Here is a 72,089-nt window from a genome sequence, read left to right on the forward strand (position 1 = left end):
ATATAGTGGACATGACCATAGTATCAACTTCAATGGGTTTTGGGGAGACTTTGTTTTTAATTTTTATTTTTTCTTTATTTTGTTATTTTTTTCCTCAGCATTCTTGCAGGTTTTGGGGAGACTTTAATGAGACTTAGCATAATGCCTGGCCCACAGTGGATGTTCTCTGGGGAGTTAGTTCATCTCTCTCTCTCTCTCTCTCTCTCTTTCTCTCTCTGAGTGTGTGTGTGTGTGTGTGTGTGTGTGTGTGTGTTTTGAGGGGATGGATGCTTTATTTCTGTGTGCTGCTTCCTCATGCTCATCGAAACATCCTCAGAGGGCCATCAGTATCAGCCATCACCCTGCTCCTGTCTTCAGGGAAAGTATTTTATGTACCTTCTCAGTTTTAGAGTGCTTAGTCTCATTTTGAATACAGCTACACCTTCTGGTTTTTGACTTCCATTCAGAATTTAATTTACCTTTACAACTTTGTGTTCCCTTTCATCAACTTTTATATGGAGGATACTCTTATTTTTTCTCTGTGTAGTTTCCTTGATATTTTTTCTAAATTAGGTTTGGTAAACCTCTTTCTTGGTTTTGTTCACCTGAGAGGCATTTGTTGAACACCGGTTACATGCTAGATGTGATATCTTTTGTATGCTTCATAGTACCAAGTCTTCATACACTGTAGTGATTTTTGAAGATTAAAAAAGAAGTAACAGGCCAGGTGCGGTGGCTCACACCTATAATCCCAGCACTTTGGGAGGCTGAGGCAGGTGGATCACGAGGTCAGGAGATCAAGACCATCCTGGCCAACATGGTGAAACTCCATCTCTACTAGAAGTATGAAAATTAGCCAGACATGGTGGCACATGCCTGTAATCCCAGCTACTTGGGAGGCTGAAGTAGGAGAATCACTTGAACCAGGGAGTCAGCGGTTGCAATGAGCCGAGATACCACCACTGCACTCCAGCCTGGCAATAGAGCGAGATTCCCTCTCAAAAAATAAAAAATAAAAAAGGTAACAAAGATAACATAATTGCCCAGGGTGCAGTTACATTGTATATAAACTTCATTTGCAACCATAATTTGCAACATGCTAACTAACAGTAGGAGTACATGGAAGGTTTATTAATTGAATTTTCTATGGCATGAAGTTCAGAAAAACAGCCAGTACACTGAATAATAATCAGGATTCAACAACTTTTTGACTAATAAGAACACTGGATCAAATCTAAAAAGATAAAATTGAATAGGACAAATATCAAGTATTCACTTGGATTTAAAACTTCAACTCTATAAATAAGAGATGAGGAAAATATGGTTTGGAGAGAAGATAGGTTTAAAGTCTGAGGTTGTATTTCTATTTAAGTATGGCAGTGGCATGAGTCAACAATGAGCTCTGACTGGAACAAAAAGTGCTAATGCTATTACAGGCTGAACTAAGAGTTGTTTCATGCTTGATGGGGGAAAAATGATAACCTTACTCTAGTTAACCATGGTCCAACCACATCTGCAATTTGTGGTTCAATCACAGTATAAACTTGATGGTGACAAACCACCATGAGGCTAGAAGAAAAGGAAGAGCAAATCAGAAACAAAGAATGGTTGGGGAACCTTCTTAATCTTAGCCTGGAGAAAGAAAATGTTGGGAAAAGTATCTTGGTAGTGATCTGCAAACATCCAAACACTTGTAGAGAAGAACAGTGAATGTTAGAATAGTACAGTAGGTGGAAATTGCAGGAAGATATAGATTAGCTCAGGATCACTTCCTAAAAATTAAAGCTGCCTCCTCAAGAAATTAGCTGACATGTAGGTTCCCTCACTTCTTTGAGCACTCACACGTGGGATAACCATCAGAACCATCAGGTGGCACTGTTATAGAGGGAGTTGGAACTGCATTGTAACAAGTCGAAGATCATAACTTACACATTTTATATGCACAATAAATGTTTGTTGAATAAAGAATTAGTCAGATAGAATTGCTTCCTTGAATAACAAACGTGATTAACCAAAAAACAAATTTTCACTACATGGAGAAGTAAATTTTGAGAAGCTTGATTAAAATTCTAAAATTGGAAAAGGTATAAAGACTTAAAAAAGGAAGGTGCTCACCAAAGTTGAAGGTATGAAATAGACCATAAAGTTTAAAAGAAATAATACTAATTACTGACTTACATAGAGGATCTCAGAGTTTACAGCACACTTGGCCCCATGATTTCGGATCTAAATCTCACCAAAAGAAGTGTTATGAAAAGGTGTAATAGCACTCTTATTGTGCTCATTTAACATATGAGGTAACTAAGGTGCAGACAGAAAAATGGATTGGCCAGGATATAGAGCTGGATTTCAAAAGTAAGGATTTTTATTCCAAATTCTTTGTTTTGATTTTGTCTTTGTTTTTTTTTAATTATTTTTTATTATTATACTTTAAGTTCTAGGGTACATGTGCATAACGTGCAGGTTTGTTACATATGTATACTTGTGCCATGTTGCTGTGCTGCACCCATCAACTCGTCAGCACCCATCAACTCGTCATTACTACATCACACTAATAGGGGACAAAGGAAGGGAATAATCTGGAGAAGTAGAGAAGTTATTACTTTAAACGTGGTGCAGGCTAAAAATATAAGAAGTTGCAAGTCTTGTTTTTAATAAAAATGAGAGTATCATTTTAAGAAAGAAAAGCTCAAAGGCCATGAGGAGGAGAAATGAAAGAAGTTTATAGACATTCAAATGGTTGCTGTTCAGATGAGGTAGTAAACCCACAAGGCGGGCTGAATTCTGGTGTGTTTGTTCCTTCCTGGCCTTCATGTGACACAGCACACAATGAAGTTGGAAGGAAGGGGATGTAAGAGAGAATGATGCTTCCTTTGGGAGCTGGGCATTGTTGCTTTGCTGTGGTGAACAGGTAGTTTTGAAAATTACACACTATGGTGTCAGGTAATTTTCTTTTTTTATAAATTGTGAGACCTGAGTTGAAATTGAGAAGGAAAAAAAAAGACATCTAAAATGATTAGAAAGGAGTTCTATGAGCTTGCCTGAGTATGGCCAGTGTGATTAGTTCTGGGGGTTACCTAAAGGAGGCAATGTCCATCCTGCTCTGAGCCTAATGTGAACTTGTCCAAGGACTTTTCTAGAGATAAGTTATGCCTGCATCTCCAGATATGGTTGTTCCCCACCCCCTCTCCCTTAGCATCTTCTAATGCCATTATTGTAGCACATATCACAATTTATTATAATTACTCCCATCTTTTCCCACCTGTTCTATGTGACTAGAAGATCCAGCACTAAGGCTCAGAAGACTCTGTGGATATAGTGGTGATGAAGACCAACACTGTACCAGAGTGTTGATGCTTAGAAAAACAAATTGTGAAAAATGAATACCTACCATTATAGATGAAGTCACTGAAGCCCAAGAAAGAGAACTGATGGTCTGAAGGAAATTAGGGAAGAATACTTTTTATGTGCACTGTTTCAGTATATAATCACAAATAATGTAGACCCTGCCCTCCTGGAGCTTGCCATCTAGTGGAGAAGACAAGTATTGAATCAGTGATGCAGATCCCCAACAGAAAAAGTGCAAATATATATACATATTTTTATATATGTGTGTGTATATATATTGATATGTATATACATATATATGTAATAATTAAACAAAAATTAACTTTGCCCTAAACTAGGGGTTATTTAGAATTTTGTGATCCACTGATACCTTTGAAAATCTGATGAAAGTTATGAATTATTTGAAACAATGTACATATGTACCCAATATGTAAAATTTAGATATCGTTTGAGGAACCATTCATGTACCCCTAGATTTTGAATTCTTGTTCTGAGTCTTTCTTAGGTGACTTCACCTACTTCTAGTTCTCCTTTCTTTTGGATCATTCCCAGTGTGTACTCTCCAGATCAGATATCTCCCCTGCAATCTAGAAGCCTGGACAGCTGTCTACGGAGCAGTTCCCTAATAGTTCCACCAGACTACACTGCTATCAGGAGGTAGCAAGAGCTGCACTTGGTAAACAATTACATGTGCTGTACTAGTCCGTTCTCACACTGCTAATAAAGACATACCAAAGATTGGGTAATTTATAAAGGAAAGAAGTGTAATTGACTCATAGGTCAGCATGGCTGGGGAGGCCTCAGGAAACTCACAATCAATGGCAGAAGGAGAAGCAAACACATCCTTCTTTACATGGCAGCAGGAAGGGGAAGTGCAGACCAAAGGGAGGAAAAGCCCCTTTCAAAACCATCAGATCTCATGAGAACTCACTTACTATCACAAGAACAGCATGGGGGGACTACCTCTATGATCTAATCACCTCCCATGAGGTGCCCCCCTGCAATGTGTGGGATTACATTTCAGATTGCAATTCAAAATGAGATTTGGGTGGGGACACAGAGTCAAACCATATCATGTATTAAAGATGAGGTTAGCAGTGGCATTGTGGGCCTAAGGAGATTGATAAAAAATCTCCTGGTGCACAGCAGAGATTGTTAATAGATGATCATAAAATTGTTCTTATTGCTATGAAAAAGGTTAAGAAGAAGATGGCAAGTTTAGAATTGTTAGACTATGAGTGTAGGTTAAGCCTTGAGTTTGAGTGGCATTGCCACAAGAGAGAGTGTAGAATGAGAAGAGAAAAGAGTAGGGGGAAAGAAAAGAGGAGGAAAAAGAAGGACAGAGAAAGGAAAGAAAGACAGGAGGGAAAAGGAAAGTATATTGAAGGAAAAGATATAGTCAAAGAGAATCGTGGGAAACCTTAGTATTTACAAAGTCAGTAAAGGAAAAAGATTCTTTGTAGGAGCCTGAGAATCCTGGAAAGAAGTCCATTTTGAGGAAGAAGTAACCAATAGCAAATAGTACAGACACCCTATCTAGAAAATAAGAAAGTAAGAAAGAAATAAGAATATCCATTGGGTCTTGAAATTAGGATATCACTGGTGACCTTGGCAAGAGAAGATTGAGTGAAATTTTGGAAGAAGAGTTCCAATTCCATTGGCTTGGGAAATGAATGGAAAGTAAGAATGTAGAAATAGTCAAGGCAAAGAAACTCTTCAAGATGCTCATCATTGAAGGACTAAGAAAAGATGAGGTGTGGAGAGAACATGGCATACTTGAGGAGCTGCTATGGGAGATAGATGTGATTATTGATAGGAAGGCAGAGGTAGAAAAGGAGAGTTAAACATCTTAGAAATGAAAGACCCACTTAAAAAAATGTAGTCTTACAGGAGGTGTAGAGAGATGAGTTTAAAGACATGGAGCAGAAGGAAAAAATCTTAGGTACCACAAAGTTCGGAAATAGGAGAGAAGGCAGGGAACAAGTGTAGATGCAGTTAAGTTTGTAGGTGGGTCAGGGAGGCAGTGAGTTGAGGGGCTATAACTGAAATCTTGAGATTGTCCAAACAGTTGGGGGTGCTGTCCTGCTCCTCACTTTCTCTTCACTGCAGCCAGTTTCCTGTGGGGCCCACCCCACCATTCTCTTTGTGGTGGGGACACTAAAAGCCACAAAAACAGGGCTGGTTTTAAATAGCCCTGAAGTCTGTCTCTGAGTCACTGACCCTCCATGAACTCAACCTTTTTAGAATACAACCTTTAAAGAGAGTTTAAACATTAGACATCAAAAACAAGGGGAAAAATGTTCTTCCTGATGTTATTTGCAAATGTCATTTTAGGGTTGAGGAGTCTGGTTGGGAAACTGTGAATCCTGTATCATTTTCTGTGGGTTACTTTAAAGTCTGAATAACATACAACCTTCTTCCAGACCTTGTTGGAAGTGAAGAAACCACTATTTCTGGTCTGCAATTACTGTCACTTCCTTTCTTTAGTCTCAGTCTCTTCATTTGAGGAAAGTGATTCTGGGCATGGTGATATGAAAGATCTCTTTCAACCCTGAAAAAGATTGTGACGAGAAAATTTCTTGGAACGTGATACAGTTTGGATACGTGTCCCTGCTCAGTTTTCATGTTGGAATCCCCAATGTTGGAGGTAGGGCCTGCTGAGAAGTGTTTGAATCATGGAGGTGAATCACTCATGTATGGTTTGGGCCATCCCCTTGGTGATGAGTGAGCTGTCACTCTGAATTCACAGGAGATCTGGTTGTGTAAAAGTGTGTAGCACCTCCTTCATCCTCTCTTGCCCCAGCTTTTGCCACGTGATATGCCTGTTCCTTTGCTACCTTCTGCCATGACCTCCCTGAGGCCTCCCCAGAAACTGAGCAGATGTTGGTGTCGTGCTTGTACAGCCTGCAGAACTGTGAGCCAATTAAATTTCTCTCCTTCATAAATTACTCAACCTCACGTATTTCTTCATAGCAAAGCAAGAACAGCCTAATACAGAATCCAAAGTGTGTGTGTGTGTGTGTGTGTGTGTGTGTGTGTGTGTGTGTGTTGAGGGGGGTGGTTTAGATAGGGTCTCACTTTGTTACCCAGGATGGAGGGTAGTGGCATGATTTTGATTCACCGCAGCCTCAACTCTCTGGGCTCAAGCGATCCTCCTGCCTCAGTCTCCTGAGTAGCTACGACTGCCACCACATCAGCTAATTTTTAAATTTTTTATAGAGATGGGGTCTCACTATGTTGCCCAGGGTGGTCTCAAACTCCTGGGCTCACGTGATCCTCCTGTCTTGGCCTTCCAAAGTGTTGTGACTACAGGCATGAGCCACTGTGCCCAGTTCCAAAGTTTTTATTAACTGGCACATTTAGCTATGAATCATAACTCACAGGATCAAGAAAGGAAAGAAAAGGAAGGATAGACTCATGAGCAAGAAAAAAAAAAGTAAAAGCAGATGTCCTATCTTGATCTGATCTTTTCCAGGAAAGTTCAGCCCTTTTTCAAAAGCCCTCAGCACAAAAATATTCTGCTTTATGTCATTGACTCACAGGGGCAGGTCAAAACTAGTCTTATATCTGTTGCTTTAACTTGACCTGAGTATAGAAGAGAGCTGAATACACAAGAGATCAGGCAATGGTATTAGGGGAAAATGCAGCTGAGAAAATCCAAGGAAACGTGCAGAAAAATGTTTTTCATTTGCCACATTTTGGGGCTGCTTGAGTTAGGGACTCAGCACCTCATTACCCCTTCAGAGAATCATCTGCCATGGTTTTCAGTTTCCCTACAGGAGGAATTGTGAATAGGTTCATTAGGCTGTGGATTAGTGGTCTGAACCTTTAGTTTGAAATCAGGTTTTGCAGTGTAACAAGCTGAGTAGACTTAGGCCATATAAACTCTTGTAATAATCATTTTGTTCATCTGTCAAATTGGAAATAGGATATATATTTACAGGAAAAATCAAAACCATATGGTATATGAGGAGTTTGCTGATGTTGGAGCCTGATTAACCTGGATTCAAATTCTACCACATTTTCATCATCCCTTCACCATGACTATTTGATTTCTTCTCTGTTTCACTCACCTATCCAATACCTCTCCTCCATCTCTCACTCTTTGCTCAGACGTTGCTACCTATTTCATGGGAAAATTGATGAGAACGTCTACAAACCCTATCACTATTGCCAGCCTATTGGGATTTGGGCCTCTATACTTTCTTTCCCTCCTGTTTCTATAGATTATTGTTCATGCCTGTAAATATCATCTCTGCCTTTCTCCATCCCAGCCAAACCTCCTCTCAAGGTCACTGCTTTAGTAATTTAGAAATCATCCTGGCTTGCCTAAATAATATTTTTCCCCTCTCCAGATAACCTTCTCAATTAGCATAGAAACATGACATAATGCCTCCCATGGTCTAAAAAAAGTACCCTAGACCCCAGGTTCATGGAGACAGCCCCATTTGCAGTAAATACCAGCTCTATTCTTCCAGTTCCTCAGACCAGAACTCTGGGCTCGTCTTTGTCTCTTTTTTCTTTTTCTCTCATAGTTCTCATGACTACTGCTATCATCAGCTCTCCAGGAAAAGAGCAACAGCCTCCTCTCTGGTCTCCATGCTGCCACCCTTGCCCCCTCAGTCTATTCTCCTCCTAGCACCCAAGTAATTCTTTTACAATATGAACCATTGTTGTTATTTCCCTACTCAAAATCTTCCTCTGATTAATAGCTTTCCATCTTATTTGGAGTAAAACAAGTGACTGTGACTGGACAATAACCAGGGCTGCCCTGTGTCATCTGGACCCCTTGGGACTCCATTGGGGAAAAATATTCTCCCTGCTTGCATGCAGCTCACACCAGATTCACTTTCTTGCTGTTCCTTGATCCCATCAAGCTCATTATCTCCTTAGAACTTGAGCTTGTGCCATTCTCTTTACTTATCATGCTCTCATCCCAGATGATTTTGTATATATTGGTTTCTTATTTCTTCCATGCCTCTGCGCAACAATGACTTTCAGAGAGGTCTTTGTCAACCATCCTATATAAAAGTAGCACACACTGTCTTGAAACTATAATTTATAGTTTTCCCACGGCACTCATTACCTCTCATATGATCAATTCCTTTATTTATTGATTGGATTATGATCTATCTGTCCTATGAGAATGAAAGCATGCTACTCTGTTGTATCACCAGCCCCTAGAACAGTGCCTGCCATATAATAGAAACTAAAATAGTTTCAGATAATTCATTCAATTTTGCTAAGTCTGGCTTTCTTTAATTCTAGAAATTGAGATGATATTGCCTATTTTGTAAAATTGCCATAAAGATCAAGGATAAGATATATGAAATGCATGGCATGTAGCAAGAGTACAATGAAGAGCATGCATTATTATTAATGTTGTGTGGATTAACTGGAATAATGTATGCAAAGGTCTTGGCATACTGACAACGGTCCAGGTTTTATAGTTGCACAACGGAGTTCAAATTTCAATGCTGCACTTTATAAGGAAATGGACTTCACACAAGTTACTTAACCTCTTCTTAGTTTCAGATTTTTCATTTGTGGAATAAAAATAATAGTATCTTACTTGCACAGGCAATTAAATCCTGCTGGCATATTGCAGGTGCTTGATAGAGATGCAATACTGTAAGGCTCAAATAAGGTCTGCATATAAAAGTGCTTGGCACAGACTGTGGAATTACTAAAGTCGGGAACATATGTTCTTGACCCACAAGTGCTTGACAGTACAGGATACTCTTAAATCACTGTGGCAGGAAGAACAATGGCCCCCAGAAAGACTACATCCTAGTCCCTGGAACCTGTGAATAGTTAGGTTATATGGGAAAGAGGACTTCAGGTTGCTAATCTGCTGATTTTAAAATAGAGAAATTATCCTGGATTATTGGATGGTGCCAATGTAATCACAAATGTCCTTAAAAGGAAGAAAACAGCAAAAGTAAAGAATCAGAGAGAGGGTAGCATGAGAAAGACTCACCTGGCATTGCTGGTTTTAAAGGTGGAGGAAGGGGCCATAAACTAAGGTATGTGGGTGGCCTTTAGAAATTAGAAAGATCAAGGCAAGAGATTGTTCTCTAGAATGTCTAGAAAGAAATGCAGCCCTGCTGACTCCTTGATTTTAGCCCAGTGACACCCATTTCAGACTTCTGACTTCTAGAACTTTAAGATAATAATTTGCATTGTTGAAGCCATTAAGATTGTGGTAATTTGCTAAAACAGAAACAAAGATAATCACTAATCAACTCTATAATACAGGTGATAACAGACCTGCCCCTCACATTTGTGAGGCTTAAGGCAAGACTAGAAATAGAGGGTCCTGGCCTGCAGCCCCCTTAACTTCTCTGTTTACTCCAGCTTTTTCTTACATCAAGAGGATCTTCATGTGCTTGTGTGTGGAAATCCCAGGCCTCAAATTCACCCTTCCATCTAAGACATACCCTTCAGGCACCCTTCATACCTAGAGACATGCACATCAACAGCTGAGCCCATTCTCAAGGCACCAGATCCATGGATGGGACTCTGCAAGTGGACTTGGAGTCGTCTGGGTGGATCATTCTGGGCATGATGCAGGGTCTGGAAGTTTGGCTATCCCTTTATTCCCATATAGTTCTTACTTCCTTTCTCCGAAGAAGAACCAGAGAGAGGTTCTCTAAAGTAGCACTCCGAGTACATCTTTCTGTGATGATGGATATGACCTGGCATTTGTAACTACAGAGCACTTCAAATGTGGCTAGTTAACTTTGGAACTGATTTTTTTTCATTTTATTGCATTTTAATTAATTAATTTAAATTTAAATATCCACATGTGGCCAGTGACTCCTATGTTAGGTAGCACAGCTCTAAAACATGGGGTCCATGACAGGGTGTCCAATTGACAAGGTTTTCAGGCGATACTGATGATGAGGTACATGAAAAGAATGGGAAAAATGTTTTGGATGCAAATATAAAGAAGCTATTAACCCTTTAAGGAGAGAATCCATGGTCTTCTTAAAAGAAATTAGTCACAGTTAGAGTTTGATAGGAATTCTGCTCTCTCTCTCTCTCTTTCCTTCAGATATTTTGGTACATGCTCTCCTTCTTTCTGGGTAAATTTTTTTCTGGCCTCTTAGTGCTTGGTGCTAGCTTACAGCATCAGTTAGTCTTTGCTGTGTAACAAATCACCCCTAAACACTGCAGCTCAAAACAACAACCAATGATTTTGCTTATGATGCCATTTGGCAGTTTGGGGTGGGCTCAGCAGACAGTTATTCTGGTCTTTGCTGGGATCAGTCATGGTCTCTGGTCTACTAGTGGGCCAGTTAAAATGACGTCAGCTGGGATAATTCATCTCTGTCCTACATGGTCTCTCATTCCCCAGCAGGCTACTTTGTTCATGTAGTGGTTGCAGATTTCCAGGAGAACAAATGAAGGCTCCCAAGGCTTCTTGAAGCTTAGTCTCAAACTAAGATACTAAGGAACTTCAAAATTACATAGTGAAGATAAAATACAGGAGGAAATTAAAAAAAAAGTGAATGTTTTTAAAAATTTACCTTTCACCTCTCGTAGATAGTTTTCCAGTATCCTGTAGCTGAACTTAGGTGCCTGTCTTAGTTCAGTCTGCTTTAACAAAGAGTCATGGACTCAGTGTCTTAAAAACAACAGAAATTGATTTCTCACAATTTTGCATGCTGAAAGTCTGAGATCACGGTGCCAGTATGACCGGGTGCTAGTGAGGGCCCCCTTCCAGGTAACAGACAGTCGTCTCCTCCTTGTATTCACATGAGGATGAGAGAGCAATTTTTTTTTTTTGTCACTAATCTCATTCATGAGGCTATACTCTCATGACCTAATCATCCCCCGAAGGCCCCACCTCCTAATCCCATCACATTGAGGCTTAGGTTTCAGCATGAATTTGGCGGGGGATACAAACCTTCAGTCCATAATAGTGCCAAACATTAGACTTCTAATATTTGTCTTTCACTTAATTTTTACCTAGCTTCATAAAGAAGACACTTTAATAAATATGATCCCCAATTTAGAGATGTGAAAAGCAAGGACCAGAAACTTTTCAAGTTCACACAACACATGGTAGAACTGGGGTCAAGCCTACCGGTGTCTGATGGTAAATCAGAGTTTCTCAGCCTTGGCACTACTGACATTTTAAACTAGGTTATTCTTTGCTGGTGGGGGGCTGTCTTGTGCTGCGTAGGATGTTTAGCAGCATCCCTGGCCTCTGCTCACCAGAACTCAGTAACAATCTTCCCGTTGTGACAACCAAAATATCTCCGGGCATTGCCAAACGTCTCCAAGGAGTGGTGGGAGAGACCAGAAATAGCCCCCAAGTGAGAACCATGGTTCTAAATCATGGTTTTCACTCCACCTTCCAATAATGCCTCTCCTTGAGTGAGGGAGTGGAATCCTACTTACAGTCAATGCTCAGTATATGCCTTCAGATTGAAGTGGAGGACTGAAGCAAAGCTGGGGCAGTAGGATTGAAGCAGAGGTGGGTCAGGGGTCAGAGTTGCTACCACCATTCCAGCAGGCTCCTCTCAGAGCTCTCTATTCAGCATTAAGCCTTTTCTTTTTCCAAACGCTCTCAACTTCTCATTATGAACTCAGCATCCTCTACCGGGTCACAGTTGGTGAGAACCAGCCAGTTCTTCCAGAATGTGAAACGACGGCCCCACAGCAAGCTAAAGAGAAAGCTCTAAGTTGGAATGGCTTTACCATCGGTGGCAGGGAGCTAAATATTTCATTTTCATAAAATAAACATAGATCATCTTATCATGAAATATACATAAAAATGTTTAAACGTGTTAATTATTAAACCAATATTGATTCATATTGGATGAGGCATTAAGGAAAATTTAGCTAATGTATTTAATATCTCCTCCACAGTTGACTAGTATCAGAATTCATCATATCTAACCACCAATAATCATAAAAGTGGCAGACAATATTTATGATCAGGGGTGAGTGAGTGCCAGGCAGGAAGCAGTGAGGATGGAGGAAATATGAGGATCTAAAGGACAGAGCCTTTCAGTTGTCACAGCTCATCCTTGGAATTTCAGACATAAATCACCGGGTGCAGTCACATCATCAGAGTTTGATAAACCTTTCATATTGGGACAGTTATTGAATATCATTTGGACCTGGCTTCCTTCTCAAAAATGAAATGGCATGGCTGATGCAATGTAAAGGTAGAAAGAGAATTGGAGCAGAGCTTTAAAATCCTGGATTTGAATTCTATCTCACTGATTTTTACAGCCTTAGGTTCTATTTACTCATCTACAAAATGGGGTAATAATATTTATGGGTGGAATTTTATTCTCATTGTTACATATGTTTTAATCTTACCTCACCAAATGGATTTCAAATCTCTAGTAGAGGCTTTTGCCTTTTGTATTTTTTTCTTCTGTGTCCTGATAAAAATTTATTTAGTTATTTTAGTTATTAAAAGCCCTGCTGTGGAATTAGAAAAATCTGGATTTGAATTCTGAATCTTGAGCGAGTTTCTTTGTGCCTCAAGTTCCTTGTGCTTATAACAATTCACCTGCCTCACAGGTTCACTGTGACTATAACCTAACACAGTGTGTATAAAGTGTTAAGAATGTAGCATACGGGACATGTTAGGTACTTGGTGGCTGTCATTAGAGCAGTGACAGAGAACTAAGCTGACAATTATTCAATGAAATTTCAACAGGCTGTTTTTATCAGTAATTTATGAACTTTGAACACTGGATGTAATTTTAAATATCAGTCCCTGTGGATAACTGTGGAATCATGCAAACTAGCTTCTAGCCCTAACACTGCCTCTATTAGGGCCAAATCTTGAGAAGAAACTCAGCTTGTTGTGTCTCCAAGTTTAGTGTCCTTCCACCTCCCTGCAGGTTCTAGAGCTTGGAAGGAAGAATCTCTCTCTGATGTGAAGACCTTCTTGGGAAGAGCTAGTTCGATTCCCTTCTCTGCCATTGATTCAACCTCTGAGACTCAATTTCCTCATCTGTAAAAGAGAGATCAAAATATCTAACTCACAACTTCATTTTGAGTATAAAAGAAACTTAAAAAACAACCACAGACACATGTTGCCAATTTAGATATATCAGCTATTATATTTTCTAAATTTTGAGGTATACTTTTTTATTATTTAACATTTCTGAAATTGGGATATCTCACAATTGACATGTACATTAATGCAGTGCTTCTCTCTCTTTCCGCCCCCCCCCCCCCCCCCAGGAGCTCTTATTAAATAAGTTGCATGTCTTATAATTGGAAATGTCTTCAAATCAAGGCAGAATGATATTTATTATCCATCTCACCATAATTGTATAGACCTTCCTAAGAAACAGCAGTGCTTCCCCCTGGATCAACTATTCTGGGGTCAGGTAGTTGCTGGTAAGTGAAAAAAGTCAGTGAGACCTAGATGTATTCTCTTATTTTGTTCTGCAATAAAGTATATCAACTTACTGTGGGGGTATTCCTCAGCTAAGATGTGGGGAAAATGTCAGACATGTGGATATTTCCCAAACACATATTCCTGAGATGCATTTTGGCATCCAGGAAAAGTTGATGAGAAATGGTTTGTGTATCAGGACCCATCAAACTCTGAGACTGAAAACCTCTCCAGTAGTATTTCTTGGCTACCAGATGTTACACAGCTGCATTGCAAATTGTTATCTGGCTCAAAAGGGAAGAAAATAGAGGATTGTTGAAACCATGAAGGGACATGACACAGTAAATGGTGCATTTAATTTCAACTTACTGTGAGAGATAGCATGCATTAGATAAATATTGTCTGATCATTAAAAGCATGTTTATGGAAGTTTAGCAACTTTGTTGGGGATGTGTGACCAATAATACAGAATTGTGAGGTCTCAGAAACATATTTGTCTTAATCGATTGGTGTTTAGTTTGGATTATTGACTGTTGAATCAAAATAAAAGTTTTTCACTTGAGGTTTCGCATTTCATTCATGACAGATTTGTCTTCATCCACATACTCATATTGGATACCGAGTTTGCCCATAAAAAAGCGTGCTCTAACAGAATCATAGAATTTCTATGTTGGAAAAGTTCTTAGAAGTCCAATCTCCTTCCAGCTTTTTTCCATGTAAGTGCATTTTATCTGCTTTGAATTACAACTATGTTTTCTGAATAGATGTAGTGTTACTATTTTGAGGAAAATTTTGAAAAGAAAACAGATCATCTGTATTCCTTTCACCATAACATTCCCTTCCATTTCGTTTTCTGTATATCTCTGTGGGTTTTGTACATAGTGGTAATTGTGGTATATGGGTAAGTTATTTCTAAACCTTCTTCTTCATTGTTACTCTGTAGTTTTTATGATTGCTAGGTTTAATAACATAATACTGTTCTAGAAAATGGCTGTGCTGACTGGGCATGGTGGCTCACATCTGTAATCCCAGCACTTTGGGAGGCTGAGGTGAGCAAATCACTTGAGGTCAGGAGTTCAAGACCAGCCTTGCCAACATGGCAAAACTCTGTCTCTACTAAAAATACAAAAAATAACCAGGTGTGGTGGTGCACATGTGCAGCTCAGCTACTTGGGAGGCTGAGGTACAGGAATCCCTTGAACCTGGGATGGGAGGCAGAGGCTGCAGTGAGCTGAGATTGTGCCACTACACTCCAGCCTGGGTGACAGAGCAAGACCCTGCCTCAAAGAAAAGAAATAAAATAAAATAAAATAATAAAATAAAATAAAGAAAGAAAAGAAGAGAAAAGAAAAGGACTGACTGTGCTACAACATACTGAACTATTTTCTTTCTGCTGTTGAGACTTTTAAGTTGTGTCTGGTGGAGCCAGACTGCCTAAGTTATTATCTTGTTTCTACGCACTTATCAGCAATATCACCTTGGATAAGTACCTTAATGTTTCTGTATCTCAACTTCCTTATTGGTAAGATGGGGATAATATTAGTATCACCGCATAGAGTAATTGTGAAGATTAAAAAAATTAACCCGTGTTAAGCATTTGAAACTGGCAAACAATGGACACCTCATAAGTGTTAGTTATTATGTTGATAAATAAGTCAGCTGTAATTATTATGGATATTCTTTCCTAAAATGTTGAATCTTGTTTTTCTTAAAGATGATACCCAAGCCATTTTCATAAAATTTCATAGAAATTGTAACTTAGACCCTTTCTGATCATTTCCAAAGTCAAATAATCGATTACCTACCTAGACAGGTTTTTTCACTATAGGATGGCTTTAATTATTGGGAGTCTTTTCATGTTTAATCTAAATGAAACTTCCAGTGACTCTCATGAAATGACTAGGTTCTATCCCTATAATCATGCAAATTTTTTCAATACATTGAATCTCAAAGCATGTTCCCCGGGACACTAGTCATCCCCAAATCCAAGCCATTCAAGTTGCATTGATTCCACCTTTAAAATGTCTTGAAACCATTCTCTATTTTCTATTTTCATCACCACCACCCTGGTTAAGCCCTCATCCCCTCCGGCCCTGGTTACAACAAGAGACTCCTAATTGGCTTCTACATCTGCCTTTGGCACATAGCCACCAGACTGGTCTGATACAAAAGCTAATATGATCACACAATGTGTCCGTGAATGGCCCAGGCTACCTCTAGTGACCATGTTCCTACCCTTGCCAGTAGAGAACTATGGTCTTAAGGACCTTGGCTTTGATTTTAGAAGAAAAAACTAAAAAAGCACATGAAATACTCTACAGTTTGCACAAAACCATGAAGATAAATCTTTCAATTATGCAATTAGAGACCAGGATGCTGAACGAGATGTTAAATAGATCCTTTCAAGGTAAAGTTTTACATGATTAAAGTTATATTATTTTTCCCAAAAAGGCAAACACAGGAAGCACCATCATGGTAGAAGAAAAAAAAAAAAAAAAAAGAGCAAGCCGTGATGTGGGGTTTATAAATAACTTCAGGAAAGAATTGGCTGCAATAATTTTATTTGTATATTTATGTGTGTGTATATATGTTTGCATATGTGCATATGTATGTGTATTCGTGTGTATATGTTATCCCCTTTTTAATTGCTATTTATATTTATAAAAATAGTATACAGTCATGTTTAATTGATGAAAATGTTTTCAAATGTCCTATCCTTATGTCCTGCTAGTCTCTGGAATAGGAAAGCACTATTGTTCTAGGATACGAAATAAGAGGCTCAGAGAATAGAAGAAGCTTGCCTGTATAAGTTAAATGGGAGGATCAAGACTAGACTCTGAAAACACAGAGGCAGAGAGAGATAGGGCAATGAGGTCAGATTTCAAAGTCAGAGAGATCTGGGTCTGTATCATACATATGCGAAACCACAGGCCTCAGACAAAGCTCTTTAACCCTTCTGACTAGTCTCCTCATCTGTACAATTAGAGCTTAATGCCTGCTTTTTAGGACACTTGTAAAGATTAAATCAGATAATGTCTGTGAGGCACTTGGCCCAGAATGTAGCATCTACTGGCTGGCTCAGTACATGAGCTTTTTCCTTCCCCTAATCCTGGCCCCTTTCTCCTTTTCTTCTGGCTCCACTTTCCAAAACAACTCAACTGAGATGATGTAATGCTTCAATTGCCTGACCCAGGCCTGCTATGGGATCGTGGCCACTGGCCTTGCTTGATAAAAGCACTACATAAATATGCCTCCTAGAAATGCTGACATGACCCCAGTTACCATCAGGTGACACCTATGGAGGAAAAGAAATGGATGTTTTGGTCCCAGCTTGTAACTAGAGAGAACTGGCCATAGGCCCAGCTTCATACCTGGGCATCTCTGGACTCACAGGTGTTAGTTAAACTGAAGGTACATTACATCCCATCCACAGATTAACGCTCATTCTGGACGGATATGTTCTTAAATCCACCTGTAGTTCTTTCCATCTCACCCCTCTTTGTATGTTGGGCACGTTCAGAGATATGTGGAAAGAGCAGGGTTTGGAATGAAGATATTCAAGTTCAAGTCCTGCTTTGCAACTTGTTGGTTCAGTGACCAAAGACAAATTAATCCAAAGGCAAATTCAACCTCAGTTTATCCAGAAAGGAAAAATGATGATTGCTTGTGTCATAGGTTTAAGCCAGGATCAGCCTCAAGCCTCCTTTGGAAGAGATGGTAAGTATGCTGTTCTCCCTCTCATGTGGCTTTTCCTGGAGGGTATCCAAGTTAGCTTGACTCTGTGAATGTCCAGGTTCTCAAACTTCCCTGGGCAGGGACAGGAGAACACTGTCCTCCAGATCTCCGACCCTCAATTCATCACTGGACCCTTCCAGAGAGGACTTGCAGGACTCCTAACTTTGGATTCTACCTGGCTGGTCAGGCTCAGACACAGACATAAAGACAGGGGCCTCAGTATCTGCCTGCCCCCTTCTTAGACTGGGGCACGGGCAGGAACTGAGTTGCATAGACATGAGGAAACTATAATCAAGACCCCGGAGCATTTAAGGTGCCACCTGGCAGAACACATCCTGTCTTTAGCATGCCAGCAGTAACAAGCAGGAAAGGAGCACTAGACTCAACCAGTGTCGTTCACTGTGGATGGGGAGCAGGGTGGGATGCAACAGAGAGGAAGAATGGCAGTGGCTGAGAGCACTGGCTTTGGAGTCAGCCTGCTGAGGTTTGAATTTTGACTTCCTCATGTCTTACATAGGTGAGCTTGGGTGAGTTGTTTTACCTTTTTTATCCTCAATTTATCTTCTGTCAAATATGATTAAAAATACACCTACCTGTTATGTTTAATAAGATCACAATCACGTGTTAATACATATCGAGGCTTAGCAACTCTTGAATCAAATGAAACTCTGCATGAATATTGTTTGGTATAACTAAGAGCTATGCCTACTGAGTACCAGTTTCCAAGCTAAACCTTTTACCCGCATTGTCCCCTTTACTCCTCAGAACAACTCCATAAAGTTAGTTATCATCAGCCCATTTTACAGATGAGAACGTGGGGGATAAGATAAGAGTTGTTGTCACCTGCGCAAGGTCATGCAAGCCAGCTTCACCCTGGTCTGACTCCAAAGCCTTGACTCTGAACCCCTGAACCCACATGCAGTGGGAACTTATATTTTCATCTATAGAATGATAACCATAAACATCTATTGATATGTTAAGTATCTCTAAATATATACATGTATTTAATCTTCATAGCAACTTTTTGGGGCAGTTGGCTTTATCATCACAATTTTTCATATGAGGAAACTGAGGGTATTAACAAAAGTAATCTTGAAGGTTTCTTCTCAATCTATAATTTATTTAATTAAATTCAATGTTTTCCAAGTGTGTTCAGTGGAACACTAATTTTGTAAGTTTCTCTATAAAATAAAGGCTTCCTGCTGCAAACACATTTTGGAAATACTGCCCGGGAAAGCCCCCTCTTTGAGCTACACAGTGCACATTTACATATCAAAGGGACAGAGGAGCCCTGTAGGGAGAAAACCTGTCCAACTTTGTTTAACCCAGTGTTTTCCAAATGTATTTGACCAGAGAGACCCACCACCCCTTCTCTCCTACCTCACATACCTGCACAACGTCTGTCAACATGCTGCAAAGCCTTTTGGCAAAGTTCATTCTAATTCAACTCAACTTACAATCATTGCAGGTCAGGTCTGTACCCATCCCTATAGCTGGGTACAGGACTTTACAGCTGGACTTTCAGGACTTGTAAGAGAAGTTGTTCTGCTTTTCTGCAAGTTTATAATCTTGGTGGAAAAGAAAAGTACACAATAAATATTTAGAAAATACCCTAAATCATTAATTTAGATGTTTGATGCCAAAGATGCCTCTCTGGAGACAGGAAAGTGGTCCAGGAGAATAGGAATAGCCTGGATGAAGGAAAAATTTAAGCTGAACCCCATGCAGAATGAGTACCTCAGCCTGACCTGCAAAATCAAGGCAATTGGGCTCTCGAGAAACCTCCTACTATCAAATAAACACTTATTTATCAGTGATGGGGAAAATCCCATTCCTAGGACTAGATGGTTTCATGCTCACAATAACAGATACTTTTCTTGCAATAATTTTGATAACATGGGTTGCATATAGTTATTATTAGGATTATTATTATTGTTATTAAATTAGATGATTAAATGGTTATAAAACCTAAATATCTCTGAGCAAATCCTGTGTTTGATTTGATTTGTCTGTTTCTAGTACCAGCTCAAACTCTATGACTCCTGCAGGGTTCTTATCCGTTCCTGTTGCTTTTATCACTCACTGCTTAGATAAACAAAATAAACTGCCTCTCGTAAAGAAGCGATGTGGATCACCCAATTCAGCAGCTTCCTCTCTTTTCTTTCTAACGTTCTTATTCTTCATCTCTATTATTTCTGAATTGCACTAATTAATCCCTAACACATTTGATTTTATTTTTGAAAAATCTAAAAGATTAATAACTGTATTTGGTTAGGTGACCTGGAGAAGAAAGGGTACACCAGGCAGTGGGAACAGTAGAAGCAAATGCTAGGAGGTGGGGAATGGGCACATGCACAATGGGCTTCAGAAGGGCAGACTGAAGTGGTGGATGTGCCTTGCGGCTGCAGCTTGGGATCACCACTTGCTGAGTTCATAGCAACATCTCAATCCCTTTTGCTGCCTCCATAACATTACTCTCCTCTCTGCCAAGAGATCCCAGTGCAGCCAGTTTTCTGGACCTATGTTCATCTCCCTGACTCCTGTGGGTTCTGGCATCAGAGTCAGTCTCCATGATGGAGCTCCTGTCACATCTTGTCACATCTTTTCCTTGTTAAGTGTATTGATTCAAATATTCTTTAGAATTTTGGGGCAAAGTGGCTAAAACTTTGGATGAAGTTGTATGGCTTAGAAGCAATACATCTTTATATAGCATGTCTAACATACACTAGTTATTGAGTGCTTAATATGCACTCTGCTGAATACTAGAGGTATGAAATGAGGGTTTCTGGCTTTAAGAATCAACAATTAGGCTGGGCATGGTGGCTCACGCCTGTAATCCCAGCACTTTGGGAGGCCAAGGCGGGTGGATCACCAGAGGTCAGGAGTTCGAGAACAGCCTGGCCAACATGGTGAAACCCCATCTCTACTAAAAATACAAAAATTAGCCGGGCGTGGTGGCGGGTGCCTGTAATCCCAGCTACTTGGGAGGCTGAAGCAGGAGAATCGCTTGAACATGGGAGGCAGAGGTTGCAGTGAGCCAAGATCACGCCATTACACTCTAGCCTGGGCAACAAGAGTGAAACTCCGTGTCAGGGAAAAAAAAAAAGAATCAACAATTAGATAGGAAATTAGCTCATGTTTATGGTATGATTTGATACATAACAGCCATGCATATAATGTGAAATAGGAAGACACCAAAGGGAAGGATCCTATCAGGGTTTGATACAGAAATGTATGCAGGAGGTCACATTTGATTTGACCTTAAAGGGTGAAGAGTGAGTGAGAATGGGAAGAAAATATACACAGAAAACCCAAAGCACATCTTTGTATAGGGGATAGAGAGTGGAGTATACTGATTAATACCCAGGCTCTGTAGCTAACTGTCTGCATTCAAAACCCTCCTCTGCTATTTACCAGCTGTGTAATCTATAACTGGGGATGTCCAAACTCATGATTCTTGGGAGCTGCAGTTTTTTAATCTGTAAGATGGGGAAAATAATAATATCAACCTCATCATGTTGCCACAGAGAATTAAAATGAGTACACACACATAAAGCAGTTAGAAGAATATCTGGCACATAAGTTTTGAATACATGTTAGCCAATATCGTTAAATTTAAGAATTTAATAACAACTCTGACCATGTGCCAGGCACAGTTCTAGGGGCTGGAGATATCACAATGAACAAGACCCACAAGGCCACCGATCTTTTGGAATATGTGTTCTATTGGAAACATAGAAAATGAAGAAAATGTTTAAAGGTGATTTCAGATGCTGTTGAATAATTTGTGCTGTGATGGAGTTGTTGTTTAGTGTGGTCTGGAACAGTCTTCCTGTAGAGGTGATATTTGAACTAAGACTCCAGCATTGAGAAGGGTTAGCCATTTGAACATCTAAATACAGAAATTTCTAGGAAGAGAGACAGCAAGGGCAAAGACCTCAGGTAAGAACAGTCCTTCCAGGTAGAGGCGTGAAAAAGAGTCCAGGCTGGTTGAGGTGGAGTGGTTAGGGGTATGGAGACTGGTCAGAGATTAGATCGAAGAGGTAGATAAGAGCCCATGAGGTAGGCCCTGTAGCACAGAGTAAAGCATTTGGCATTTATTAGACGTCACACAGTCAGCTAGTTGCAGAGTTGAATGAGAAATGAGAATAAAGTGAACAGAAGGCTTGGCTATTTCTGAGTTTAAAATTTTACTAGACCTGAGGAGGGAATGTATTTTCCTTATTATGTTTTGGGCCACTTTGGACCAGAAGGAGTTCTCTCTTTGGCTTTCCAAAATGGGCCCCTTCCACTAATTAAAATAAGAATATTAGTAACCATTGAGGTCAGTTTAGCCCTTATTTTGTACTCCGGACAGGAGAGAAAAATTGAAATTATAACTGAAACATAATCATGGCCTTCATTGCTGTGTAGCAGTGGCGGCTCTCCCATTGATTTAGTCAAATGTGGTGTAGGGGAAAGACCTGGATTTGGAAGATGTTTCTTTCATTCATCAGCCAGGGGTCTGGCTAACAACTGATTCCACACTTCAAGGAGTGACTGGAGATGGCTTCAGGGAGGAACTACTGACAAAGGTATGGTGGAGGATTAGGGAACCACCAAGAGATGATAAAGCAACTTGAGGATAAAGACAAAGGGATCCTGTTACCATTCCAGGCCTGATGGGACAAGGTGGAGAGAGATTGCAGGGACCCTGAAAGAGCCATCTTTGTAGGAAAGGGCCCTTGAACAGAGCTGTGGCTTTAACAGAAGGATGCAGCTTCGGCAGAAATGCAGATCAACAAAGAGAGAACCAGGGGTGGGGGAAATGAATACCTGGACCTCTGTCTCTTCTCGTTTTGATCTTCTGCCAGTCTTTCATTGCTAACCTACTAAATGCTAGGAAACAATTTATCTGTGGTAGGTAGAATACTAGCTCCTCAAAGGTGTCTACATCCTAATCTCCGGAATTTATGAATACATTGCGTTAAATGACAAAAGGGAACTAGGGCAGAACATGGAATTCAGGTTGCTGATCAGCTTAAGATAGGGAGATTGTCATATTATCTGAGAGGCCCCCCCGTAATCTGAAGTGCCCATACAAAGCAAGAAGGAGGCAGAAGAAAACTAAGGATGGACACATGAGAAGGACTTCACCTGACATTGTAGGCTTGGAAGGGGGCCACAAACCAGGGAATGGAAGTGGCCTCTAGAAACTAGAAGCAAAGAAACAGATTTTCCCCTAGAGCCTCCAGAAGGAACAAAGCCCTACCAACAACTTGATGTCAGCCTAGTAAGACTCATATCAAAATTCTGGCCTTCAGAACTGTAAGAGAATACACTTTTATTGTTTTTAGCTGCCAGGTTTGTACTTTGTTATAGCAGCTATAGAAAACTAATACAAAAGCCCAGCTGAAGCATTCCATAAAAGGACAGAGTAGAGCGGAGAAGAGTAGAAAAGATATCTTTGGTACAATGGAGAATATTTACCTGAGTTCAAGTCTTAGCTCTATCCTTATTCTATGGCTTTGGTCAAGCCACTTTGCCTGCTGGGCCTTAGTTTCTTCACCTGTCAAATGAGGGCCATCCAGCTACTTTAATGAAGCGCTGTGGGGATTAAATGGCAGAATGGATGTGAAAGTGTTTTATAAACTAGCATTGCATAGAAGTAAGGCATCTGAGACATCTGCAATATAATGACCACAGGATAAATGATTCAATGAAAAATCCCCACTTAGATATTCCTGAGTTCAAAGACTTACCTCTTGCCTACATGCTTTGCCCATTATGTGAAAAATTAGGACATGTCTCTAAAGCATACTTCCCCATAGGGCCCAGAGCCATCCTGGCTGGGCTATAAATCTTTTATTTCAATGTAAGGATTTATGGTTCTTGTTGGAAAAGATAGGTTGCAACATGCATATACATAGTCATGCATCCAGACACATCTTGGATGTTCTAGAAAATGAGACTGCCCATGAGAGACATAAATAGGAAGTTCATGACTTTTTAATCACACATCCCACTAGCAAATCTATCAGCCTCATGCACATATAGACACTATACATCTTCATATTAATTAATACATGTCTCATAAAGGACACTCAAATAATTGAGCTTTCCAGCTCTCCATGAAGCACACGCATGATAAAACTATACTCACATATATACCCCACACCTTCCTTACCTCCACTGGACTCACAATGAGTTTTGAGGCCAAATAAATGCTTAACACTGGCAGAAAATGTGTCTCCTGCATGACAGTCATGAGGAAAAGTCAAATTACTTTTCATGACTTTCAAAATGGCTTGAAGAAGACAAGTTGGTTTATGTATTAAATTTATCTGGAATTTACATTTTGATTGGGCAACAGTCTGGGCAAATTCCACAGTAACCTATCGATCTGACAGAGACATCTGACAGCTCCGAACAATTGCTGAAACGGCTTTTAAAACCCAGCTGGCCGGTGAGAGCTGGGGACATTTTCCCAGTGAGCTATCTCTCATTCATCTTCCAACAGTTCTCACCTCCCCCACCAGCCTTGGGGTGGCTTTCAATAAAGCCAGTGGAGACATATTTCTAGAGATACGAAATAAAAAAATCCTCCTGGAGCCTGCCTTCATTGCTTCTCCTGCCTTTGGCTACCCATTTGCCTCCTTTCACCTTTGATCACAATTTCAGGGCTCTCTTCCTACGTACTAAATTCACAGTCAGTTCAGAGGCTGCTTGCTTGATAATGATGAAGACAGTAACTAAGTATGTCTCTAGGTTATTAGCCCTGGCATCTTTCTAAAATGCTTCCTCTTCTCTGTGACCCCAGGTCCAGATACTGAGCCAGGATTCATACCTATTCTACTCCTGTCCAACACACAATGTCATCTACGATTTTTAAAAAATTATTCCAAACCAGCATGATTTCTTCTATCCTATGTCTGCACCTATCACTTCACACTTACCATCTGTCTTAGATTACTGTGGTTTAATTCCATGGAAATAAGTATCTGCTATGTTCAGGGTATTGCTAAAAGGAATGCAGAGATAAAGATAAATTTGCAACAGGACTTCTAAAATATTATAATTTAAAAGAATGGTCATTCTCAAAGTTTGGTACTCAGGCCAGCATCTTCAGCATCTTCTGAGATCTTGTTAGAGGTGCAAATTTTTGAGCCCTTCCCCCATGCTACTGAATCAGAAACTCTGGGTGTCTTTTAACAAAATTCCCAGGTGAATCTAATGCAAGTGAAAGTTTGAAAACCATGTTTTAAAGTATTTGAGACATCTGCACAAAAGCTGATATTGATTTCTACAGAAAATGTGACAATAGAGTGCTAACAGAGATTCAGAGGAATGCTTGATGAACCCTCTCAGCCAAGGTAGGGAGAATTTGGAGGACAATAGGAAGGCTTCAAGGAAGAAAGGTTGCTGTGCTATGCTTTGAAGGATGATCTAAAGGACATTCTGAGACCCAGGACACAGAGAAGCAAAGGAATAATGCCGGCATGGCAAATGTCTAACACTCAGACTGCCCTTTTCTATTCCCTAACCACGGCAGACATTACTAATAGATCATGGCAATTTTTTTTTTTTTTTTTTTTTTTTTTTTCTGTTAAACATTGTGGGAGTCTCAGGATCTTTTAAAACACACTTCCCCTGGTATCCTGTAGCAATCAGTTTGAGTTGGCAGAAATCAGCCTATTTCCTGTTTCTGGAACTGAGTCAGGAATGCTCTGACCTTCCAGTGGGGAAGACTTAGGGGAATAAGATTTAGAAGGTGCCAGGTTACATAGGCTTAAATAGGGCCTTGAATGGCAAGTAAGAGTTTGGACTTGTGTCCACAGGCAATAGAGAAGCTCTTAAGGATTTGATTCAGAAAGTGATGTGATCAAGGCTATTTTACAATTAAATGTTTTGTCTTACACTTCCTTTAGATAGGAGTTTCCAAACTTGGCTGTCCATTAGAATCACCTGGGGAGCTTTTAAAATTCCTGATGCCCAGACCACACCCTTAACCAAATTAATTGTAATTTCTAGGAAGTGTGATCTGAGCATCAGTATTTTTTAAAGCTTCCCTGGTGATTACACAGGGAGGCAAATTTGAGACCCAGTCATTTATATTATAAATTTATTGAAGTGAGGAGTCTTTGTTATCCCTCCTTTCCCATATACTGTATCATCAAGCACAGTGTCTTACATAGACAAACACAATGTCTTACATAGGGATTGCTAGTGAATTAAGGCAGCATCTAATTGGGCCTGATGAGTTTCTCCGTTACCTTTTACGTAAAATTGCCTTCCCTTCTCAGATGGAAAGGTTTCAAAAAAGGCACAAGCCAAATGTCTTGAAATCATAGCAGCATTTTTATCCTAAATTTAGTAGCTGGGTGTTCTGTTGAGAGAACTGGTGATCCCAGAGTTTCCAGAGTTGGATAAACAGTGATTTTATTCTTTTTGTCCCTGTTGGAATGGCTTGTGGAGAGCGCGAAATACAGAGGAATTGGAGAAAGGGTCAAAGGATTGCACATTAAAATGTGGATGGGATTACACGCATGAATAGGTTGGAAATCTGGGAGGAGAGTAGTAAACTGGGAGATCAATGTTATTTCTGTTATTTCCTGAGTCTGGTTTTGCTTTATTCCTCCCACATCTCAAATCCATCCCCAAATCTCATGGCTTACTGGGTAATTACTCATTTCTCCCTTAGCATAAACTACCAGTTTTGTGGGTTTTTTTAAATATTTTTCTCCCTAGTTAGAAAATAATTTATCATTATCTTTGCATCTCTCATAGTAGTGTTTAATTCTCTAAATTTGTATTCTTCTTAGAGAAGTTGGTGCTGCTCAGAATGCCCTTCCACACTTCCCCCACAAAACCAACTTTTGAAAGCTCCAATTTAAATGTTTCCTTCCTGACTTCTCAAGACAGATGTGGTTCTCTCAAAGCAATGACCTCGGTCAAAGCACTTGTTCCACTATAGGAAAATGATTTTTCCCATTTCTCCCTTACTTGTTGCTTAGGATAAAACTAATATGTATATATTCTCTTACACAGAGAATTTCTGTATTTAAAAATATAAAGAAGGTGCTTTGAAAATCCTTTATAATTTTGTCTCCCAGGAAAAAATCATTCACAATGGTTTAGCATTTGAGCAAGTTTTGTTGCTGTGTTAACTTACCTGAGATCGTAACTTATATGGAGGAATATTCATAATTTTGGAAATATAGTATTGATGTAGACATTTTTAAAAATTAAGAATCCTTCAAGACCATATAGAATATAATTCCATTTGCATGAAATATCCAGAATGGCAACTCTGTAGAAACAAGAAACAAATCAGTAGGTTGAGGGTGCAAGAGGGATTAACTGCAAAAATCCACAAGAAAATATTTCGGGTAATATAAATATGATAAAAATAGATTGTGTTGGTGGTAGCCCAACTCCATAAATTTACTAAAAAAATTGAATTTCACACTTATAATGGGTAGATTTTATGTTACAAAAATTATACCTCAATAAAGCTATTATAATAAAAAACCTCCCCAAATCTAATTTACAATGAGTACTCTAATTTCCATCATATAAATATACCACCATTTTAATCAATACTCTGAGTATATTTTTGGTTCTGATTAGACTATTATTAAAACATGTGCACACGTGGTGCACAAACAAATCTCTGCAATGTATACATTTGAGTATTTTGTCTGTGTTACAAATTATTTTTGCACCTTTTTTTTCTGTTTCTTTTTTTGAGACTAGTCTTGCTCTGTCGCCCAGGCTGGAGTGCAGTGGTGTGATGCAATTGCAGCTCACTGCAACCTCTGTCTCACAGGTTCAAACTATTCTCCCGCCTCAGTCTCCTGAGTAGCTGGGATTACAGTCATGTGCCACCATGCCCAACTAATTTTTGTGTTTTTGTTAGAGACAGGGTTTCGCTATGTTGGCCAGGCTGGTCTCAAACTCCTGTCCTTAGGTGATATCCACCCACCTCAGCCTCCCAAAGTGCTGGGATTACAGGCGTGAGTCACCGCGCCCGGCCTCTTTGCATCTTATAAATAGAAATACTGCTTTAAAATATTTGAATGTATTTGTCTTTAGACACAATTGTTAAGCTGCTATTTCAAATGATGCAGAAATTTATATTCCCAGCAGCAGAGAAGTGTGCTTATCTCAGAGATCCCTGTGTGGAGATTTTTTTTTCTAGTTTTGCTAATTTGAGAGGTGAGGATAATAGCCCATTGTTTTAATTTGCATTTATTTAATTGCTAGCGAGGTTGCCTTTTTAAAACATATGTTTATTCAGCATTTGTATTTCCCCTTTTGTGAATGCCTCTTCATGGCATTTTATAGCCCGTTTATCAGTTGGAATCTGAATGTGTTGCATAAATTTTCTTTATATGTTAAGAATAACTCTTATTCTGTTACATTTGTTTAAAAATTTTCCAGTTTTCCCCCATAGTATTTCAATTTTACCTTCGATGCTTAGGTAAAGCTGCTTTATATTTTCATATAGTAACATCTAATCTTTCTTTTTATATAATTTCTTACTTTTTAAAATTAAAAGTACCCTCTTTCCAATTACCCCTCAATATAATAAATTATCAATATTACTTCTTGCTTTTAAATATTACATTTAATTCTTTTATAAATCTGTAATTCTTTCAAGTAGACAGTATTGGGGAATGTTTCTCTGCAAACCAAGGCTTCATCTTTGGGTAAAAGGGCTCATAACCATGTATTAAAATAATATTTCTAGCCAGGACAACATGACGAAACCCCGTCTCTAGAAAAAATACAAAAATTAGCCAGACATGGTGATGGGTTTCAGCTACTCAGGAGGCTGAGGTGGGAGGATTGCTTGAGCCCAGGAGGCGAAGGTTGCAGTGAGCCAAGATCACACTACTGCACTCCAGCCTATGCAACGCAGCAAGACTCTGTCTCAAAAAAAATAAATAAATAAAACAATCTAATAATATTTCTTCAATAGATTTGTGTTATTATTTCAATGTGGTATTAAATTTCTATTTTTACACCAAAAACATAATGTTATTTTAAAATTATTTATGCTGTATAATATATGAGAGTAAATATTTCTAATAATTATTTTTATAACTGACAGCTATTTTTACCTATTATTATTGTGGATGAATTTCAGAATTACCTCGTTAAGTTTTTCAAAAGTCCTGTTAAGATAGGTGGAAAATCTGATAAATCTGTAAGTTAATTTAGAAGAAACTACTCTCTTTACATAATTGGGCCTTCTGCCCAAGAACGCTGTTTATCTTCCCATTTAGCCAAGTATTTTTTATATTTCACTGTAAAGTTTTGTGGTTTTCTTCATAAGCATCTTACATATTTCTTGTTAAAGCTATTCATAGGCATTTTATGTTTTCTGTTGCTATTGTGAATAAGATATTTTAAAATCATACTTCCCAACTAGTCATTGCCAGTGAAGAAAAATGCTATTATTTTGGTGTATTTATCCTGTAACCAGTCTCTTTGCTGCACTCTCTTATTAGTTTTAATAGTTGTTCAGTTGATTCTATTGAGTGTTCTAGATATCAAAATATATATTTCTATAAAGAATGATAATTTTGTTTTCTTATTTTCAGCCATTATAATTCAAGCAAAGCCATCTTTATTGCAAAGAATAGAGACTTCTGTAATACGGCACAGTAATAATGAATGCATCTGGTCAGGGTGGCAGAGAGGCTGTTACTGAAAGCACACCATCAGGCAATGCTGTAGAAGCAGGAATCTGATACAACCCAGTTTAATGAGAACTGGAGCTAGGAAGCCACTAGAAACCAAGGCCACTTTCTGGCTCTTAGGAGCTATATGATACTGTATGATATTTTGTTTCCCTCCATTTCTTGAATCTCTAATCTCTCCTTGTCTCCATCCTCTTTTTCTTAGAAGAATTTTTCTTCTGCCAAATGACTGCTAAACATATACCTGTCCTCTTAGTGCTAACATCCAATATACACCCACTATCTTCTCTCTGGTTTTATATCTAACTGCTCAAGAGAGAGACTGATCATTACTCCCAGGCGATGGATTGGCTGACCTTGGTTCAGGGCTCCACATCTTGTCTGTTCAGTACTGCCCAGATTGGGGCTGGTTTACGTGATGGAAACACAGCCTGTAAAGTTTTTCTCTTCAGGTCTATTGCTACTGTTTTTGGCAACTCTTGATGGTTTCATACCATAAATGAAATAGCTATTCCACTTCTCTGTTCTTGGAGGAGTTTATAAAGTATAAGAGTTATCTTTTCCTTGAAAGTTGGAAAGACATTACCTAGAAGAAAAAAAACATTGTTTGGATCCAGCAGTTTTCAGGGAAGTAATTCTTTGATGATGCTTTCAATTTCTCCTGTAATTATTGTTCCAATCAGGTCATGAGTATTTCTCTATGTCTTTACTAGATCATGATCTCCTGGACAGCCAGAACCATGTTTTATTTATCTGTTTGTGGCCAGTTTCCAGCCCTGGGCCTGGCCTTGAGCAAGCCCTTGAGTTGTGTTGAGTGGAAATGATTTAAATCAGAGATGGCACAGATAATAAAAACAGGAATGGATATGGAGGTAGAGGATGAGAATTTGGGTATTAGCTTGGTTATTTACTAATTGGAGGGATTTAGGTAAGTTGCTTCATTCTGAGTCTCACTTCCCAAATTTGTACAGTGATGAAGTTTGAGATTGGAGTATATGTGGAGAGAAACCTCCAAAACCTTTGCCATGCTTTAACATTCTAACTTAAGTTTAAATGAAAAACTGAATTTTTACCTGGAAAGAAAAATAATACTGTTCAGAATCCTGTGTTAATCCTTGTTGGTATTAATAAACAAGTAAATAAAGTAAATACATGCGTTAGGTTTTATTTACCCTCCTACAGTGGAAGATAATCATTTGTTAGTTCAAGCCCTGAGGCATTACCTTCTTGACAGCTGGTGAGTTACGTGTGTAAAATCAAAATATTTTTATGAAAAATCCTAACAAAGCATTGCTGTGTGTGCCTGTTATTTTAATGTGAACTAACAACCTTATTCTAACAATTTATCACATTTGAAAATATAAACTGGACCCCCTATTCATGCATTTTCTGAAGATGCTGCTTTGGTGCTGACATTTCTTGATACCTTTGGTGATAGGAGTGTGTGTGGACCCATTCATATTCTCTTCTGATTTAGATCAGTGGGCAAGAAGGTCTTACACACAGTTACGGATCTTTCATATGCTCTTTGTGTTCTCAATTATGTAGGGGATTTTGACTGGCTAGCTGCAATCAGTCTGTGAGAAAAAAGAAAGAAAATGACCATGACCATCACACACTGGGGTAATTGGGTGTCTTCCCTGCCTCCTGGTGATGACCAAGGACGGTTCCCATCAAAAACACCTAAATTCAAAGAAGTCAGCAGTCTGTTGAATGGAGTCCCGGGATCAGGTCACATCAAACTCCAGCTTCCATTGTGCATTTCAAATATGAAACATAAACACTGATTGCAAATCTGAAGACATTTTCATTTAGCCCTGGGCCAGGATTTTTAATTTAAAAAAAAATAAACCTGTCAAGGTCTGCAAGAAAGGCTCTTAGATATTCTGGCCAATGGTTTATTTAAAAATCCAATAATGCAATTTCCCTAGCAGCAGGAGGCAAGAGACCTTCTCTGAGCTGAATGTCCCATAACTGGATGGTAGCCAGATTCCCAGTACGTGAAACAGAAGTCCATGAAACAGAAACACATTCCCAGTACATTAAACCCCTTTTTAAAAGGGGTACTACCTTGAGGGCAAATGACAGGATATTCTGATTGCCATTTCTGCCCAAAATAACTATGTATATTGGGAGCAAGAAGACCTGGCAATCCAATCTCACTTGCTATCCATGTGAACTTGGCCATTCACATGGATTATTTATTTATTTATTTATTTATTTATTTATTTATTAGTTTATTTTTGATTTTTTTACTTTAAGTCCGGGGATGCATGTGCAGAATGTGCTGGTTTGTTACATAGGTATACATGGGTCATGGTGGTTTGCTGCACCTATCAACCTGTCACCTAGGTTTTAAACCCCTCATGCATTAGCTGTTTGTCCTGATGCTCCCTCTCTCCTCACCATCCCCCAACAGTTTCTGGAATGTGTTGTTGCCCTCCCTGTGTCCATGTGTTCTCATTCTTCAACCACCACTTATGAGTGAGAACATGCAGTGTTTGGTTTTCTGTTCCTCTGTTTGTTTGCTGAGGATGATGGCTTCCAGCTTCATCCATGTCCCTGCAAAGGACATGATCTCATTCCTTTCTATGGCTGTGTAGTATTCCATGGTGTATATGTACCACATTTTCTTTATTTAATCTATCATTGATGGCATTTGGGTTGGTTCCATGTCTTTGCTATTGTGAATAGTGCTGCAATAAACATATGTGTGCATGTGTCTTTATAATAGAATGATTTATATTCCTTTGAGTATATACCCAGTAATGAAATTGTTAGGTCAAATGGTATTTCTGGTTCTTGATCCTTGAGGAATCGCCACATTGTCTTCCACAATGGTCGAACTAATTTACATTCTCACCAGCAATGTAAAAGTGTTCCTATTTCTCCACAGCCTCGTCAGAATCTGTTGTTTCTTAACTTTTTAATAATTGCCGTTCTGACTGGCATGATATGGTATCTCATTGTGATTTTGATTTACATTTCTCTAATAATCAGTGATGTTGAGCTTTTTTAGATATGTTTGTTGGCTGTGCAAATGTTTTCTTTTGAGAAGTGTCTGTTCATCTCCTTTGCCCACTTTTTGATGAGGTTGTCTGTTTTTTTTCTTGTAAATGTGTTTAAGTTCCTTGTAAATTCTGGATATAAGACCTTTGTCAGAAGGGTAGATTGTAAAAATTTCCTTCCATTTTGTAGGCTGCCTGTTCACTCTGATGATAGTTTCTTTTGCTGTGCAGAAACTCTTTAGTTTAATTAGATCCCATTTGTCAATTTTAGCTTTTGTTGCAATTGCTTTTGGTGATTTCATCATAAAATCTTTGTCCATGCCTATGTCGTGAATGGTATTACCTAGGTTTTCTTCTAGGGCTTTTATGGTTTTGAGTTTTACATTTAAGTCTTTAATCCATCTTGAGTGAATTTTTGTATAAGATGTAAGGAAGGGGTCCAGTTTTAGTTTTCTGCATATGGCTAGCCAGTTTTCCCAGCATCATGTATTAAGTAGGGAATCCTTTTCCCATTGCTTGTTTTTGTCAGGTTTGTTGAAGATCAAATGGTTGTAGATGTGTGGTCTTATTTCTGAGGTCTCTATTTCTGTTCCATTGGTCTATATGTCTGTTTTGATACCAGTGCCATGCTGTTTTGGTTACTATAGCCTTGTAGTATAGTTTGAAGTCAGGTAGCATGATACCTTCAGCTTTGTTCTTTTTGTTTAGGATTGTCTTGGCTATGTGGGCTTTTTGGTTCCATATGAATTTTAAAGTGTTTTTTTTTGTTGTTGTTGTTGTTTCTAATTCTGTGAAGACTGTCAATGATAGTTTGATGGGAATAGCATTGAATTTATAAATTACTTTGAGCAGTATGGCCATTTCACAATATTGATTGTTTCTATCCAAGAGGGTGGAATGTTTTTCCATTTGTTTGTGTCCTCTCTTATTTCCTTGAGCAGTGGGTTATAGTTTTCCTTGAAGAGGTTCTTCACTTCCCTAGTTAGCCATATTCCTAGGTATTTTATTCTCTTTGTAGCAATTGTGAATGTGAGTTCATTCACTCACATGGACTATTTAAATAAAAAACTGAAATTTTAAACCCCCAATTTAAAACGTGTCATATAACTGCCAGTCATCTCTCAACTTCAGGTGTTTATAGACCAAGAGTAGAGAAAGAGCCTCTCTACATATTGTTTAGCCCTGCCCTGTTGGTCAGAACTAGCCCAGAGAAGCACCACTGACTATTTGGAGCAATCAAACTTCCTCTCTCTAGAATTTAAAATCACTAACCTGAAAAAGGGACTCAGCTATAGGCATTGAAGCTATAAAAGCCAAAGATCTCAAGGGTCAAAACAACCATTTAGGAGTAGCTATGATGGACTATGGTTAATCTAAAGAAACTGGTTCTTAGACAAGAAACTAGCACATATGGATATGCAGAAGCAGGAATGGGAGGCTGTGCAACCCTAAAGAGCAAGAGAGAGGAAGCAGACATCTGATAATATTCTAGTTCCTATGAGGTCTGGAAGTTGAGTTCATGAGAGTTTCTGCCTTCCTATTCCTGGAAAACAACTACAAGAGAATTTCATAACTTTTTATCTGAGCAAAGTTTAGGTATCTCTTGTCTTACCAAATAATTGAATTCACAAATACTTATTGAACATGTTTTATGAACCAGGATCTATGATGAAAGCTGAGGAAAAAGCAATGAACAATATGGGTCCATTTCTGATTTCATAGATCTTATATTTTAATGGGAGGATAAAAAGACCAAACTAAGCCATGAAAACAAAACCCATATGTACATAAATAAGTACATAATGACACATTAACCCATAAAAAAAAAAAAAAAAAATGAAAAGACAAAACATGCTTTCAGTTCAAAGACTTAGTAGTGTTAAGACTGATATATTGATCAAGATTTAAGGCAATCCTTATCAAAATTTCATTGGACTTTTTAACAGAAATTGACAAGCTGATCTTAACATACATACCGAAATGCAAGGGACTCAGCATAGCAAAAAATCTTGAAAGACAAAAAAAAAAAAAAAAAAAAAAAAAAAAAAAAAAAACCTAGAGAACTCAATGTTCTAAATTAAAACTTAACACAAACTGACAGTTATCAGGCATAAGGATAAAAATATAGATAAATGGATAGAGAGCCCAGAAATAAACCATCATATTTTTAGATAGTTGATGTTTGACAAAGGTGCCAAGACAATTCAGTAGGGGAAAACAATACTTCTTTCAACAAATGATGCGAAGATGACTGAATATCTACATTGAAAGGAATGAAGTTGGACCCCTTCCTCTCACCATACACAAAAATTAACCAAAATAGATCATAGCCATAATATAAGAACTAAAACCACAAAACTCTTAGAAAAAAAACATAGGAGTAAATCTTTGTGACCTTAGATTAGTCAATAATGTCTTAAACACAACATTAAAGGCACAAGTGACAAAATAAATTGCACTTCATCAAAACTAAAACCTTTTGTGCTTCCAAGGACACCATGAAGAATGTGAAGAGACAATTTGCAGAATGGAGAAAATATTTGCAAATCATACGTTTGATAAGGGGTTTGTATCTGGAATACATAAGGAACTCTTACAACTCAATTATTAAAAGACAATCCAATTTAAAAGTGGGTGAAATATATAAATCTACATTTCTCCAGTGAAAATATACAAATGGCCAATAAGCACAAGAAAAGATGCTCAACATCATTAACCATTAAATAATTGCAAATTAAAACCAAAATAAGATATCACTTCACACACTCTAGGATGTTTATAGTTTAAAAAGATAATAAATACTGGCAAATATGTGGAGAAATTGAAATCCTCACACACTGCTGTTGGAAATATACAGTGGTACAGTCACTTTGGAAAATAGTCTAACTGTTCCTCAAAATGATGGAGGAAATGAGGAGTGACTTCTAATAGATATGGGCTTTCTTTGGGGGTGATGAAAATGTTCTTAAATTGATCATGGTAACGGTTGCACAACCCTGTGCATATATTAAAACCCATTAAATTTTGTACTTAAATTGGGTGAATTGTGGAATAATATTGTTAATAATATGTCAATAAATATAAATATATTTTGTTAAAAATAAAATATACGGGCAACAATTCTTCCCTTGCAGGAACATTAGCAAAATTGGGTCCCCAGCTATTTGTTTGAATTTATATTATTGTTGTAAGTCATCCTAAATAGTTCTTAACCAACCATGGACTCAAAGTGTCATAGCTACTTATATTTGTGAAAAAGTATAGTCTCCAAATGGAAGGAAATATCCCTACACATTACATCTAAGAGTGAAGGGGCATTCTTAAGTATTGTTAACAGGAATTTCAGAAAACAAAGTGAAATTTTTTTCCATATAAAAAATTGCTTTAACATATATTTTTTTCAAAATCAGATAAAGCATTGAACTTGATGATGATGTTACCATACATTTAACTACTTATTATGTGACCAGTCTATGCAAAGCACTGCACAAACGTTAGTTTCTGTAATCCTTCCAACAACTCTCAGAGATTTATTTTGTTTCCCTTATTTTTGATGGAGTGATTGAAGCTCAGTCAGATGGGTTAGTTAACTTGTCCAATATCACACAGTCCATAGGAACAGTTTGAAATTTGAAAGCCAGGAATGGTTGATTTCCAAATACACACTGTTAATCTCTAATTATGCTTTTCCTTTACTAGTGCATTTGTGTTTTTAGTTTTTCTGTTTTTGTATTTTAAGCATATAATTATGTAATTAATTATGTACTTAAAAGTATAAAATTAATGTAGGTCCTTTGTAGAAATGTTGAAAAAATAGAAGTGTGCCATAGGTGACACTGGGAATAACCGGGGTTTGAAATGGGGAAACAAAATTGCTGATGAAATTATAATATGTATTTGTATTTAATACTATTAAAGGATACTTATGACAATGAAATTTAGGTTATAAAGCAGTTGAATTGTATTAGCTGTTTACATATACAGTTGACCCTTCAACTGTAGGGTCATGAGTTTGAACTGTCTGGGTCCACTTTTACATGGATGTTTTTCAATTAAGGTTACATTGAATGTGCTTGCTTCTGCTTCCCCTTCCAACTCCTCCACCTGTTCCATCTCTGGCACCACTGAGATGGCAAGACCAACTCTGCCTCTTCCTCCTCTGTAGCCTACTTAATATGAAGAATACAAGAATGAAGACTTTTATGATGATCCACTTCCACATAGTGAGTAGTAAACATATTTGCTTTTCTTTATGATTTTCTTAATAACATTGCTTTTCTGTTGCTTACTTTATTGTAAGAATATAATATATAATACATATAACATACAAAATATGTGTAAATTGACTGTTTTTGTTATTGGTAAGGCTTCTGGTCAACAGTAGGCTATTAGTAGTTAAGTCTTGATAAAGTCAAAGTTATACATGGATTTTTGACTTCACAGTGTTGAGGTGCCCCAACTCCCACGTTGTTCAAATATCAGTCATATTATATACGTTACATTACTTTACATATATTACAAAATATATTATGTATTACATATGTAAACTATATAAGTAAAAATATCTGCAAATAAAAAGGTCTGTAAGTATTTGTACCAAAAGTATTTATACCAACATGTATAGATTTATACCAAAATACTAATTGTCTCTGAATGGATTTAGGCATGTATCTTTATTTATTTGAGTTTCTATGTTTTTAAATTGCTTTAACATGATCATCTTTGACTCCTCAATGAATCAATTTCTGGATGCTTTCCATTTCCTTTGGAAATATGAATAATGTCCCCTGTAAGTTAGACTCTTAGTTGGTATACTGGTCTTGAGTATTCTAGCCCACTTCCGCTTTAACTGACTTTTCATTAACCTACAATTACAGATCGCAATCTCATCAGATAAGAAGTACTTTGTTGTAATGAGGGCAGGGTGAGCACCCAAAGTCAAACAATTAGTAAATAGACTGCATCGACACAGTTGAGTTGCTCTTCAAAGCAAAAGAACCTCACACATAAAGCTTCAGAATCCATGCCCCATGTTCCCAGGCAGTTACTGCATTCCCCTGCCCAAAATTTTTTATTAGTCTTTGAGATTTGTCTTTTTTTTTTTTTTTTTTTTTTGGTTATTTCCCTCATATTTTTAACTATTAGTATCTCTAGGGGAACAACAGTAACAAAAGTGGTAATGCCAACAAACCAATCTTGACTGGTTAAATTGCTTCAGTTAAAAAAAAAAGGGACTTTTGCTATTTTGAGTCCAAATGTCACAAAGCATTTATCTCAGCAGAGAACGCATTGGCAATATTTGGATATTTTCACCTCATTTTAATTATTTGGAATAACTTGGGAAACCAGGAAAATCCAAGAAGACTGATGGCAGATTTATCTGTTTTTATTAATGATTACAAATTACATTTCTTAGAAATGACAACATGCATTCACAGCTCTCTAGGAGTTCAGAGAAAGTCACTGCTTTTTTCAGAAGACAAAAAAATAAGGTCTTTAGAGTGAGCTTTTCTTCTGATGATAATAAATCTCAGAATGTAGAGCAGAAAAAGACCTTAGATACTGAGTCCAACTCCCATATTTTACAGACAAGGCGCTGAGGCTTAGATGGGGAAGTTGTGTTAACAACTTCCAAAGTAACAGAGCAAAACACTGGCAGAGCCAGGGAACAAAATTGAGTCTCTTGACTTTAGGTTCTTATCATACAAGGTCAGGCAGTTAAAGCAAATAGATAATATTCACCAGGGTAAGACAATAGGGAATGGTTTGAACTGGAGGGAACTGGAAATAACATGGTCTGCCACTAGTCTGGAAAACACACATACATCTTCAGACTGGATTTGGTCCCTAGCTTTCCGTATGCATGCCCTACTATATCAAACCTCTCATTTATAAACTCGAACACATTTATAGATGGGTTACATTATTTACATTGAGTCGATGACTCCATGGTTTTAATAAAAGAGCTGTGGAGACTTTAACTTAGTCTTCAGCTAAAAAGTATCGTTTGCAGTCATCAATCTCAACTTGAATCTTTCCAGTGATGGGGAACTCACTCTCATAGAATTTAGCACATTTGGTTGGCAGGAAGCCTCAGTCATTAAACTTATCTTTATTAAAATAAAGTAAACTTCTCTGTGACTTTTCCTACTAGCCAAATGTTTAGAGTTGAAGCCAAACAGTATTAAGTCTCATTCGTTTGAAGAATGGCAGCTTTTAAAATACATGAAGATAATTTGCATGCTCTTCCACATTTTCTCATCTCCCTTAACCTTTCTTCATATGATATATGATATTCAGCTGGTGGTGTATTCAGAAAGGTAAGGGGAAAGTCCTTCCAAACCAAAATAGCTCTTATAACAGTATATCATGATGTCTAAAATTAATTCAAGGTACTAAAGTATTCAAAGAGATGTCAAAAGAAGTGGAAGAAAGGTTCAGAAAGGAAACATGGAGAAGGTATTTGAAGTTAGTATTAATAATAATGGCATGTAACATCTATCAAAATCTTATACTATGCCAAGGAAATCTGCTAAAATCTTTATATATATATAATTTTATTCAACTCTCACAGCTACCCTTTAGAGAGGCATTTTGTTCCCATTTTATAGATGAAGAAATTGAGCCTCAAGAAGGTTAATTGACCTGCCATTGTCACTTAGCTTGAAAGTGACAGAACCAGGATTTAAGCCAAATCTCTCTGATTCCAAAATCAGTGCTCTTGTCTACCACCCTGGTATAAAGCATTAGAAAGAACGATGGAATTTGAGTCAAAATGCTTGGGTACAAAATCTACCATTTCCTGCTATGTTCTAAGCATTTTAGTTAAGCTCTTTGAGCCTCTGTCTTATTGTCTGTTCTTTATAATTTGTTCACTTCTCTCTCTTCTGTTGTAAAGATACAACTTCAGATAAGAACTGGACATTCTTCTATGGAGAAATTTTAGCTGTTTCTATTGGTCAATGGATGAACAAAGATAATACATAATTTTTTTGCATAAAACAAGAACCCTTATCTTCTAAGCTCCTACCAACTTTTCCAGATTTTTTTGGTAACTTTTTATTCAAGCACCCAGTATTGTAAGCACAATAGACTACTTGCCACCCAGAAAATTTGCTGTATACTCTCTTAGCTTTGTGCATTTCTCTCTGCTTTGAATTTTTTCTTCTACCAAGAGAAATGATACTGAATTTTCAAATCAGAGCTCAAGGTACCCCCCCATCCATTTCGCTTCTTAACCTCATCAGAATTAATCCATCCTTCCTCTTCCTCCTTAATAAATTGATTCATATCTTTATCACCATAACACCCCATTTAAACTCATGCTACTTTTAGAATGTGAACTTCTTGAGAGCAAGGAGAACATTTTATTTATTTCTCGTTTATAAACAATGTATAACACAGTGCCTTACACATTTAAAAAACTAACACCTACTATGTGCAGGATGCAATTCATACTAGTTGCTATAACATCATAATGCTTGACTATTTCTTTATTGAATGAACAAATGTACAAAACTAGAAAGACCAGGCTTCCTTCCTCTGCATCAATTAGCATTTTATTAAATGTGATGAATTCCATTTGCTGCAAAACTATGGCCCTTAAATGACTTTCATTTGGATATAGAGATGTACTTTCACATTCAGAGAGCAGAAGATAAAATCAGGTGCCCTGTCATTATTACAACCACTACCATTATGGTTATGATGATGAATATGAGATTATTATTATTTTTATTATCTTTAGCAAATGAGTTTTCTTTCTTTTCTCCAGAGCTTCCAGGAATGTTTCTCATGTGTTTTCAGCTGCCCCATCTTGTTTTGACACTTCTGACAGGGAGCTGTATAGAGATGGGAAGAGGATCCAGAGGCTGACCTTGGACTTGGGCTGGCCTACTGATTGCAGACTGCCTGGGCTGCTGCCACTGCTTTGTCTCTCCCTCCAGCTGCACTCAAGGCCCCCATTGATCAGCCCACTGAATGTTTTACAGCTACAGCTTTGGACAGGTCATTGGAGAAATTGATTGCAGTCAATTCCCAGCAGATTGAGCCACATCGACTTGTCTCCTGGTCCCACCAATAAACACCTTGACTCCCGTCTTTAATTACCCTAGTAAGCCTCTGCATAATGGTCAGGGCACAAGCTGATGAGGAAGACAGACAGAGAAAGAGAGAAAGAGAGAAAGAAAGAGAGAGAAGGAAAATGTGGGGGCTGAAATAAAACAGCCTTCCCTAGAGTTGGGTGCTTTCTTAACTTGTGCCAGGAAACTGGGTCACATTTGCTCATTATGAATTTAGCATGTAGATTATTAGAAAACTTGATTACAAAATCAAGAATCAAGTTGGGCTCAAGACTCAATTCAGCCAACTAATTTAGTAAATTTGGCAAGTTATTTTGCATAGCTGGGACCCGTTTCACATCTGTAAATGAGAAAATTGCTAAGGTAACCTTAATAACTACAAACATGTGTAAATAGTAATAAAACCATCACCCCTACTACCAATACAATGAAGACAAAGATGGCAATGAGTGCTAGCATTTATTGAATATTTAGAGGTTTCCAGCACCATGATAAATTACTTACATGAATACTTTTTTCTCACTAATTTTAAAGATATCATCCTATGATAAGACATAGAAAATATTTTTCTCTATTTCACTTAAGTAGACACTGAAGCTCAGAAGTTTAGGCTCTTGTCCAAATTCATAATATTAAGAATCAAACTCAAGCTTCTCTGGAGTCTATGTGAAATATCAGATAGCTTAGAAACTATGTTTACATACATTCTCTTGATTTCATATGAAGCCTTGCAGCTCTATATATTCATACTAGGAGATAAACTTGATAGGAGGCATCTTGGCTTAATAGTCTTGTGGTCAAAGAGGCCCAATCCTACTTCTGTCTTAGCACAAAGGGAAGCTCTGTGCCGCTAGTATTTACATATTTGCATCTTTGCTCTTAAGAAAAACTGGAAGTTTAAATTGACTGTTGTTTCTTTTTTTTTTTTTTTTTTTTTTTTTTTTGAGACGGAGTCTTGCTCTGTCGCCCAGGCTGGAGTGCAGTGGCCGGATCTCAGCTCACTGCAAGCTCCGCCTCCCGAGTTCACGCCATTCTCCTGCCTCAGCCTCCCGAGTAGCTGGGACTACAGGCGCCCACCACCTCGCCCGGCTAGTTTTTTGTATTTTTTAGTAGAGACGGGGTAAATTGACTGTTGTTTCTATCCTGTGCATCACTCTCAAGGCTTCAAGATCATTCAGTGATTGATTTCCACAATGTGAGCAGCAGGCTACCTACTTCATCTCCTGGAGATCAACGTCTCCTGGGGGACTTGTTCAAAAACATATTCCTGGCCCACTCTAGCACTATTTAATCCAAATTCTTAGAGAAGGGGTCCAGGACACTGCATTTCAACAAGGGCCCCTGGTGATTCTTGGGAATACTAATGTTTGAGAACCACTGTGACTGAGAATCATGTTTTATCCAGAGCTCAAATTCAAGGTAATACCTCACCCTCATACCACCCAGCAGACCCTGATTGCCAGAACCCTCACAGAGGGTTTTGGCATTTTTCTCATTCTTTGTAGTCTGAACTCTTAGGTGTCTACCCATCAGCCATCCCCACACCGCTTCCTCCTCCTGCCCTGCTTCCTTGAATACAACACCCAGTTTCATCCAGAAGAATGTACTTAGTCATAGAGGATGAATCGTAATTGTTCTAGACCATTGAGCCATCCCTATTCTTTTTTTCCAGTGACTGGATAGGGGTGAGAATGTCATCTAATTCTGGCTAATATGAGGCAAAGTCTTTTCGGGGGACTCTTGGGGAAACATTTTAATTTATCATAAAAGATAAATCTACATAGGGGGATGGTCCTTTGCTCAATTCCCTCCCTTCATACTTTGGACACAGACCTGTGAGTATGTGACACTTGGAGGTTCTACCTCAATCTTGCAACTAGGAGGTGACAGATGAGAAGCCAATGAGAAGCCAGTATGGTGAGGGTGGCAGAGCAAATAAATCCCTGTGTCCTTGAAGACAAGCTTAGAGCTACCCTAACATTCCTGAGGTCAACTGATTCTAGTCTAATTATATGAATCATAGAAATCTTTTTGGGTAAACCACTTAGTCAAGATATCTCATCGCAGCTCAAAGCATCTTAAGTTTCTCCTTACCCTATATTGCCCTTAAGCATTTCTTCCCCTTTAAAATCAATGTAGAAAAATCATGCTGAAGTTTTATTGACCCAGCCTGCTACCTATCATGTGAGACAGTGAGGTGAAGAGACATTAACATGGCCATGTGACCCTGCTGTCAAATATCAGATGTCCTAACTAATCTTTGGATTATTCTGGCTTGCGGTAAATTGGTAGTAGGATTCTCTAAACAGAATTGGTCCTATAGAGTAGGGGTCTGAAAACAATGCAAGCCAAGTCTGGTCTACTGCCTGTTTTTGTAAATCTCATTGGGACACAAACATACTCATTCATTTACATATTTTGTATGATTGCTTTTATGCTACAATGGCAGAGTTGTGTTGCTGAAACAGACACCAAATGGCTCAAAAAACCCTAAAACATTTACTATCTGGGCCTTTTATTTTAAAAGTTTGCCAATCCTTGATATCAATAATCCAGTTTTTGGTCAAAGAGCAAATCTTCTGTTTGAGATACCAAATGGAAAGGAGACCACAGTCATCCCACTGGAAAAATTAGAAAATCAACCTTTGCTCTCATCAAACAGAAAGGCAACACACTTCACCAAAGGTGTAGACAGAAGTGATAGTTGAAAGCAGAACCGAAATTTTCTCACAGGGAAGAGACTCAAATCTTCCCCAGCCTTTTGGCAGGAGAATGGCGTGAACCCGGGAGGTGAAGCTTGCAGTGAGCCGAGATCGAGCCACTACACTCCAGCCTGAGTGACAGAGTGAGACTCTGTCTCTCCAAAAAAAAAAAAAGAAAAGAAAGAAAGAAAAAAAAAGTATTCCCCAGTCTCTTAACAGGCAGAAGAGTAGAGGATGGCAAAGCTCAAACCTGGATGCTTACCAGAGTAGTGGAACATCACTTGGGAGACATGGGCACAGTCAAGAGTAAAGCTCAATTAATTACTAAGATTCAGAAAAGAAAGAAAGCTCAAGTTGAGAAATGTGGCTTCTAAAACTAAGTGCCAGAAGTAATGGGACTTGGGGAATCAAGGATGTAGGATCAGGTAGTTCAGCCTAATTTTGATGGACTGTAGTTTGTATACCTGGAGTTTCCCTTTAACTTGCTCTTTAAGGATGTCATAGGGCCATCCTGGTGTACAAATAGCTGCTAAGAGATAATTGGGTGGCTGGTGACGTACCCACATTTCTGTGTAGCATGAGAGAGACGATTTGAGCCCCATTTTTTTTTCTTTAGGGTAAGAATCACCAGATAATCTCCTTGTTCACAGAATTATGTAGGCACCTAGATAAATATCTCGTTGTAGGCAAAAGGCAAGTTGAAGTACCTTGCTTTAGTCTTTAAAAGGATACTTATGGCCACTGGAACTACATAAAATGCCTGACTTGTAATCTTGGGCAACAGCTGCACCTCTGAGCCTGTTTTCTAGTCTGTAAAATCAGCATAGGGGGTAGGGATAAAAACATGCAAGGGTGTGCATATTACATTTATAAACCCTTGTAACAACTGTCTCCTAAATTATAAACTACTCTGCAAATGAGAAATGTCCCCATTATTGAATAAAAGTACATTCTGATAGGCCTACAGTTGAGTGAACAGTAAAAAAAGATACCATAATTTACCTGTTAAATGGGGATAATTTAGGACTCTAAGAGGTAGGCAAATGCCATAACAGGCTTTTTCTGCTTAATCTAATTGACACTGAGGGGAATCCTTGTGATAGTAATTAGACACCAGGTTTAACTTCTTCCAGAGATTGCTCCTTCTCAGACGCAATAAAGGAATACAACTTGCATGCAAGTGTATGCCCATTTTCCCGCTTGCTAGAAGGAGAATGTGCACGCAGCTTGGTCTCCATAAGCTCCAACATTCAGATCAAATGGAATACAGAGATATAGTTGGTGTAAGGCCAGAAATACATTCCTGGGTACTAGGATGTTTGTGGTAGCACTATCTGGAACACTGGAAACTACACTAACACAACAAAACAGTTAAAGGGATACTTAAAATCCACTGAACAGGATGTTTGTAGAATGAGCTACGTGTTTAGGCGGCCCATGGTCTCATGTCCAGCTCAGAAGGAAATAGGTAGTGTCCAGATCACGGAGGTTAGAAAGTCAGTGAGACCAGAGTAGTAAGCAGGGTTGGGGATCTTTGACTCTTGGGCATAAATGATTTACTCCATGCCTGATTTGGGGCCTATATCTTTCTAAGGAAGTTCTCTGAAATATTTCAGAATTCATGTTCATGTGCAGGAGCTGCTGGGCTCCAAATTAGACACAGTCTTTAATATAATACATTGATATGATATATCTAAAATAGTCAAACTCATAGAATCAAAGAGCAGCGTGGTGATTTCCAGGGAAATGGCAGTCACCAATTGATAGACACAAAGTTTCAGTTAAGCAAGATGCATAAGCTCTAGAGATCTGCTTCACAACATGGTAGCTCCTAATGTTAACACTAACGTATTGTGCAGTTGAAAATTTGTTAAGATCATAGATCTCACATCATGTCATAAAATTAAAAAATGATACTCCATGTATCAAGTGTTGAACTTGAAGGGTGCTAGCTTGACCCATCCCTTTTTACTTTTTAACACATCTATAGCTTGCTTATATTTATAGTATCCATCCTATTTTTTCACTTGTTAAGTGTTATGACCTTTATTCAGATTCAGCGATTTTCTCTGTTGATGCTTTGTGCATAGTCAGATTCATCCAACACTGAATTTGTAGTCACCCTACGTGAAACATTTTACAAGAATGAGAATAAATGACCTAAAACTGAAAGCAAAAGTATGGATAAGTCTTACACATATACGTTGTGCTAAAGAATTCAGGCACAAAAGAATACATATAGAATGATTCAGTTACATAAGTGTAATGTACAAAAATGAAAAATAAATACAGAGAAGTACAAAAACAGAAAAAATAACCCATCATTGGACATTGCAATAGTGGTCACCATCAGAAAAATAGTGACTAGAAGGGATAATAACACAGATTTTTGGGGTGCTGTTCATGTTCTTTCTTGATTTCAGTGCACAGATCTATTCAGTTTATAAAAATCCATCAAGCTACACATTTATGAGATTTCCACTTTTCTATATATGTTGTATTTACATAAAAAGTTTTAAAAAATGCATAAGCAGCAAGGGATATAAGACAATCAAGCTCATCAGCAACTCAGCCCCGAACTAGTCATAGCACCTTGGGCAAGTCATTTTACCAGGCTGACTGCTGGATGCCTCATCTGTGAGAAGATACTAATGATCCTTGCCTCACAGAGTCACTGGGACTATTAAATTGAAAGGAACAACTACATGTAAAGTACTTAGCACAGGGTCTGATACACAGCAGGAACCCAATGCCTGGCTGCTGTTATGATTATGATCCTTCCATTGTCCAGGCTGACACCATTTCAGACTGGATGATCTGATGTCGACTGTAGTCTCAGGTCCATCAAAAGACGCAAACTCCCTGCATGCAGACGGGGCCCCCAGACTGTACAATGAAAGCAGAGAAGAGATGAGGAGTAGCATAAGACTAGAAAATAAAGCTGGAAACGCTCATTGAGGAAGAGATCATTGTGGTTCAAAAAGCCCAGAAGTTGGATTTTATTTTGTAGATGGAAGTTACTGAAGACTTTATGTTTTAACAGAGAAGTCACATGGAGCTGAAACTCAGCCAGATCAGTCTTCTAGAAAGTTAAAAGACATTAAAACAGAAGACTTGGGGATAAAGCTTACCTTATAGAAAGTGTGTCAGGTCTGCAGAAGTCAAAATATGATGATGTTCTTGTTATTATTATCAATATTATAAGAAATAACAACCACTGCAATCGCTATTATTTTAGTGTGCACCTGCTGGGTACCAGATATTTAAAGGTACTATCTCATCTAATCCTTACTCAAAGCACAAGGGGGAATAGTTGGCATTTACCAGGTTCTTACTGAGAGCTAGGCACTCTTCTAAGTATTTTATGTGTGTTAACGCATTTAGTCGCTATGACAGCCCAGTGAGACAGTCACTATCATTATCTCCAGTTTATAAATGAGGATACTGCAGTGAAGAGAGATTCTAAGGCCATACTGCTATCGAGAAACAGAGCTGGGATTCAAATTCTGGCAGTTCAACTCTAGCACCCATCCTTATGCCTATTATGTTATGTCGACATCCTAGGTATCATTATGCTTATATTCTTAGGGACTAACAGAGACAACAGTAAAATTACTTACTCAAAGTCACAAAGAGGGTGATGTAGTTTGGATATTTTCCCCACTCATACCTCATGTTGAAATATAGTCCCCAGTGTTGGAAGTGGGGCCTGGTGGGAGGCAATTGGATTATGGGGATGGATTTCTCATAAATAGTTTAGCACCGTATTAGTCAGAGTTCTCTAGAGGGACAGAACTAATAGGATAGATGTATATATAAAGAGGAGTTGATTAAGGAGTATTACATTCACATGATCACAAGGTCCCACATGGGCCATCTGCAAGCTCAGGAGCAAGGAATCCAGTCTGAGTCCCAAAGCTGAAGAACTTGGAGTCTGATGTTTGAGGGCAGGAAGCATCCAGCACAGGAGAAAGATGTAGACTGGGAGGCTAAACCAGTCTAGTCTTTTTACTGCTTTTTATTCTGGCCGTGCTGGCAGCTGATTAGATGGTGCCCATCCAGATTAAGGGTGGGTCTGCCTTTCCCAGCCAACTCACTCAAATGTTAATCTCCTTTGGCAACACTCTCACAGACACACCCAGGATCAATCAATACTTTGCACCTTTCAATCCAATCAAGTTGACACTCAGTATTAACCATCACAAGCACCATCTCCTTGATGCTGTACTCGAGATAGTGATTGAGTTCCTGTGAGATCTGGTTGTTTAAAAGTGCATGGCACCTACCCCACTCTCTCTTGCTCCCGCTTTCATCATGTAACATGCCTGCTCCCTCTTTGCCTTCCACTGCAAAAGGAAGACTCCTGAGGCCTCCCCAGAAGTAGATGTTGCTATGCTTTCTGTACAGCCTGCAGAACCATGAACCTAACAAACCTCTTTTCTTATGAACGAAACACTTCAGGTGTTTCTTTTCAGCAGTGCACAAATGGCCTAATACAGAGGGAGAGACCCTAGTTTGCTTGATGATAACGCTTATGATCTTCATCACTATCCTGTCTGCTAAAGGCAATCATTTCTAATCATGGCTGGGAACAAATGAAACCTCAGTCAAATGTTTTGGGAATGAAAGATAGCAATAACAATCTGCTCATTTATTGAGCACTTATGTGCCAGGAAATTTACATGTTATACATGTTTATAGGTAGTTTGCTTGTTTGCTTGCGTTAATTAACCCTTACAGAAATCCTACGAAGAAGCTGCATGTTTTTATCCCTGTTTCACAAATAAGGAAACTGAGTTTCAGAGAAGTCACAAAAGTAATGAGTAAGAGATCCAAAATTATATCTTATGCAGCCCAACACACATACAAAAATATTCTTATTACTCCACTAAACTTCCTCCCAACAACAAGAGAGCTGGTTCCAGAATCCTGATTCCCTCCTCTCTCTACCCCCATCCCCAGTGAATTCTGCACTTACTGGTGTCCTGGGGCAGTTTTAAAAGCATTCCAAGTCTTCACCACTACAAGGAGTTCTCAGCTAACCTTTCCAGCATAAGCTGCAGCAGCAAATTCCTTCCCAGGTTAGTAGAAAGCCTCAGGGCACAGAAGAGCAGGTGCTTGCCTGACCCAAGTGTCACCTGCATCTGATATATCTCATTAGCCTAGGGGAGAAACGCAGTCTGGCCTGCTCTTTCTCCCAGATGTAGTCTGGTGCGCCAGAAGGAAGAGCCAAAAGCCTGCTTGTGAGGGAGCCAGAGTGGCTCCTGAGAGCATGGGAAGGGCCTGGCTCCCGGTATGCGCACACTCTTGAGTGCATGGACTCTGTTCTGATGTAAGGCAGCCACTGTCCCAGCAATGTGGCTATGGCCAGCCCTGGGCTTAGAAGGAGCAGCTTCTTCCATAGCAGCAGGTGAGAGGAGTCAAAGGCTCCCTTTCCATAAATGTCTTCACTTTCAGTCCTGTCTTGGGGTCTGGAATCCTCCCCTATATACCAAAGTGTTTAGGTAAAGCTCCTTGTATCAGTCAGGCTTCAAGTACAGAAGTAGCAAAGCAGACTAAAGAAGCCGAATCACTAGGACACACATGCTCACACAGACACATGCACACACGCACACACGTATCTCTCTCTCTCTCTCTCTGTCTCCACCCCCACCCCCACCCCACCATAGGAAAAGCCAGCAGACTGGAAATTCTTGTATAGAAACTTCAGTTCACTGTTGGATTTCCTCTGTCTCTGAAAAACCTTAGTGTTGCTCTTAAGGTTCTCAACTAATTGCATGAGGCTCAGGTTATGGAGAATACCCTCCTTTGAAATCAACTGATTGCACATGTTAACCACGTCTAGTAAATGCCTTCATAGAAGCACTTACATTAATGTTTAATTCTGTACTTGATCATATAGCCTAGCCAAATGAGCACTTGGCACATAAAACATCACACTCTTCATAGTATAATGGAACGGCTACCAGAATAATGGTTCTGGCTCAAACTTTCTGTTATCTTGGTGTCTTAATCTGTTTCTATGGCTATAACAATATACCTGAGACTGGGTAATTTAAAAACAACATAAATATATTGCTCACAGTTCAGAGACTGAGAAGTCCAAGATCAAGGTATCCATAGATTCAGTGTCTGGTGAGGGCCTATTCCTCATACATGGCACCTTTTCACTGAATCCTCATGTGACAAGAGAGCAAGGGAGTTTGCTCAATCCTGTTTTATAAGGGCACTAAGCCCACTCATGAGGGGAGAGTCATCATGACTTAATCTTTTCCCAAAGGTCCTACCTCTTAACTCTATCATACCAGATATTAGGTTCCAACATATGAATTTGGGGGAGACACTGACATTCAGACCATAGCACTTGGGGAAGTTCTTTCTTCTCTCTGAAACTCAATGTAAACTTCTGTAGAATAGGTGGAGTAAAGAAAGTAAAAAATGAGAAAAACCTGAGAGTTGTCTTTAGCTATTTTGAAGTGTGTGTCCTGGAAGGAATACTTAGGCTTGTTCTACGGAATTTCTGAGGGCAGAACCAGGACCATTGTATGGAAGAAAAAATTCAAGCTGGGCACGGTGGCTCACACCTGTAATCCCAGCACTTTGGGAGGCCGAGGCGGGTGGATCCCTTGAGGTCAGGAGTTCAAGCCCAGCCTGGCCAACATGGTGGAACCCTCTCTCCATCAAAAAATACAAAAATTAGCCAGGTGCAGTGGCAGGAACCTGTAATCCCAGCTACTCAGGAGGGTGAGGGAGGAGAATCTCTTGAACCCGGGAAGTGGAGGTTGCAGTGAGCCGAGATCTTGCCACTGCACTCCAGCTTAGGAAACAGAACGATACTCCGTCTCAAAAAAAAAAAAAAAAAAAAAAAAAAAAAGGAAATTTAGTCTTGATTAAGGAAGTTTGTCTCACAATGAGATTCCATTATGAAAGGGCATACTTTATTATACACTGACCTCCTTGCCTCAGAAGTTCAAACAGCAATTGAAAACAAATTTATTTGGGGCAGAACAATGTAGAAGGCATTACATTTTAAACTAGATAAACTAAAAAATCCCTTTTAGTATCATTATTCCTCACCACTAGAAAGGTTTGTCTTCTTTTCTCCCTCTGGAACCTCCTTTCACCCAAAGTTTGTCAACTTACTGTGCTGTAGGCAACATAAAATGTAAGCAAAGCCTGGGAGTAATATTACTAATTAGCGCCTATCAGATGCATTTGCCAGGTTTATTCATGAGATTAACTGTCCATACCAAGGTCATCTCTTAAATCAGTTTAGATCCTTTCACTCAGCTGACACTGAAAGATGAAGCACAGTAATATGTTTTTATTTGGTGTGTCAAGTAAAGCATACACCGGTAACTGTTGTATGCAAAACATTGCTTTGTATAGAGATCCAATATGAACTAGGAAAGCCCCTGGCCTTGGGCTGCATGGTTACAGAGTGAAATACATGGAAACTTTTAGTAGATGTATTAAAAGAAGATTATAGGACCATGGCATAGGGAGAGATTAATTATGATGAAGATAAGAAAATACAATTTTGTAGATGGGAAATTTGAGCAGAGGCTGAGATGGAAACGACTTGAACAGATGGATGTTCTGGATAAAGGATTAAGGATGAAGAGTACAGATTGGTAGAGTCAGGGTCTCAGAAGTGTTGTTAAGCCAGACCTAGACATGGGGATGATGCCCACATGGTGCTAAGTCTTCAGGAGTTCAGTACACTCAGAGGCATGGCTATCCCCACCTAGATTTCAAAGGATTCCTCAGAAAGCCTCAGGGGCCAGACAGAGAACTGCCAAAGGGGCAGGCTGCAACAAAGAGCTTTTACCAGGGTTATGTCTAAAGTTGTGAAAGCGAGGCTGCCCCAGAGACCTCAGAACTGTGCAGCCACCAGCATGCAACACCAGCCCAGGAGAGCCAGTGAAAGAGAGAGATTACAAAGGCCATTGGAATAATGATTACATGGTTTTTAGAAAATTGGAAAAGATGATGGGGACCAAAACAAGGGAGAAGTTGAGGAGAAAATAGTGACAATTTCCACTTTTAGGAAATTACCAAGGGACAGACTTTTTATTAGGCTTTTCCTTGCTAGCTTTACAAACCTCCTATTTGAAGATGTCACAGCACATCTTCAAAGGACCACTGGCCTGGTGGAGAGTGTGTTGGCTTCACTATGTGGCCTTGGCTATCTCTCAAAGCCTTCGTTTCCCAGTCTTCAAGATGTGTATAACATTCCCTGCTCTGAGGGCTGGCATGGATGCTGCTTTGCAAGCTGTAAATGGCTATGCAAACACTCAGGTACTCAGGAATGGATCTTGTTGGTCCTGGGGGAGTTTATAGCAGCTTTAAACCAAGTCAACAATCAGCTATATGTTGCCATCAAGACAGAGGCACCAGAGTTGACACAGAGCCTGGTGACAGAGACGTCCACCTTGAGGCCATCAAAACCGTGTGCTGGTTGTCTGTGGAGTATGGCAGCTGCTCAGATTGTTCAGTGTGAAATTTAATTTGGGCTCCTGGGTGAGCAGGGAGGAGGGCGTGAAAGATATGACACTGGTTAATTTCATGTTTTACAGGCCCAACAACCCAAACTTACATTTCTCAGTGAAAACCGAGAACCTGCAGGCCACTGCATGCAATGATATGCAGTCCAGGGGGAGAATGAAGATAGAGAGAGGAAAAAAAAAACATAAAGAATATATCATTTCCTGAAATCAAATAAACTCAAAAACCTTCCATTCCAATGGATTAGATTGACAGGCAGAGAGAGAAAGGCAAAAGAGGGTTTCTTTTAACTCTTGCCAATACTTTTACACATAACTGCAAACATTTCTATGCTTGGCATTCAAAGGTCCTAGCCTCTGCCCCAGTCCATATTTCCATGGTCAGATCTGGTTTTATCTTGCTCTTGCTCAAAATCTTTCCATGCCACCTAGTATACAGTGTAAAACCTAAACTCTTAAGTGTAGCAAAAAATGCCCCCTATTACATTGTCCCCCCATCTCCAGAGTCATGTCCTTCAGCTTTCACTCCCACCCAACCCCTTCTCGACCAGCAACATTCATTAGTGGGTTTCCAAATCTGTGGACTCCTCCACCTGTCTCTGCCTTGTATGTGAAATTCCTTCTCCCTAGAATTCCTTTTACTTTGGATCTCCCCTGGGTTTCAGGGAAACACAGGCAGTATCAGTAACAGCTAAGAGGGAAAATTTTGGTATCAAGTAGATCTGATACTGACTTCTTGATATACACTGTATACTGACTTCCCACATCCTGCCTACTGTCTTCAACAAATTGCTTAACTCCTCTGTGAGTTTCCAGTTGTCTTCTCTTTATGAAGGAGAGAATGTCCCCTACCTTTTGTGGTTATTATGGGGATTCAGTCAGTTAATACATGTGAAGTATGGAGCACAATGCCTGGCACAAAAACGTACTTGGTGAATGACTTATTTTATTATTAATTTAACTCATATTTTACTATGACATCTCCCTTCATCATCACATGAAAACTTAGGTATGTTTTCCATGAATGATCCAATTTCGCCTAGAATATGACTAATTTCTGCCATCATTATGTCATACTGTATGCAATAGTCATTTGTGTGTTCCCCTCCCCACCATTAGGCTGTGTGAATGGGTGCATAGAATCAAGTTTGGTTATCTCTGTATGCCCAGTGCTTAGTCAAAAGCCCAACACAAAATTCATACTTGATCGATGGATGAATTAATGAATGACAAAATGAATGATTAATCACATGCATGGATCACCCTTGAAGGCCCAGATCAAGTGTCAGCTGTCCTGGGAAGTCTTAGCTGATCCTATCAGTAGAACAAAATGTCCTGTCTTCTGTGTCATGGCTTTTTTCCAAAATCCTTACCATGTCATGATCCCATTGTGAGCTCCACACGGAAAGCTCCATGTCTTATTAATCTCTATGAAGCCATTAGCACAGGGCTTGGAACTCGGCTTAAAATTCAGCATAGGTTATTTTTCTTCTCTGTCATCATTCTTTTTCTTCTCTTCACTATCACTATTCCCAGGGTGGCCAATATTTGGGATAACATTAGGGTCAGGATGGACGAAGGGCATGCCAAATGCAGGGGCAGTCATGTGGCTGGATTTAGTGCCCAAATGACATATACACTTGCAGTGTGGAGCAGGAGTCCCTGGAAGATTGTCCACTGGCTGCCACAGGCAATCAATATTCAGGAGAAGCTGTAAAAGAATTAAGAAAGCAAAGAAGACCTTTACTCATGAGTGAGAAGGTCTGTGTCAGCTCATGAGCAATATCTTGGGACTTGTTGGTTCTTCTGAGGAAGCTATCAATTGACTGAGAGTTTTGAAACAAAGAATTAAGTTTTGAAACCACTCCAGATAAACAAATCTGGAGTTAAAAATAACTACTGGATTTGTGCATGTATATTTGGAACTATTTGTAGAGTGTGTTTGTACATGAAACAAAATATGCATGATACAAATTTAGTGTGCATTTATTATCTGTCAGGCACTGGGGTAAACACTTTACTATGTATTAACCCTCTCAATACACACCACAACCCTGTAAGGTAGATATTATTATTCCCACTTTAAAAATGAGACTCAGATACAGTGAATAACTTGTTCAAGGTCACATGGCTAGTAAGTAGTAGACCTGGATTTGTATCTTATACAGTATAAAACCTAAACTCTTAAGTGTAGCAAAAATATCAATTCTGGAGTCAATGCCAGGTCAGTCCCTTGCTAATATCATTCGGCCCCATTTGACAGAAAACATGGCATGGCAGGTGAGGGTTGGGGAAGCAGCAGAAGGTATGAAGTGTGTGTTGCGTTGGGGACCGGTGTTCATTGATAAGTGATCAGCAAAGCTTATCAGGAGGAGTCTGTTGACATTTACCTCCTTTGATTTGTCCTCACACACTAGTACAGAAAGGTGTATAAGCCCATCCATCAGTTATGATTTCCAGATATCAGAATTGATATTGTCATGAATATATAGGAGATCTGGGGGTGTTAAAAATAACTGAGAACACACTGGGCCTTTCAGAGGGTGTAGGGAGAGGATGAGGAAAAGTAATGGGTACTAGGCTTAATACCTGGGTGATGAAATAATCTGTACAACAAACCCCCAGGACACAAGTTTACCTATTTCACAAGCACTTGTACCCCTGAACTTAAAAGTTAAAAAAAAGAAAGACAAGGAAACGGAGCTTCAAAGAAAATAAAAGAAATAACTGAGAGACTTGTGTATGTGGTGTGCTTTATAAAAACATACTCAACAGGCATTTATTGAGCACTCACTACTTGTCATGCCCTGTGCTAGGTTAATTGGGGGATAACAGGATAAATAGGACATAGCCCTCTTTCAAGGAGCTTGCCAGCTGGTGAAAGAAAGTATAGACCAAGGCTGGGCACAGTGGCTCATGTCTGTAATCCCAGCACTTTGTGAGACCAAGGTGGGCCAATCACTTGTGGTCAGGAATTCGAGACTAGCCTAGCCAACATGGTGAAACTCCGTCTCTACTAAATGTACAAAAATTAGCTGGGCATGGTGTTGCATGCCTATAATCCCGGCTACTCAGGAGTCTGAGAAATGAGAATCGCTTGAACCTGGGAGGTGGAGGTTGCAGAGAGCCAAGAGTGTGCCACTGCACTCCAGTGTGGGTGACAGGGGAAACTCTGTCCCTGCCCCCCCCCAAAATAAAAGGTGGGGGGTAGACCTAAACAGATATTAAGGAATTTATTTCAGTTTAATAAACTCATTTTTACCATTGATTCTGTTCTAGGTCCTTGGTAAGTAAAAATGGATAAGATATAATCTATACTTTCAAGATACTCAGTATCAGGCCACAGCAGTTTTAAAACAAACATACCAAGTGCCGCATGATCATTTAACACTAAATTCGTCACAATATAAACCCGAAGCCCCCTACATTGATCCTATTGCATATTACCACAACCTCTAGTGACTTTATCTTTTAGAAGAAATGTCCTTCCAAATGGGAATTCTTGTCCTCAGTGTCTACTCCAATAGTTGGGACTATTCTAGGCTCCAACTCACTGAACTTGCCTTATCTGATGTGGTTAACCAGGCTGCTATGGAACACATTGGTTATATGTATCTGCTATGCCCAATCTCTCCTTCTAAACAAAACTGCCCCATGAATAGTGCCCTTCTGTTTGTAGGTAGATGTACTTACTAATTGGACTATGCATAGTCACTTGATATAAGAAGAATCAGTTCATTGGCTGGTAGTGAAGCATGAAATAGCTTGTCCTGGTAGGGTGACCTGAATCCATCAGATTTCTCCTTTGAGAATTGAAACCAGAAGGACAGAAATAATTTGGTTCATTGGAAGCAAACAGAGAAACTAACTAAACAGGTTAATAGAAGAGTACTTGAGTGCTCCTCAGAAGGCTGAGTTGTCCGCATCACCATATTTTCTGCCATCTCTGAGCTGGGATAGTCAACAGTCCCTGGGCCCCCATTGTGGATTCCTGAAGAAAGTCCCCAGGCTTGCATAAGCTCCAGTGGCTCCCTCTCCCTGGAAATCATAACTGATGGATGGGCTTATACACCTTCCTGTACTAGTGTGTGAGGACAAATCAAAGGAAGCAAATGTCAGCAGACTCCTCCTGATAAGCTTTGTTGATCACTTATCGATGAACACTGGTCCCCAGTGCAACACATACTTCATACCTTCTCCTGTTGCCCCAATCCTCACCTGCCATGCCATGCTTTCTGTCGAATGGGGCCTAATGATTTCAGCAAGGCATGATTTACTGACCTGGCATGATTTACTTTGGAGGTTCATGCTGATAAAGACAGTCAAGGCACTTTTCAGAGGGATGTGTAGCAGCAGAACACAAAAGTATACCTTGAACATCTACTGTAGGCTATGGATACAGAGAAGAAAGGTTGCCCTGGGGGACCTACTAGAATTATGACAGAAACAGCCTTATAAATGGACAGTTCCAATCTGGGATGCAAGGGGCTTGGGTGGAGGAAGCACCAGGTACTGGGCAGGCAGTAAGAGTCTACTCACTTGGCTTGGGGAGGAAGGATAGAAGGATAGTGTGTATGTGTGCATGTCTTAGAGTTGGTCAAGGAAAGCTCTGCAGGATGTGATAGATGAGCCAAATTTTTAAAGAGAAGAAAGAGTTTTCAAAGAAAAGGATGAAAGGGGGCCAGGGCATTCCTAGAGATGAAAACAGCATATACAAAGACTGGAAGTTGCAAGACAGCATGGTTTCTCTGAGAGCAGCCAAGATGAGGCTGCAGAAATGAGGCTGCAAAGATGGCAGAGAGAGCCTTAAGGGAACCTTATTTTCCTGAACACTATGGAAGGAGGACTGATTTTAAGCAGGGAAGCTGCTGGCTAGTCTTGTGGTGTCATGGAGCCTGGATTGGGGTGAGTATCGTGGTAAAGCTCTGTGAAACAGCTGCAAGTTCACAAAGAAGGGACTGACTTGATGGCAGATGGCACATGCACACTTCTTCCCAGGGAGGGAGAGGCATGTGACCTCATGTGACCTTGAGGTCAGCCAGTCCTTTGTTAAAATCTTCACCATGCCCATGGCCTGACTGTGTCGCTATGGGCAGGGTTTGTCATGTCTCAGAGCTTCCACTGCATCACCTGTAAGTCAAATAAGCAGCCTTGGGAATATCAATTGTGAAATGCCTTGATGTATTTTATGCTGTCCATTATTTATTGGTTAATTGTAAGCAGGTGACGTTGGGTAACTGGGTGCATGTGTGTAGATGGTGGGGGGTTGTGCAGTTCTGTGGGTGAGCCTGAGTAATGGCTGGAGCCCCAGGTGTATCTCAAAGGTAAGTGGCAATGCTCTCTACTGTAAAACTGCAACCACCTGCTCTCACAAAAAGATCTCATAGACCAGCTGGGGCTGACTCCATTCTGCCCTAAGTTCCCCTCATTAAGCGGGGGCCTCAGGTGTAAGCAGGGCCTGTAGGCTTCATTGGCATTTCTGTTCCTACAGTCGCAACATTCTTTCAGAGACCGAGTCTCCTCAGAACCGCCATAACCTGCAGCATGCCACCATCCAATGCCCACATCTTCTGACCCACTTTCTGCTGGGTTATTCTGGTGACAGAGAGCTTAGGTCCCACCCCAAGAGCTTGTCTCATCTCTCTCCCTTCCCTGCTCCTATTCACCCCACCCACACAGGGCTCCCCTAGTGTTTTGTCTGGTTTTGTTTTGAATGACATGCTCCTTCCTTCCTCCGTCAGGGCCTTTCTTCACTTACTGTTCCCTCTTTCTGGAACATTTGTTCTCGTTCACTTCACCCAGCTGAGTCATACTCATCTTTGATGCCCCATTTATTTATCCCATCCTCCCAGAGGCCTTTCCTAACCCCTCACCCCTGATGGTCTGACTAGCTTATCCTAGTTATACACTCTGATAGCTCCCTGCACACCTCTCTCACCACACAAAGTTGCTAATATAATATATTTTGTGATTGTTTTTGTTTAATATCTATCTTTCCCCATAGACCAGTGATTGTCAACATATGGTGTAATTTTGCTTGTAAGGGACATTTGGCAATAGCTGGAGACATTTTTGGTAGTCACAACTGAGAGATGCTATTCCTAGGTAGAGACCAAGGATATTGCTAAATACACTACGATACACAGAACAGTCCCCTCAACAAACAATTATTTGGTCAAAAATTCAATAGTGCCACTGTTGGAAAACCCTGTCATAGACTGTAAGCTTTATATGGGCAGAGATCTTGGCTGTCTTGTTCATAGCCTTATGTCCTGCATTGGGCCACAAGCACCTTGTTTGATTTATGGGTGATGTTTGATAAGAATCTGGTCATAGTCTTGTGCGTAAATCCATGTTTATGCAGCCCTCCCTTCGAATGGCCACTTTTTTCACATACAGGACCTCTCACCCTAGAACTGTGATTCACACTTAAAGGTATGCCATATATGCATACACCTCCTATTAGGTAGTATATAATTCACCTCTTCCTCATCAAATAAGTCTCCTTAGTAGTTACTACCCATGCCCATTTGCATCCAATACCCTCTCACATGTGTTTTTATGTGTATGTGCACCCACATAGAGGTCTGGCACACTCACTTGTACCTGCACCTCTTCTTATCACACACATCAACTGGGCAGCAGAGGCTTTCTGTTTTATTTTAAATAAAACAGGCTGAAACCAACAGGTATGCACACACACAAATGTACACACATGCTGGCACAGAAGGTGATGCGGGGAGGTAGGGGCAGTGGACTTTACCTCCCTGTGGTCCATCCTAGCCATGGGACTATAAAATGTGTGCCATCAAAACTAGATCTGAGACCAGACATCAAGCAGAAGTATCAAACCTAACTCCTATTAAAACCTCTCTCTCTCACAGACACACACAGACTCACACACACACCCCTTTACAAATTTTCTCGTTAAAACAAGAAGTCAAACTGCAGAAAATAATTTTAATCAACATCATGCTAGTGCGGGCTGAGGGTGAAATAGCATATTAATGCTTTTATCTCTGCTGGGGACATGGCTGACTTCACCATTGATTCCATTCGAAGCCGCACCCCAGGTGTGTTCCCATAGCATTTCTGCATTAAGCAGCTGCGAGACCAGGTCTAACATCTTTTATTATCTCGGCAAAGCTGCACACACTGAGTGGTGGGGCCATAATAAAAAGATCCAATACCCCATTAGCACAGCTAAATATTTGACTTCTAAACTCAAGTGGAAAATGAAACTCAGTGCCTGGAGAGGAGCTGGTGAGGGGTTGCAATGTCTGGGAAGAGAACCACAATTCTTTCTTGTTTTATAGCACTTGAGGTTTACGATGCCTTGTAGATGCATCTTTTCACTTAATTTTCACAACTGCTACCTGATGTAAGCATTATCATCCCTATTCATAGGTGGGAGAACTGAAGCTTGGAGATGTGAAGTGACTTGTCCAGATGATTGGCCCTTAAATCCGCATGGCCTGACTCTCAAGCAGATGTGGTCTCTAAGGTACATGGTGCAGTAGTTTTTGATCCATGTTGATTCCCTTTTCTTCTGCATCCTTTGGTTCAGATGCTCGGTGTTAAATAGACAATTTTCTAAACGAAACTATGATTTTGGCTTCACATTTGGGAAGAAACTATCTTCCTTCCTTTGCTCACTTCTTGCCCTCCTGCCTTTCTTCTTTCCTCAATCCCTTCCAACAAAAACATATTGAACCCCACCACCTCCTATGTGCCAACTCTGTGCTGAGTGCTTGGGATGGAGCAGTGACTAGGACATATGATGTCCCTATCATCATGGATCTTCCCTCTAGCAGAAAGAACGGACTAACATTTCTAAATCATAACAGAAAATGATGAAACAGAGAAATGCAAGGGAATGGAAAAGTTGAGAGGATCTAGAAGGATAGGTTATGGAAATTGCCCTCAGACAATGACATCAAAGCTGAAATTCAGTTAGAACTCAGTCATGAGAAGGCAGGGGGAGTGTGCAGATGGAGGGAATTCCTAGAAGAAACAACATGTACAAATGCTCAGAAGTATAAGAGGACATGCTGACTTGAGTCACTGAGAGCGGTTTATTATGACTAGAGGATAAATTGGTTGTAAATTGGCCAGTAAGGTAGGCAGTGGCCAGATCTCCAAGGGGTTAAGGCACTGAGTTAAGAGGCTGTTATGCTAATACAGGTGAAAGTTGGCAGTTGCTATGGGAAAGGATAGGACTTTTTCAAGCTTTAATGTGTAAACAAATTACACCTAGAGATCTTGTTAAAATGCAGATTCTGATTCAATAGGTATGGGATGGAGACTGAAATTCTGACTTTCTAACAAGCTCTCAGGTGATACCCAAGATGTGGTCCACAAACCACACTTGAATAACAAGGTCTAGACCTGTGCTGTCCAATGTGGTCACCACTAGCTGCATGTGGCTAATCGAGCAATTGATATGTAGTTGGTTCAAATTGAAATGTAATGTGAGTGTAAAGTACACATTTGATTCTGAAGACCTAAATAGAAAAAAAAAATGTAAAAATGTCTCATTAGTTTTTAATTGTTTGTATGTTGAAATGATACTATTTTGGATATATTGGATTAAATACAATATAGCATTAAAATGAAGTTAACCTGTTTTCACTTTTTGAATACGCCCACAAAATTAAATCACATCTATTGATTATGTGCTTACCTGTATATTGGTTTAAATGAAATATATTATTATAATTAATTCTACATGCTTGTTTCTACTTTTTAAAATGTGGATGCTAGAAAATGTAAAATTACATATGTAGCTCTCATTATCTTTCTACCAAATCGCCCTGCCTTGAACTGTCTCTCTGCCACGGTTAATTTGCTCACTGTTTCTTTAAGACAGGGCACTTTCCTACTCTGAAACCTATGTTCACTGCTTCCCCTTCTTAGAATGACCTCCTAGCTATTAATACTAGTCAACTAATTCATCAGAAAATGTTGGTTTGCCTGGAGCAGGGGTTCCTAACATTTGAATCACCAGAGGAACTGGTGACCTAACCCTAATTGGTTCTGCTTTAAATACTTTACCTGCAGTGACTTTAATGTGTATTCAAGGTTGAAGATACTAAAAAGGAATTTAGACTTAATCCAACCCTATTTTTTAAATGACTAAACCAAGTCTCAAAGTCAGACTCATTTAGGGTCACAAAAAAATCAACCCAGGTTCCTGGATTCTTATCATTTCTCAATCTCTTCTTTGCAGCCTACTCAAATGTCATTCATACAGGCTTACCATTGTGCTCCTCCTTCAATGTTATTTGCGTTTAATTGTCTTGATCACACCTGGAAGGACTCTGTCAGCTGTAAGCCTGTGGGTACCCCAAAAAAGCGGAAAAAGTCATCCTTCTAGGACTAGCACCTCTGAGATATACTAGGGGACCGAGACCATATTCCAAAGTTGTAAAGGTTCACATGGTGCTAAACTAAAATCATAACCTAACTAGGATGTGTAAACTTACTTACTGGCTGGCAAAATTAATTCTACACACACACACACACACACACACACACACACACACACACCCCTACCTTTATGTATAATTTTATTTGTAGAAAATGTCAAAACAGGAGGCCTTCCAAGAACATGAAGCCACTTGCTGAATGGCCCATTCGGCCCCAGAAATTGGCCCTGCCTGGGAGTCCTTACACCATGCCTTGCAGGCTGCCACCTGGTTTGCCAAAGCTGTACTTCAGTTGCAGTTCATACCCAATGTTATTTTCTTGAGGACTGAATTTTTGCTTGTCTTTTCTCTGTGATCTCTGAGATATCATCCTAATTAAAATATCGTAAAGAATGTCAGTAGGAGACCACCAGAAAGCTTTGATGGCAGACCAGCAATTCTTGCCCTTACTTGAAGAATGCATCTTTCTCCCTTCTCTGGGAGCTCATAATTTAAAGTCTGACATAATAGATTTAGATAATTCTCAATTATTCTAATTTTCCTGAAAATACCCTTGTGGGCAGGAAAAGGGGTTTTTGAAATGTTGCCTAATAATATCTAATAAATCAGAAGGTAATTCAAGGCTGGTATTTATTTTTCATTTTTTTAAATGAAGTCTCACTCTGTAGCCCAGACTGGAGTGCAGTTGCACGATCTCAGGTCACTGCAACCTCCACCTCCCAGGTTCAAGGGATCCTTCTGCCTCAGTCTCCCAAGTAACTGGGACTGGAGGTGTGTGTCACCATACCCGGCTAATTTTTGTATTTTTAGTAGAGAATGGGGTTGGCTAGGCTGGTCTCAAACTCCTGATCTGTATTTGATGGAAAAGTTTGGGCCTGAGCTTCATCATTCCCGTGTCGGAATTCCAGACTTATGAAGTGTCTTAGAAGTCACTGTTGTTGAATCCCTTTAATGTATGGATAGACAGATATTGCCCAGAGCTGGGGTGACTTTGTCAAGGCCACAAAGGCAGTTAGTGTCTCAGAGGAAACAAAAATCAAGTTTCTGGACTCCCACGTCTTTTCATGACCCTCAGATATAATTGTGTGTTTGTTGACAAGAGGCCCTGCCAGGGACAACTTCAGTGTTTCTCAAATGGCTGGACACACCAAAATGAACAAAGCACTGCTCTTGGCCTCAAAGGGCTTAAATTCAGCATAACTTTATAAGCATAATTGGAGCTATGATTCCCGGTACTTTTTCTCATCTGCATATATGGGCTTCCATCCTTGAGGGATTTTTTGTTGTTGTTGTTGTTCACTGCTTCATCTCTATAGCATCTCTGTCCAATAGACATAGAATGTGAGTCATACATTTAATTTTAAGTTTTCTAGTAGCCACATTAAAAAAGTAAAAAGAAATACATGTACATAATTTTGAACATTTTATTTGAATAAATATATCAAAATTTTATCCTTTCAACATCCTATCAATAGTAAACAGTATTAATGAACTATTTTATATTACTTCGTTCATACAAAGTTTTTGAAATCCAGTTACAGCACAATTCAGTTTAGAGTAGCTTTATATCAGTGTACCAAACTGTGGCTACAGTGACTAGTGGCTACCTTATTGGACAATTCAACTCTAGAACTTGGAAAAATGTCTAGCACATAGTAGGACCTCCAAAAAAGTATTTATGAATGAATGACTGGACTAACAGAGTCCACTTCATCGAACACCTAATACAGCCTGTCAGTATCAGAGGAAGGGAAACAAGCCAGGGAATGACAGTGAGTTACTCTGTAGTGGTCCAATAAATTGCTTTCCTTCCGGACTAGAAATTAAGTGCAGCACCCAGCCAGGGATCAGGTCCAGCCTACCCTTCACCATGATTAATCCAGGGCTCAACACAACACCTGACACATAACAGGTGCCCAGTGAATATGTATGGAGGGAAAGGTCACTTCATTAATTGATAAGAGAGCAGAGTAGAAGACCTGGGATTCCTGCCTCCTGCCCAGGGCTCTTTTCACTATACCCTGCTGTCATGAAAATTGATTTATACTCAGGACCTGGAAGAGTGCGTAACAATTGCATCAAGGACATGCTAGTGGGGTGCAGACACTGAGGCACTGATTACTGTTTAAATTTCTTTGTAAATAGGTGTCCAGTAGGCACAGTTGGAACTCATCGTGCCGGGATCTGAATCTGCCTGCAGTAGGAATGCTGGATGTTATTTAAATAGCAGAAGACCAGCACTGGTTACCCTGGTTCTTTTTAAACAAACATATGCTTTCGGAAGTGCCTGGAGCTCACTGGACTCGGAACCTTTGCTCTTAAGCCACAGGGTATCAGAGCTGGGAAAGCATACTTCCAACATTCTCTTCTGCTTCATCTTGATATGTCTAGGTTCTTCTCATTCTTCAGGGCCCAACCAAAAGTAACATCCAGGATGCCTTCCTGTATCAGCTGGTGCATCCAGTAACACTTTTTGCTCCTTCAGCTGATAAAGCAAAGTTTCTATTGCTTTTCACCTTGTCTCACAGAGACTGCTTTCCAAGGGAGAAGTTGTCTCTGAGAATCAAGTAACTTTAAAATATCTGAGCTTAAAGAAGTCTTGCACATCTCCTAAAGCAGTTTCTCAAATTTCAGGTGCTTGCATACTATCTCACAATATTTTTTCTTCATTTTTTGAGGCAGGTCTCGCTGTGTCATCCAGGCTGGAGTACAGTGGCTTGAACACAGCTCACTGCAGCCTCTCCCTTCTCCTGGGCTCAAGTGATCCTCTGACCTCAGCCTCCTGAGTAGCTGGGACTACAGGTGCATGCCACCATACCCAGCTAATGTTTAATTTTTGTAGAGATGGGGTCTTGCCATGTTGCCCAGGCTGGTCTTGAACTCCTGACCTCAAGTGATCCTCCTGCCTTGGCCTCCTAAAATGAGCCACCATGCCCTGTTCACAATCTTTGTGGTAGCTATTGTTACATTCATAGTGAATCATTTGCTTTCAATCTTTCTGCTTTCTAAGGTTAAATCAGTGTATTTCCAAAGGAAAGCAATATCTTTGAAAACATGAGCATGATGTGTATGTTATATATTGTCTCCATATAAAATAAGCATATAGCTATTTTGCTAAAATCATAACATTCTTATTATTTTTAAATAGCTATATATAGCTAAACAGCCTCTCTGTGCACCTCCTAAAACCAACTATGTTTCTACCAGTGATGCATATATCTTGCTTGTAAAACATTTTTCCAGGGCATCACCTTCATTAGACAGAGCTTTGAACTGAGGCTCAGGGAGAGGCAGGTTCTGTCCCCAGGCTGGTATTAATAGAGATTTGGTGGCAAGGCTGGTTTGGCACTCAGTCCTGTGGTTCTCAGACAACAACTCTATCAGCATATTCTTCTCCATTTGCATCAGTCTATCGTGTGCTCCATGCATTGGTCTGATGTTACAAGAAAATATGGGCTTTCAAGTCATAGGTTCAAACTCCAGCAGTATGTTGTCGCTATACAAGTTTCTGCCAAGTTTATGCTTAATCCTCTCCAGTCTATTTCCTTTCAGGCAGTGGGGATGATGTATTATCTGGGGTTGTGAAAACATTTACAATTTTAACCTGGCTCACTAAGTGTCTCATCCCATAGACTAGCCAGGAGCTGTCCAATAGAAATATGAAATAAGCCACATAGGTCATCTAAATTTTATAGTGACAACATTTTAAAAAGGAGTGAAAAAAAGGTGAAATTAATTATTACACAATATTTTATTTAACCTTTTATATCCCACTCTTATTTTAATATGTAATGAAAATAAAAATTATGAATAAAATAGTTTCCTTTTGTTACACTAAATTTGCAAAATCCAGTGTGTATTTTATACTTAAAACATATGTCAATTCAAGCTGAATTTCCATCAAATAACTGGATCAGAATTTAGATTTTATAAAGCTTATACAATTGAAAATATAGATTCATATACCCAAGATTTCTAAACATACTTAAAATTGTTCCATTAACTTAATTATCAGCTTTTAACTTTAAAAATATTCAGATCAAAATATTTGAAAAAGATATAAAAATTCAACAATAAAAATACAAACATAATACAGTACAACTACTATTTCCACAGCATTTGCATTGTATTAGGTATAAGTAATCTAGAGGTGATTTAAAGTGTACTGGAGGCTGTGTGTAGGTTATATGTAAATACTACACCATTTCATATAAGTGACGTGAGCATCTGAGGACTTTGGTATCCTCAGGGTGAAATCCCCTTCAGATACTGAGGGGCAACTATATTTAAAGTCAAATAAAATTAAACATCAAATTCCTTATCACATTGGCTATATTTCAAGTTCTCAATAACCACATGAGACGTGTGGCTACCATATTTGACAACGTAAGTCTAGCATCTAACCTCGTTTGTTTTTATATTTCCTGTCTTGTAAAATAGTCATTGAATGTATGTTGAACTTAAACATCTTTAAAATATTTGCACCTTTGATTATCCTGGTCATCACAAGATCCCATGAGACAAGCTGGATAGAAATTAATATCCTCATAGTAGAGATGGCAAAACCAGTGCTTAGGGAGGTTAAATAAGTAGCCTAGGGTCACACAGATAGTAAATGGTAGAGGCAGACCTAGAACTCTGGGCAGACCTAGAACTCATTTCCTGAACAAAGCTTTGCTCAGCATCCTTAATGAAAATTTTTAGTTTACCTACCATTTAAAGAGCAGTTAGATTTGAAGACTAACATGTCAAATTTATTCCTTTAAAATACTCATTTTATCACATACTTGGTGTTATGCGTTAATAGTTTGAGTCCATCATTTTTTTAAACTGAAAGGAAGGGAGATGAGGTTATTGGCAAAATGCTGAACTAATTAGCTTCACTGTAGGTTTACTTGGAAGGCTCATTTTAGCAGCTGTATTATTTAAGCATCAGATAACTGATTTGTTAATAACTCTTTTTCTTCCTCTAGTGAGTATAATTTTCTTCTCTGGGGTTCATAAAGGTAAAACTTTTCCCACATAGAGGCCTGATTGTCATGTTCAGTCTTTGATAAGGTTTATTCTTATGCCAGATTTTCTGATTTTTCTTCTCTTTTCTCTCCCACCCCCACCCCTCCCCTGTCCCGGGTTGCAGGGTGTGTGGGAGTGCTAATCTATACAGGATCTTTTTTTCGCCTCCTCTGTTTGTCTTCCTTTGACTGTTTTCTCATGTGAAGGCAAATACAATAATAACATCTTACTTTCTAAAGCTCTTTTCATCCTGATTGAATTCCGAGCACCACAGAACACATTGCATTTCAAAACTTATGGAAATGCAGTCTTACAGGTTACAAATTTAGACAACATGAAAAGTCAGACACACAGGGCCCTTGAAGCACATTAATTCACTCACAACATGCCTCGTCCTCTGAACAGCTACAATTAATCGTCACCAAGCTAAGCCAAGCCTTTTGCTAAAGGTAGCACAGACCTTGTTAAGAGAAGGAGAATGATGTTTATTTCTATGTCTACATTTTCATGTGATTACTGGGAGCCCATGAAGCTCTGTTGGGTTCAAACCAGCAATATTGGAAGAGGAGTTTGTACTCTCACTACAGTTTCCCATATGAAGCAAGAGTTTGCATCTATTGTAAAGCTCACTTCTCCTATCCCTTCTTTCCAAGGCTGTGAAGTCCATGTCCCTTTTAGAAACTGTGTTAAATCTGCCCATAACAATTTAGAAGAATAAAACCCAAATGCCTACCATCTTGTATGAGGCTCTACTTAAATAATAGCTCCGCCTCATCTCAAATAGTGGATATCTGTCATTCACACTGCCCAGCCAACTCCCTTTGCTGCCTGTGCTCTCTGCCCTCAGCCACATTGGGGATTTTGTCTGGATCAAGCTCCTTCCAGCTTCCAGAACCTCTTCTTAGGCTCTTCTGTCAGCTGGCTCCTTCAAATCTCCGCTGTCCTGGCTCAAAAGGATCTTCTCAAATGGGCCTGCTCTGCCCACCTGTCTATTTTTGTCATATTTTACAGCAGTACTGTTCCTCTTTCAACTCTTCACTATATGCCTCTTGTGTTGTTTTGTTAATTTGTTCAGTTGTTTAGTGTTTGGTCCTCCCCATTGAGGTTCAATTTTAGTCATAAAACTGAGTGTGTAGCAGTAGCCCCAGGAGTCTATTATTCTCAAATGCATCACCTTTGCGAAAAAGAGGGGTTGGAGATACACTCACTCAGTAGTCTTTAATTACAACAAATATCAGTGCGCAGGATCCAAGAGTGATTTTTATATCTATCATCTATGTTGGAGGAGAGTAACTTAAAGAGTAGCAACTCGATCCTTGTGTCTCCCAGCTCGTGGCTGGAGGAAATCATTGTTCACCTGGTCAGACTGGTAAGGGAATATGGCCAGGGAGATTTGGAATTACTACCTTTTTCATCCAACTACCTGACATTATTTTTTCCAATTAGTATTCTCTCTGGGAGCATCTTATTCAGCTCCCATATTTATAGCTACTTTTTTTAATGGTATGTAATGGAAGGGAGCCCTAAAATGAAAAGGAACCAAAATAAATTCCTTTCACTGTCCTTTAGTCCTAAATCAAAACTCAAGCTGATTTTTGGCAGAAGAAATGAGCTTGTGCTGATTTTTGGCAGAAGAAATGAGCTTGTACTACACTACAGCCACACAGACTTTGGAGTAGAGGGAGATGGAGGACAGGGAAGAGAGGAGAAAATTTACCCTTGTTTAATGTCAGAATTTCCAAAGTCCTTTCACATACATTGTCTCATCTAGTCTTTAAACAAGGCTAGAGTAGGAGTTATCATCTGCATTTTCCATGTAAAGACTGTGAGATGCAGACAGGAAAAGAACGACTTGCTTGGGCAAAATGATAGGTTGTGTATGTATCAAAAGTAGTGTGTTTCCTTGTGTGTTTATGTGTTTCACTTGGGTTTCAATTTAAGTATTTGATCTCTCTTGGTAGTGTGTGGAAGAAGAACTGCTAGGAAGGATTCTGAAGCTGTGTCAGAATTTAGCCAGAAAGCATGATGATTGATGAATTATGTCTTTCAGAGACATGGGAGCAGTGTGGTTATGGGGTAGTGTGCATGCCATGTAGTTTAGAACCTTGGTAAATCCAAAGTTCCAAAGCCTGAGCCATCGATGCAATCTAAATTTTGAGTCCCTGAGATACCTGGATTCTATTTCTGACTTTTCCAATAATGAGTAGTGTGGTCTTCAAAGGTCTTTAAAGCCTGACACAATAGATTTAGATAATTCTCAATTATTCTAATTTTACACTTCCTTCTCAAAGGTTATTACGAGTCTATAAAATCAGAATATTAGAGTAGATGATTGATAAGGCTTTATCTAGCTGAAATAGTCTATGATTTTATAAGAAGTTTATAATGACTGTATTAGTAGAACAAGCATACTCACATAGTAGCACATTTTATTCTAATATACCAGCACATTTTTTTCTTCTCTTTTTCACTCAAATAGATTATGTATACAGGATGTTTACTTATATAAATAATGTAACTATTTAAAATATCCACATCGACTCATATAGTGTTAAATTTAAAGTATGTCATGTGTTTACTCTAGCACATATTGGGAAGCAGTCAGATTCTCATTTCTTCTTATTTTTCATGGTGACAGCGCTTGACCTACACAATACACTCTGTTCACTGAACATATGCTGTTGATCATGAAAGTCACTGAGTAGAGAATCAGAGAAGCAAACTTGTAGGAAAAGGGGATCAAAAGACACTATAATTCGTATAGTCATGAGGAATTTTCTTCCTTTCTACGACAATATAAAACATGTTCATTATAGAAAGATTAGGGAATACAGAAGAGAAAATAGCTTGTGTATATAGTACTTGATAGCAGGAATTATGTTTATCTCACCAACCATTGTGTCGTCAATGATTTGTAGAGTGTCTGGAACTAATTAACAGATATATTCTGAATATATAAATAAGTAAATGAATAACAGCAAGAAGTAAAAAAAATCACAGCTAATAACAAATATATTCTGAATATATAAATAAGTAAATGAATAACAGCAAGAAGTAAAAAAAAAAATCACAGCTAATCCTGAAACACAGAGATAACTAGTATTAACAAGTAGTATATCTCCACCTAGACTTTCATTGGGCAAACATATACATGTTTATCTTTTAAAACCAGCTTTGTTGAGGTGTAATTTATACACAATAATTATCATCAGTTTTAAGTATGCAGTTCAATGAGTTTTGACAAATATATGTACACATAACCACCACAATCAAGATACAGAACATTTTCTTTACCCCAATATTCCTTGTGACCCTTTGTAGTCAATCTCTCCTCATCCCTGACCCCAAGCAATCACTAATCTGATTTCTTTTATCATGAGTTTGCAGTTTCCTGAATTTTGAGTTAATGAAATCAAACAGTGTGTTCTTATTTGTGTCTGGCTTCTATCACATAGCAAAAAGCTTTTGATATGTATTCATGTCATTACATATCAGTAGTTGGTTCCTGATCATTTCTTTATGGTTATACAATTTGTTTATTCATTCACCGCTTAGATAGTTAGGTTGTTTCCAGTTTTGGTTATTGTTATGAAGCTATTATTAACATTCCTTTACAAGTCTTTCTGTGGACCTATGGTTTTCTTTCTTTTGAGTAAATATCTGGGAATAGAAATGCTGAGTTAAATTTTAACTTTATAAGAAATTGCCAACTGTTTTCTGAAGTGGTTGTATTATTTCGCATTCCTAATAGCAATGTAGGAGAGTTCTATTTGCTCCATGTTCTCAACAACACTTGCTGTTGTCATTCTTTCCAATTGTAGCCATTCTAAATGGGTGAGTAGAAGTACATCATTGTGGTTGTAATTAGTATTTACTTAATGATTAATGTTGTTGACCATCTTTTTTTCCCTCTATTGATTTACCATCTATATACTCTTCTTTGGTGAAGTGTCTCTTTGAATTCTTCCCCTTTTTTCCCCTCCTTTTTTTGCTTTAAAATAATCTAGATGCTTATTGTTTTGTTAGGGAGTTTATAATGGGTTATGTGTATGTGCTATTTACAAGTTCTTTATCAGATATATACTTGTCATTTACATTTCCCTAATCTGTAATTTGCCTTTTTATTTTAATTACAATGCCTTTGAGGAACAAAGGATTTTAGTATTGATGAGGTCCTATTTGAAAATTCTTTACAGTTGGTGCTTTAGGTATCCTATGAATGGAATCTTCTTTCCCTAACCCAAGGTTACAAGGACTTGCTTATATATTATCTTCTAGAATTGTTTGTAGCTTTTATATTTAATTATATGATCTACCTGTAGTTTAATTTTTGTGGCTCGTGTAAGCTAAAGGTTGAGATCCATTTCTACATATGTGGCTATATCATTGTGCCAGCACCATTTGTTCAAAAGAATAATACCTTTCTATCTTGGATTACCTTGGATCCTTTGCCACAAATAAATTGACCAGTTATGTTTGAATCCATTTCTAATAGTCTATTATGTTTTGTTGATCTGTAAGTTATTCTTAAGCCAAAATAACTATGTCATAATTCCACAGCTTTATATAATAATCAAGTCTTCCAGTCAGGTAATTTGAATCCTCCAACTTGTCAAAGAATTATTTTGGTTATTTTAGGTTGTTTGCATTTTCATGTGCATTTTACAATCAACTTTTAAATTTCCACAAAGAATGCTTATTAGGATATTGAATGGTATTTATGCGAATGTATACATTAGTTTGGGGAGAACTGACACCTTAAATATATTAAGTTTTGTGATTTGTGAATATGGTATATATCTCCATTTACTCACCTTTTTTTCTTTTGGCAATATTTTTTAGTGTTCATTATGCAGATACTGGCATGTTTTATTACATTGTCTTTACGTGTTCATGCTTTTTTGTGCCATGGTAAATAATATTTTTTAAAATTTGAATTATTAATTGTTCATTGATAGTATATGGGGAAATAGATCTATTTTTATACATTGATCTGGTATCACACAGTCTTGCTAAACTCACTTGTTAGTTCTACTAGCTTTGAAATAAATTTTGGGGGGAATTTGGACATAAGTAATCATATTATCCACAAATAAAGGCAATTGTAATTAATGTTTTCTAATCTGTATATCTTTTTTTTCTGTTTTGGGTTGTTGCTCTTTTCTTATTACTCTTGCTCTTGTCTTATTACTGTAAGATTGCCAGTGCAATAATGACTAATAAAAATTATTCTTGCCCTATTTTTGGCCTTATGAGGAATTTATTCTGTTTGTTTGTTTTACCATTAAATAAGCTAATAGGTTTTTCGAATAAATGCTCTTTATCAGATTAAAGTTTCTTCTTCCTTTCCTTTTTTTTTTAGTTTACTGAAAGTCTTTTATGAACAAGTATTGAACTTTTTCAAACATGCATTCTACATAGATTGAGATACTCACATGGGCTTTCTTGTTAGTCTAATAATATCGTGAATAACATTGATAGATGTTGAATATTGCTAAATGATAATTGTCTCGTCTTTACCCTTGGTTCCTGGGATGGATCTTCTAAACTCTTGTAATTTCTTGATTGATAAGAGTGTCTTTGTTATTCATGGTGGTGTCTTTTTCCTCTTGTTAAATCTGGTTAGAGTTTTCTTTAATTTTATTGATCGTTTCCAGTAATCAGATTTTTATTTCATTGATTTTCTCAATTGTTTTCTTGCTTTCTGTTTTTCAGTCCCTATTTTTATCATAAGTATTTTTTTGGCTACTTATTTTAGATTTCATTTTCTTTTCTTTTTCTAATTTTCATACAGAAATTAGAGCATAGATTTAAGTGTCAGTATATAATACAATAAATTTCTCTTTCAACACTGGTTTACCTACATCTTACAGTTTTTTCATGTTGCCTTTTTATCTTCATTCAATTCGAATAGTTTTCTAAACTCCTTTGTTATTTCTTCTCACACCCATGAGTTATTAAGAAGTGTGTTGTTTAATATCAAATATTAGAGTTTTTTCAAGTACATTTGTGTTTTCTGGCTCTAATTCAATTCAATTGTGTCAGAGAACATATTCTGTACACTTTCTATCATTTTAACTTTATTTATATTTTTAGGAGGCTAGCCATAATTTTTTGGATATTCTTAATTAATTCCTTTATGGGTATCAACATTTTTATTTGATATTGTGCTCCTCACATTGGAAAGTTTTCCTTTAACATTCCTCATAATGCAGATCTGTTGACA

This window comes from Macaca thibetana, chromosome 15 (assembly GCF_024542745.1).
Source record: "Macaca thibetana thibetana isolate TM-01 chromosome 15, ASM2454274v1, whole genome shotgun sequence".
Classification (NCBI taxonomy): Eukaryota; Metazoa; Chordata; class Mammalia; order Primates; family Cercopithecidae; genus Macaca; species Macaca thibetana.